The sequence below is a fragment of the Myxine glutinosa genome, chromosome 1 (genome assembly GCF_964187855.1).
Source record: "Myxine glutinosa chromosome 1, kmMyxGlut1.1, whole genome shotgun sequence".
Taxonomy (NCBI): domain Eukaryota; kingdom Metazoa; phylum Chordata; class Myxini; order Myxiniformes; family Myxinidae; genus Myxine; species Myxine glutinosa.
In genome coordinates, this window is record NC_136261.1 from 280,439,387 (window position 1) to 280,506,836 (window position 67,450).

Consider the following 67,450-nt stretch of genomic DNA (forward strand, 5'->3'; position numbering starts at 1 on the left):
GGTAATAACACCACGCCTGGTCAGGTAGAGGCCCCGGCCGTAGTGTTGGAAGCGGTCGGCGCGGCATGGCGGATGCCAGTTGCACCGGCAGTTCGGCCTCCAACAGCACAGGGCGCTCGGGCGCCATGGGCGTCGCCTCGGACGGTGGCGGGCTCCAGGTAGCCGCCCCGATGTGCTGGCCTGCCGAGGAGATCTTGTCGGCTTCCCTGGCGAGGGCGCGGGGATCCGCGATTTGCGTGCCTGCCAGGGCGAAGCGTACCTGGCTAAGCAGCTGGCGGAGGAACAGCTCCCGGAAAAGAAAATCCGGAAAGTGCTCACCGAGCAGCGAGAGCATGTAGTCCATTCGTTCGGACGGGCGCGTGTCGCCGAGCTCGGGCAGGTCGAGCAGGCGTCGTGCGCGTTCCGCCGGTGAGAGGGTGAATGCGTCGAGGAGGAGCGTCTTGATCGCGCCATACTTTTCAGCGGCTGGCGGTTGCTGGAGGAGGCTCAGGGCGCGGGCCGCGGTGGCGGAGCCGAGTGCCGCTACCACATGGTGGAAGCGGGTGTCGTCGGCGGTGATGCCTCGCAGGGCAAACTGGGAGTCCGCCTGGGCGAACCAAACGGCCGCGTGAGCCTCCCAGAAGGTAGGCAGTTTAAGGGCAACTGCCGTGTCCATGTCAGGGTCACCAATGAAGGAGCTGTGCTCCAACGCGAGTCGAACGGATTGACGCGACAAAAGACGGGAATTCGTCTGAGTTGCTTTATTGCACAAATCAAACTCGGGTACTCTGAAAAGCCCGTTTATCGGGCAGCAATATATATACACACTCAAACACGTCATGCCGGAGCGTTTGCCCGGGAAAGGCGAGACCGGACGTGCCCGGGCGTCCTGGGCGAGCCCTGGAAAGGCGAGTCTGGTGTCCGCCTCTTCATGGTTTGCGTTCATGGAGTTGGTGCTCTTGCCGGTAGAAATCCATACCCTCATCAAATCCTCAAACCCGCCGGCAACAACTAATTCATATGTTGGCTGTAGCTCCTTCTCCGCCATCTCTATGAGAGATCCGGAAAGAAATGCTGCCAAGTCAGCCTTGTTGGCAGAGAGGCTGAGGAATGAGTTGAAGTTGGAGGGGAGCTTCACGTCCTTTGAAATGATGACCCGTCTGATTGGGCGGGTTTTGCCGGCGCTTTTTTCCCTTGTGCCAGACTTGATGGAGGCCTCCTGATACCGATCGAACACAACATCAACCCTGGAGTACATGGGACCAAAGCGGTTTCAGACACTGGTACAGAATACATTGCTCAGATCTCCAAAAGTCTCTGATTTCTCAGGCTTGCCAATTGCTTGTATCAGTGCAGGGCCGTCAATGATCAAGCAGGTTTTTGCTGTACTCTTGGGAAGGTTTTTTGACACTTCTATGTCCTTGGTCAGCATTTCTTGAAGCTGGGACTTGTCGGTAGAATGGAGTTTCCCATTGGTGTCTGCTAGTGCACGTGGGACTGATGAAAGCTCATGCCTCAGGATGTTATTCAGGTCTACATCTATCCCTCCCTGTGCTGCCACAAACAGTCTTTGGATTAGATTCCTGTCAGCTTTGATCTCTTTCTGTTTGCCAGCTCCACTTGGTTGAATGCTTACTTTGTACATCCTGCTTATTGATGGTGTTTTGTTCCGAGATAATGTAGCATGAAAGTCTGTTGACTTCTCAATAAGGCGAGTGGAGACAAATGTTTCAACTAGGGATGCCCCTGTTTCACCAGCCTTGAGGACTTCTTCTTTGATGGAGTCTCAAACAATACTAGGAATCTTGACCATGGTGGTTTGGAGACATTTTCCAATGCATACTGTATGCTATAACATCACACTTAACAATTCCATGTACTGATAAATACAAAACAGAGGTTTTTTTTCACAATTTCTATGTATTTTTGAAGAAAATGTTAATTTTCTCCCTTCACTAATTGCCCACAGAGGGGTATTACATCAATCTTCCCTCACTAAAAACTGCTCTTCTATGTGAGGATTGATAAATAAAAGCAATTAGAACCAGTAAATTTAGTTTTATATGGCATTTTGCCTATCTATTAGAAAGTGTGAGAAAATTATATATTTTTTTGCCATAGGTTGACCTTTGACCCCCACTGTAACCACGGTAACCCCTTAATTATATATATATTTTAAAATACTGAGATGCGTTTTGTAGGCAATATCATCGGCAACAAAATGATGTATAAAAACCCCATGTAGAGTAAAATGGCTGGGCAAATAAATGGGATATTGTTACAAACATCTCTTCTCTTTTTCAACACTTCGGAAATACTTATTTAGCAAAAAAGGGGTTAAAATGACCCTTTTCGGGAATATCTCAGCTGGCATCCACCCTTTCCCAATGCACCACCCCATGACCTAACACTACCCACTGGATGCCTGACTCTAACATGAAATAATTTCAAATCAATTTCTAAGCCACTTTTTCACTTTCGTTTCCTCTACTAGTAACGTATCTGGTGTGGTGTACCCAAGTCCCAAAGTCTTTTACGACCTGACATTTCTCGTGCAATGACTGACGATCTCTGCAGTGATGAGAATGTGAGTCGATGCATGTCGCATACTGATATCAATGAGAAGAGGTGATATTGTAGTGTGGTGCTGGGCACACACGTTAAATAAAGGTAGGCCACAACGCTTTGGGTTAGGTAGAGCTCTTTATTGCATGCTCACTCGTCAGCACTGCCGTGCTCTGGACTGCGAGCCCGCGTGTATATCCGGAGGCCACACCTCACCTGAGGCGTGGCCGACACCCACTGGTGCTCGGAATTATGTCACTGCGCCAGCGAGTCATCGTGTCCGCCACACGCGCCCCCCCAGAATTCCCACGCACCTGAAGGGTCAGTTTGCGGGGCAAACGGATGACATGGCCGAAGCGCCCTCTGGCGGCTGGCGGCATCTGGGATGCCGGGATGCCATCTGGGATGCCTCCGGCGGCATCTGGGATGGGTGCAGGGCAGGGGGGTGGCGTGACGGCGGGGTTGGGCGGTGCCGGGGGTCCGCCCGCCGGGGCGCCCCGACGCGGGGGCAGAGCCACTGGCGGGGGGTGGTCCAAGTCGAGGTGGGCCGGCTTGAGGCGGTCCACGGAGACGCGGTCAGGAGTACCGCCGATGTCCAGGGTGAAATGCTTCGCCCCGGTCTCCAGCACGCGGAAGGGCCCGTCGTACGGGGGCCGCAGCGGTGTCCGGTGGGCGTCGTGGCGGACGAACACGTACTCCGCCGTGCGAAGCTCCGGGGCGACGTGCGTTGGCGGGCAACCGTGGTGCACCGTCGGCACCGGGGCGAACCTCTGGGCGGTCTCCTGCAGGGCGGAGCGCTGCTGCGCCGCGGACCATGGTGCCGTGGAGTCGGGGAGGAACTCGCCCGGCACTCGCAGCGGTTGTCCGAAGACCAACTCCGCCGCGGATGCGCGCAGGTCGTCCTTGGGGGCCGTCCTGAGGCCCAGCAGGACCCAGGGGAGCCTGTCGACCCAGCCGCCGTCGCGGAGGCTGGCCCGGAGCGCGGCCTTCATGGGGCGATGGAAGCGCTCGCACAGGCCGTTGGCCTGGGGGTGGTAGGCAGTGGTGCGGTGCAGCTGGACGCCAAGCCCCCGCGCTACCGCCCCCCAGAGCTCCGAGGTGAACTGGGGGCTGCGGTCGGACGAGATGTCCGAGGGGGCGCCGAACCGGGCAACCCAAGTGGCGATGAACGCCTGTGCGACGTCTGCCGCCGTCGTTGCTGCCAAAGGCACGGCCTCCGGCCACCGGGTGGTGCGGTCCACCATGGTGAGGACTTGGGTGAAACCCCGCGAGGGGGGCAGAGGTCCCACCAGGTCCACGTGAACGTGGTCGAACCGACGTTCGGGCACCGTAAACGGGGCCAGTGGAGCCTGGGTGTGGCGGTGAACCTTCGCGCGTTGGCACGCGAGGCACGTCCTGGCCCAATCGCGGATGGCCTTCCGGAGGCCATGCCAGACGAACTTGTTGGCGACCAGCTTTTGGGAGGCCTTCGTGCCCGGGTGGGACAGGCCGTGGATGGCGTCAAAAACCCGCGCTAGCCCGCGGGCACGATGGGGCGAGGCCAGCCGAGGGAGACGTCGCACAAGAGGGCCACGCCCGCACCATCGAACGGTACCTCGGTGACGCGGAGGCCCGTGACGGCGGTCCGAAAAGCCTGGACGGCGGGGTCGGCGGAGTGGTCTGCCGCCATCCGGGCATAGTCGATCCCGAGGTGGACCGCGTGGGCGACGGACCGGGAAAGGCAATCCGCCACTGGGTTGTCCTTCCCCGCGACGTGCCGGATGTCCATCGTGTACTCGGACACGGCCGAGAGGTGACGCTGCTGCCGGGCCGACCACGGCTCGGCGACCTTGGCCATCGCGAAAACCAGGGGCTTGTGGTCGACGAAGGCCGCGAACGGGCGGCCCTCGAGCAGATGGCGGAAGTGCCGGACCGCCAGGTTGAGCCCGAGCAGCTCGCGGTCGAAGGTACTGTACCGCCGTTCGTGCGGGCGGAGCTGTCGGCTAAAAAACGCCAGCTGCTGCCAAGCTCCCTTCACCCATTGCTCATGCACCATGCCCACTGCGTAGTCCGACGCGTCGGTGGTGAGGGCGATCGGTGCATCGGGCGCCGGGTGCGCGAGCATGGTGGCGTTAGCCAAGGCGAGCTTCGCGCCCGCGAACGCCGCGTCCATCGGCTCGGTCCAGGCAACGTCGCCTTTGCCCGGCTTCCCCTGGAGGGCCTCGTGCATGGGGCGCAGGAGCTGGGCGATGCGGGGCAGGAAACGGTGATAAAAGTTCACCATGCCCAGGAACTCCTGGAGCCCCTTGATCGTGCGGGGGTGCGGAAAACCCCTGACCGCCTCCGACTTGGCCGGTAAGGGGATGGCCCCGTGCCTGGTGACGCGGTGCCCCAAAAAGTCGATTTCGGTGACGCCGAACCGGCACTTGGCGGGGTTGATGATCAGGCCATGTCGGCCCAGGCGTTCGAAGAGCGTGCGGAGATGGCGGAGGTGCACCTCACGGGACGCGCTTGCGATGAGGATGTCGTCCAGGTAGACGTACACGAAGTCCAAGTCGCGCAAGACGCTGTCCATAAGCCGCTGGAACGCCTGGGCCGCATTCTTCAACCCGAAGGGCATCCGCGGAAACTCGAAGAGGCCGAATGGTGTGATGACGGCCGTCTTCGCTATGTCCTCCGGCCTGACAGGGACCTGGTGGTATCCGCGGATGAGGTCCACCTTGGAGAAGAGGGACATTTTCGCCAACCGGGCGGAAAAGTCCTGGATGTGAGGGACCGGGTAGCGGTCGGGGGTGGTAGCATCGTTGAGGCGGCGGTAGTCTCCGCACGGCCGCCACCCACCGCCGGGCTTGGGCATAATGTGCAGCGGCGATGCCCATGCGCTGTTGGAGCGCCGGACGATGCCCAGTCGCTCCAGCGTGGCGAACTCCCCCTGCGCCACGGCGAGCTTCGCCAGGTCGAGGCGGCGCGCCTCGGCGTAGACCGGTGGCCCGACGGTGGGGATGTGATGCTCCACCCCGTGCTTGACGGCCACCGCCGAGAAAGTGGGCCGCGTGAGGGCCGGGAAACTGGCGAGGAGGCGGGTGAACTCGTCCGCTGCCGGAAGCGTGCAGACCAACCTCGCCGGGACCGAACCGCTCAGCAAGCCGCTTGGTGAGCCGCTCGGTGAGCCGCCCAGGGAGCTGCTCAACGAACTGCTCAGCGCGCAAGCAAGCGAGCTGAAGGTTTCGGCTTGGACAAGGCGTCTGTGCCTCACGTCCACCAGCGGCCCATGCGCACAGAGGAAATCCGCTCCGAGTAGGCCCATGGGGACACTAGCGGTAACGAACGACCACTGAAAGCGCTGCCCCCCGAACCGCAGCGAGAGATAACGCTTTCCGAACGTGTGGATGGGCGTGCCGTTGGCGGCAAGCAAAGCGGGGCCCCGGCCCTCAGCTTGCTTGTCTGATGCGGAGGCAGGGAGGACGCTCACCTGCACTCCCGTGTCACACAGGAAGCGACGACCCGAGGAGGTGTCCGTTATGAACAGCAGGCTGCCAGTATGGCCGACGCTCATGGCAGGAAGCGAGCGCCGGCCTGGCCGTTTCCCGACCTGCCAAAAGTACAAGGCGGGCGGCAGGACCTGGCCTTGTGGCCGAACCTGGTATGGAAGTGGCACCAGGTCTGGCCCGGTGGTGGTTGTCGCACCGGTCGTGACGACGGTGGTGGGCGGGGCGTGGCGGCGGCCACGCACGGATCCGCCCAACCTGCGCCGTGTTCGGGAGGATCCGAACGCAAACGCGGATCCGCCAAACCTGCGCCGTGTTCGGGAGGATCCGAACGCAAACGCGGATCCGCCCAACCTGCGCCGTGCGTGGCGCCGGGATCCACGACGGCCATGCTATATGCCGGCCATGCGTCGTGGGCTGCGAAAAACCTGTCCGCCTCCCTGGCCAGGGCGCGCGGTTCCGTAATGGTCGTACCGGCCAGCGCGAGCCGTACCGGTACAGGCAGCTGGCAGAGGAAGAGAGCACGGAAGAGGAAATCCGCGTGGCCGTCGCCGAGCAGGGACAGTATGTAATCCATGCGGGCGGACGGTCGTGTGTCGCCGAGTACGGGAAGGTCCAAAAGACGTTCTGCGCGATCGGCCTCTGTGAGGCCAAACGTGTCGAGGAGAAGCCGCTTGAGCGCCGCGTACTTGCTCTCGTCCGGCGGGTGCCGGAGGAAGGACACGACTCGGGCGGCTGTGCCGGATCCAAGGGCAGCGACCACGTAAAAGTACCTCGTGTCGTCCGCCGTGACGCCCCGGAGCTGGAATTGGGCCTCGGCCTGTAGAAACCAGGTGTCGGCCTGCGCTTCCCAGAACTCCGGTAGCTTGATCGCGGCAGCGTTGATGGCCATAGCGCGTTCGGGGAACAGCAACGGCTGAACCAGTCGGAGGTCACCAGTGTAGTGTGGTGCTGGGCACACACGTTAAATAAAGGTAGGCCACAACGCTTTGGGTTATGTCGAGCTCTTTATTGCATGCTCACTCGTCAGCACTGCCGTGCTCTGGACTGCGAGCCCGCGTGTATATCCGGAGGCCACGCCTCACCTGGGGCGTGGCCGACACCCACTGGTGCTCGGAATTATGTCACTGCGCCAGCGAGTCATCGTGTCCGCCACAATATCTCAATCCGATTCGGACAAATGGACCCACGATGGTAACGTATCTGTTGCTAATCTCGCGTACTCACGGCATTTTCCATTCTTCCTTTTCACACACACAACCTCTCCACCAAGTTTCGTCCGAATCCGTCCACAACTTTTGGAGATATCCTGCTATGTATCGTTTTTGGCCCTATCTCCCAATGATGAAGAATCACCTAAAAAAAAAAAATTATCATATCCGAATCCATATTCATATCTTCACCGAAATTTCATCGATTCTTCCTTGTCAGACACCCAACCGGTCCACCAAGTTTCGTTCAAATCTGTCCACAACTTTTTGAGATATCCTGCTATGTATCGTTTTTTGCCCTATCTCCCAATGATGAAGAAACACTTAAGAAATTCTCGTAGCCGGATCCGAATCTGTATCTTCACCAAAAGCTCATCATTTAGTCTGACGTTCCGCAACCTATGGGTCGCGAAGGATTTTCAATGGGTCGCACGATCGTTTTTTAGAAATCGCGGGAAATGTTTTTATCGACGATTTACTTCTCCCGACTGAACAGAACAGAGATCAAACGAACGCCGACACAAACTTTATAGTGTGGACTCTTCTACCGCGCTGTACCGATGTACCGCGATGTACCGCGCGTGCATCCGGTCAGTCAGATCATATGTTTAGTTTCCGACACGCGATTGTCCATTGCTTTTCATTCGAAAGATTGAGCTGTGAGCGTAAGGTACTCGCCATGGCTAGAAAGTATCAGCCTGTGTTCCTGAACTATGGGTTCACCTTGAATATCGATAAGCACAATGTTCATCGACCACAGTGTGTGATATGCCTTGACGTGTTGGCCAACGAGTCCCTATAGGCCCCAAAAGTTGAAATGGCACCTCGAGAAGAAAGATGGAGATCGTGTCAACAAGTCAGATCAGTAAAAGTTATTCTTGTTTTGTTTATCAGTTCATGTTACATTTTAAGTTCATCATCTATTCACGATGAAGATTAAAATAAAGTTCAAACACCTTATCTTGGCGTGTCACTTTAATAATTAAAGTTTTATTCTATTTCACAAAAGATACACCGCCAATGAATGTTGTGAGATTCATGTTCATCTTCATCAGATTCCTCTTCATCTTCATCTTCTTCTGCATCTTCATATTCTTCTGCATCTTCATCCGGATTCATCGTCGGGGCGGATTCATCTCTTCCGAAGCTGCTAACAAGGCAGGGAGTTTACGCCTGATTGGCTGACAATAATATCAAGTGGGCGGTGTCTGTGATCGAAGTCGCTGCTCATTCTCAAGGGGGGCGTGGTCTCTCTCTCTCTCTCTCTCTCTCATGGTTGTGGAGATCCGCACAAAATAACAACAACATAAGGACAGTGTTTGGTATGATTGTCGTCACTTTGCTTTATTGTTCAATAACGAATTGTACGCCTGTACAAAGACGATGAACCGAACCCTTACCAAGATATTAACGTCATAAGCAATCGATATTTCCGTGACGGTTTGTGGGGGGATGGGTCGATGGGTCTCATTGGATGGGACTGGATGCCTGGGTTTTTTTATTGGGCCCTGGGCTAAAAAGGTTGCGGAACGCAGATTTAGTCGGTGTCACATACGCTATATCTCTGCCAAATTTCGTCCGAATCCGTCCACAACTTCTTTTTTCACGCTCTCCACGCTATCAAAGTTTAGTATTAATTTGTTCCCGTTTGTATTTTTGCCAAAACGGTATTTTTGTTTTACGGTGTGTCTGCCTACTGTGTGTTTCTAGGAAGATCTCAGTGTAAATCGTGCATACCTGTATATAATCGTCGGTTGTTTCCTGCCGCGTTTTTCAGGCCTGGTCCCTTGAGGCTTTGTTGTCTCATCCCGGCGGTCGTTTGTGGATCTATTTACTTTCGTTCTCTCACTGCTTTTCCCAGTCTTTCTTTTCACCCCATACTTCCCCGAACATCTTACCCTTTGTTTAGTCTTAATTTTAAAAAAAAACTAAAATTTTTTTTCCCTTTGTTCGTGTTCGTTCGTTCTTTGACCACGTGTTTCACTCCACCCGTTTTTTCCTCTCCTTCTTTCATAACTCAATCCTTTCCAGTCAAAACACACCTGTCCAATTCTATTTTTCACCATACTCCAACGTTCTCCTTCTTCCTCTGATCCACTTTCACCTAACCTTCAAAAAAACATATCAACGATGAATTTAATAAGTGGGGCTCTCCTGCCGTACTAACACATTTGCTTGTACACTTCCTTGTTTCTTCGTTCTCTGCTCTCTGAGCTGTCAAATCCTATGGGATATGGGATCTCAAATCCAAATCCGGAGATGAGATCACTTCCGCTTAGTAACGGCGTCACGTGCCCGAGAGCGATGAAAACAATCATGCCGTGCGCTTGCAGTGTGTGTGCTTTGTGTTTTCAGACTTGCGCAGGAAAGTGCTAGATTTTGTGTTGCTGCAACGGTTTAACTTACGAATTTCGTCACATACTACTGGCCACTTATATCAACATGTGTTACGGGGTCCTCCCCTATCCTCTGGTCTCGGTAAACCTCCGAACCCCGAGGAAGTCCCCGGCAGAAAGATGTGTTGTCCTTGGTTGAAAACAAGCCAATCAATAACAAGTCCACACCAAGGGTTATGAACAAACCACAATATATTATAAATCCCACACAGGAATCACGACCCCAATTAATACAGCACTTCACCATATAATTCCTATCTACAGGTGGCACCACCTTATCGAGTCCCTTAACCCCCAAACTCACGGCCCTTTCCCCAATGTCTCTGGACTCCTCCCAGGCGACGTCGATTCGCTCCAGCGATCGTGGAATCAATTTCCGATTCCAATCAGTGGAGGCGTAGACGATCGAACCAACCCGAAAGTCACGTGGTCCAATCCCCAGCACGATAGCGGTAGAATGGGAAACCTCCCAAAGCCGATTTCTGGTACGTACACGGTTGCAGTTCAATCCGCGAGTCTCCTCAATAACCCTCCAAAAGCCACTGTCTTGTACAGCCGTCCCCGGCAAGCCACCGGAGAATAACGCCTGGCCGACGCGACACAAAAACCTGGTCACTGCCGGTTGTGCACGTGGCGAAGATGGCGGACGGCTTTCTCTCGCACCCGGGTTTGGAGGTAATGATACTCGGCAACCTCAGTGAGGATACCCAACTACGCAGGCTCCGCAGCAATCCGGCGATCTCCTATCGCGCGGACTTCTTTTCAAGGAGGCAAAGTTCCCTTGTACTGTACGTTTGACTGCTCGGTCCGGAGCTGCAATCAGAAACGTCCACTCACGATCTTCCGCCGCTTCTCCTCTCCCCCCTCCTTATCTCTTCCGGGTCACGATCCGATTTCCAGCCACATTTTACCAGGAGCACTTTTAACCCTTTTAACCACAATAAGAATCATCTAGAATCAACCATGATAACAAGAACCACCATAAATAGGGCCGGTATCCGTAACACATGTCTTACAACTATTTTGACAATCTTTCAAGCGAAGCTAAAGAGAGATACGAGACCAAATTATCGGCAATTTGACTTGCAATTTGTCCGTACCGGTTACCGGCAAGTGCGTGGATCAACGACCCGACGGCCTGGCCGGATGTTCAGTTCGCGGATGTGTACATGTACTTCATGAGCACACCAGGTATGAAAGTACATCCGGGTACTTTCACCCTCTGACACCTGACAACCGAAGGGCCGATGAAAGCAAACACGCGTAGCAATGCGTGCGTACATGTGTATACATGCGCGATACACACAACAGTCACTTATGTTGCGTTGCAGCTTTCACTGAATTTATGAACGGTTTGCTATTTTTTCGCATGTTCTTTTTCCGGAGAATATTTCAGTTTGTTGTACATATCCTATGCGTCTTCATCAGTTGTTATAGAGTTAAAATGCCTCGAAACTGTATAGCGTTTGGCTGCCATAATCACAGTCTGTCGAGAGATAAGAAACGATCTTTCTTTGAAATCCCAAAACGACTACGCAGTCCAGAGAGAAGAGACCGGTGGTTGGCCGCGATCAGCCGTGAGAATGAAGATAGATCCCACTGGAGTCCAGTCAATTCAAGGACGATCTGCTCTGATCATTTTGTCTCAGGTAAGGTTTATGATTATTACCATTGCATGTTTGTGCTACGGAGAAGTTAAAGAAATTATTGCAAATTTAAGGATAATGCTTGGCTGAATGAGTGATATTTTACTGTTATTGTTAAAGACTAGGGCATGCCCGTACTATATATAAGCTAGGACGTGCCCGTACGTGGGTGCCCGTTCCTTGCCAAAAAAAAAAAAAAAAAAAATTTGTGTAGGGGTGTGTGTGTGTAAACATCCTAGGGCGTGCCCGTACGTGGGTGCAAAAAAACATGCGTGCAAACAACAACAACAAAAAAAAACTTTGAAACCACGTGGCAGTAACGACCACAGAACCCCCCCCCCCCCCTCTATTTACATGAATGGTTTGGTCCATTCGCAACGACCACAGAACCCCCCCCCCCTCTATTTACATGCAATGGTTTGGTCCATTCGCAACGCCAAAGCGAACGGCGAACGGCTAAATCGCCATAGCTCGGTAAGTACTTGTCCGATTAATTTCAAACCTTGAAAAGGCACATCCTCGGGTCCCCAGCAATATACCTGGCAAGTTTAAAGTATATCGGACCCGTGGTTGTCGAGAAACAGCGGTCACAGACAAACATACACACATACACACATACACACATACACACATACACACATACACACATACACACATACACACATACACACATACACACATACACACAGAGATTAATGGAATTATAGATAGATGTCAAGATATCACTATTTCTCATTTTGTGTTTGTTTGTTTAATTTTTGCAGGTCGACCTTCGAAGGATGCACTTCATCCTGATTATGTGCCGTCGATCTTCCCTCATCGTCCTCACAGCCTACAGAAAGCAGAGCACAGCCTGAAGCGATACCAACGCCATGAAGACACATCTTCCAAGCGAAAATGTAAACAGCGATTGGACTTTGAGGAGACTTTAAGTGAGAGAAACACTGCTACTGATTTAGGTGTTGCCCTTCTTGATGAGCATACAGCACAGGCAACTGACAATGACATATCAACCCAGACACATGAAACTCGAGAGCAAACACTAATCACAAATCTTCATGAAGAAATTCAAAATTTGACACAGGAGAAGGAGGAGGCCATTCAACATCGAGATGAACTTAAAGTTAGATACAAAGGAGTTCAGCTATCGAGTTGTGTCATTAAGGACAATGATGCGAAGTCCCGTTTTTACACAGGCTTGACATGGGCTGTGTTTCTTCAGATTTTCAATTTTTTGGCTAGCCATGTGAGTGGGAGGACAAAGGACAGTCTAGCCTCCATCGATCAGTTCTTCATAACTCTTGTTCGACTTCGCCTGGACTTGCCATTTGAACTTATTTCAGATATTGCTGCTTGTGGGGAGACCACAGTTAGAGACTATTTTTGGAAGTGGATCGATGTGATGTATGCTAAATTGTCATTTTTACTCAAGTGGCCATAAAAGGATGCAGCTGCACAGAAACTTCCACCAGAATTTAAAGTGTTATATCCACGTTTGACTGGCATAGTAGACTGTTTTGAGATTTTCATTGAAAATGCAAGAAATCTACTAGCGCGTCAGCAAACTTACTCCAACTACAAAAAACATACGACGGAAAAAGTTTTCATTGCATGCAACCCTTTAGGGGCAATTACATATTTGTCAACAGCATGGGGAGGTCGAGTGTCTGATGTTGAACTTGTGCGCCGTTCTGGGTTTATGTCTCCTGAACTTCATTGGCTGCATGACCAGATTTTGGCAGATAGGGGGTTCACTCTGCAGGAAGACTTTGCTGTAAGATGTGGGGTGGAACTAGTGATACCTGCCTTCACCAAAGGAAAGAAGCAACTGTCGGCATCTGAGGTTGAAGTATCACGGCAGATGTCCTCCATCCGCATCCATGTTGAGAGGGTAATAGGACTTTTAAAGAAACGCTACACAATTCTCCAAGGGACTTTGCCTATCCAAATGATAACAAGTACAAAAAGTTTTAATTAAAACAAAAGCCGCGTCGATGTTACACAATGCCTAGATGCAGCTGTGCCTATAACGTCGATGTTATAGGCACAGGACATTCCTATTGATTCGATTACTTGATGTTATTTTTGTGCAAAGTGAAAATATATCTCGGCAATTTCCCGTGTATGGCGACGAATTTTTAATATATCTCGGCATTTTCCCGTCTTATTTCAGGCGGTGTATGGCTGACCATGCCGCGATTTAAAAAATATATATCTCGGCAATTTCCCGTGTGTGGCGACACGTGAACGAAGCTATGCTCCTCTCTCCACATTATTGTGACGACGTATAAATTAAATATTTCATCGTGACGATTGTCATCAAATGGACGGATTTTTAATATATCTCGGCATTTTCCTGTCTGTTATTTCAGGCGGTGTATGACTGACCATGCCGCGATTTTAAAAAAATATATCTCGGCAATTTCCCGTATGTGGCGACACGTGAACGAAGCTATGCTCCTCTCTCCACATTATTGTGACGACGTATAAATTAAATATTTCATCGTGACGATTGTCATCAAATGGACGAATTTTTTATATATCTCGGCATTTTCCCGTCTGTTATTTCGGGCGGTGTATGACTGACCATGCCGCGATTTAAAAAAAAAAAATCTCAATGGACTTGAAGTTACAGGCCTTTGAGAATTCATTTCGTTCTATAAAGGGCAACTTTCATCGGATTTTCTTCCCGTTTTTTTTCAACAGAGTCTAAAACTATGTTAGCGACTGTGAAAAATGAAATGATATATCGAATTTGATTTGAAATAAAACTGTGTGAGAGAGGAAGACACCACGGGCCTACAAAACAGGCCTCAAAGTTATGCGAGTTAATAAAATGGTGGATATTTGTTTATATGAAGCCTCTCCCACAATGGGTGGAGCTATGGTTCCCAGAATGGGTGGAGCTTTGAGGTTTTGTCTTCTCTGCAAGAACAAGAACAAGAAGAACAACAACAACAACAGCAGAGGGCACTCTATTAGCAGCGTCTGCGACGCGGCTAAAAACTCTGAAAGATGAAACGGACCAAGTGGGGGAGGGCAGCATCGATAGACTGCTAAGAGTATGTGCAGTATTAGTCAATCTTGGTGGAAGCATTGTATATAAAGGATGATGGCTTCATTTGCTAATATCAAATTGTGTACAGATTGATGTCATACTGTCACATGTATATGTTATTTGTTCTTTCTTTATTTGGTTCAGGTTCTTTCCAGCTCACTCCATTTAAGCTTCGTATTTTGTTTAATGTACACATTTGGGACAGCCCCTTAATAAACAACATTTGCATCTGTAATTTGTATTGTTTGCTGCAATTATTCTTTAAATTTCTTGGAGTTGTCGCCTGACTAGAATGTGATGAGAGTTGCCTTTTAAGTGTTTCATTTTTAGTCATTGATTTTGTTGAGATGTGATTTATGCTTATTTTTACCTGTAAGTAATGTAATGCGTGCATATTCTGTTTGTAATTTGAAATTGTGTATGAGCAATATCTGTGGGAGTATGCGAGTTTGGCAAGACGTGTTTTTTTCTTTTTTTCTTTTTTTAAGTGCAATCAACAAACCTATCCACTTACTATTGGAAATTATAAGTTACCCTTAATGTACCTTTATGTTGGTAAATACAAACAAATTTAAAAATAAGCACTTATAACAAAAGTGTCTTCTAAAAGTGTTGGAAAACATTTCAATAACCCGTTTATAGTGTTGCGGTTTTGAGTTTTGTACAATAAAGGTTAAATTTCCCCCTCATAGTTAGTCGCACAACAACATGTAGCCTCATTTGTAGTGCAGTTATTTCTTAGTATGTGTGAGAATAGTCCTTTTCCTGTGTTAGTTTTGCATTGAGTAGAATAATGAGAGTTAGGTTTACCTTGGTAAATGATGCCTTGATTGCGTTGGTTTTTGGCGCGAATTAACACGAGGCAGGCCTGGAAAATCGAGGCAGGGACCGAATGAGGGCGGCAGAGAAGCTGACGGTAAGCGCGAGCCGCCAATCAGGTCTCAGAGGGTGTGGCTGCAGCAATGCGACACAGGGCGTGGTTGGAACGTTCGAGAAGGCTCAGGGCGTGGCAAATATAACCCCGTCGCGCAAAGTCCCCAAGAGCAGAAGAGTACGAGGAGTCGAGAGCAGGAGTTGAGTGCGGAAAGGTTCGAGTATTGATGAGAGTTACGAGATTGGAGAAAGACGCGCATGAACCCCGTATAAGCGCTCATATTACAGTGGACGCTCGGTTGAGCTTAAGGCCGAGCCTATATTGCATTGTGTTACGCGAGTGATAGCGCGCTGGTAACTCGACGTGCTGTGGAACCGCCCAGCCGCGCTGAGAGACGCGTACATTTCTTTCCTGCCTCATCTGCTGCCTTTTGTTCGGGAGACGCGCTGCGAGGACCCTTTTCCACCGCCTGCTTGCCATCTTTGTGGGACGTCCTGGGACCGTGGAGAGCACGCCGGGCCGCTGTTCCTGGACGACCAAGGCAGCGCGTGGACACCATTCTGCCTGCAATTTCCCTGTGTGAGTGCGATCCGGCCCGTGTCTGGGTTATTATAAGACTGACTAAGCTCTGCTCTGTGTCTGCTTTCTACGGCTTGTACATAAGTGTAAATAATAATTAAACCTTGTTATTCCTTTTATTTGACCGCCTTGTGTTTTCCATCATTGACTAAGCGTGGTACGAATAGAACCGCTCTAATCGGGGTCCAATATTAACGGTGACTGCGCGGACTACATGGTGCGCAATCCACTCGGTGTACTCAAATTACACATGGCTCGTGTGAGGCTTGGTTCCCCGCTTCCGTGGCGGCGCAGGTATTTAGGTACGAGCGAGACTTGGTCCCGAAACACAACCTTGCGTTTGCCCGGAAGAGGCGTTTCAAGTCTCGGTTATGCCAGGCCCAGAAAGAACAAGGGGCTTAATCCCCCCTTGGTAAGGGTACGAAGGGCGGCGGAAAACCCTAACAATATGAATCGATGATTTTGGGGGAGGATCATATAAAATAATGAAAATAAGCTGGAATTAACCTTACTTAAAATTAACGCATTGAATTTCTGTTGCTCCAATCACATGCAATAAAATACACCCACACACAAAATACAACCAACTTCTATCTGAATCAGTGATATAAATGAAATACTTCAAATGGTAGTGATATAAAAAAAACACAATAGTGTTATTTTGGTTCGAGCAGTGAATATACATTTTCTTCTATAAATTTATTTCAACTACATGCAATGTTTCTCTTTCGATTAAATTTTTTTTTCATTCACATCCCACCCCTTCATTCCCATTTTCTTCTCAAAAAAAATACTGCACTGTCTCATAACATTTACACATGTGAAAACAATTACAAATATAATGACTTCTACACAATGAATTTCATGGTGTCAACTTTATTTCATTTATTATTTCTTGTACTTTGTCTTCACAGAACCTTGATTATACTTGTACTTCATTTCTAACTTATGAAATGAACGAGGTAATGCAAGCATTATAGGTATTACATGTAAATTATATTGAAAGTACAATACATGATATCAAGTATTTCATGTTTGAATTTCCTTTTCGTGGCAGCATTTCTTGCAGTACCATGTGCCTTTCGGTGCTGTCTTCCTAGCTGGACGTATGCAATTCAAGTGTACCCACTCAAACGGGCAAGACCGCCCATCGCATCCAACTAGAACAGAAACTCCATCCCACTTCTTCCTGCAATAGCAATATATCCGTTCATCACGCTTAATTTGTGCATTTGCATGTTCTACATATCTAGTGAGGAGTTAATGTGTGATGTGACGTTTCCAGAATCCTTCAAGCGTTGGCAGAATTTTGCTGAGGAACATATCATTGCGAACAATTGTCTGATGCAGAAGAGAGTCTTTCACATACCCAACAAACTCACAGGCCTGCATATTGTGAACATATATTTCTAGCTGAACTTGTGTGTAGTACTGGTGTTCCTCTTTCAAGTGTCCACCATACATGTAGGATGCCTTGTCATAAACAAATTCCTCTGCTTCTTTGTCCGTTGCTGAATACGGGCACTTGATTTCTAAAATCCTTGTCCCATGACAGGAGCACTTAACAATGCCATCAACCGATGCTGACAACCATGGCTTGTCCTCGCATATCACCATCCCGCAGTGCGAGAGTTCACAGTTTTAATGGTATTGTCCGAGGAGTTGACCCGCTAACTGGAATACCTCGGGTTCCTTTTTGCGGCCATAAATGATGGGGGCTGAATGTATCTCTGAAGGATTCGGTTTTGTCAATCTGAGGATGGTGGATGGAGCTGGGCTGTCCTGGTTAGTGTGTAGGATGGTATGAGCAGAAGAGGCAGTGATACGACCAGCTCGGTGTTCATGCCAAATGGTGATCTTTGCCTGGAGTCGAGTTTTCTGTTCCAAAAATTCAGATTCGCTTCTGTTCACTGCCAAAGATGTTACTAGTTCCTCACATTTTCTTTTCAGTTCTGCAGAATGTAGTTGTTTGTTAGTCTCTTTGTAATGTGACCGCAATGTCAACGGCATATGCGGTGTTGGTGGTAGAATCCGTTGAGACTCGAACGCAGCTGAAGTTGGCGAGAATAGTGAAAGGGCAACAGGAGGGCATTAATTGGTGCTGAGTAGTTTAAGGAAACTCTGCTGTTCATCTACAGAAGGCTGAGTCATATGTGATGTGGGCCATCTCTTTCTTTTTTTCAAATCCACTTTTTTGATAGCATCCTGGTTGTAGAAACCAATGTTATGGATTGGAGCTGGCTGAACCTTATCCGTGTGGTAATTATTCCACTCACACGGCTTGCTTGTACAGGCCACTGATGTCAGCCCTAAACGAACTGCTGCCTCCACCTTGAAGAGCAAGGCAGCAACGTGTGAACAGGACTCGCCAAGCCTGGAGGGGAGAGACAAAATAAAATTATATTAAGGACTTACACGGCCCAATTTATTGTAAATTATATGAATATGAAATACTATAGTCTTGATAGAAAGTGATATTTTCAGTAGCTGTGATGTAATGAAAATACTAACTGAAGTTAAAAGTAATAGCTTTATATTTAAACTTACCCAGCCATGCAAGTGCAGTGGGCAGCTTGCACTACTCCGTCACTTTTTGTGGCTAGCCATGGGCGATGTGAAGGGTCATTAGCCCGCTGTGATGGACGTACATCAGCTTTCAAGATAATCAACCCTGTTGCAGACTTGACATGATGTACTGGCTGCACGAAGCCAGCAGTGAAGTACCGATGGGCCTCCAGTGACTTATAAGCCTTCATCGCTTGATGTGTGTACACGCCTGGATTGGAGAGAACATTAAAGTAACATTTGGGCAAGTCTTTCAGGAAAAGAGTACGAAGTCTAGCCTTTGGTAGGACAGCTATATCGCCTCAACCGCCCCCTCCCCCAAGTACCGGTTTGACAATCTTCTCAACATTACTAGACCTAATCATACTCGCACACAGATCTGCACAGACTCGGTCTGGAATACATTACATGTCACAGGAACAAACTGAACACATAACATGACCGAAAGTTACACAAAATTAACAAATTAATTTCATTTTTAGATCATGATTTTCTTTTGCCAAGTATGAGCTGAACTACTTAAACTCTTTACAAAGAATGTAAAGGTCTTTGTTGCAATAAATTGAAATATTATTAGCATATAACACATTCCATACCTGGTGTGCTCGTGAGGTGATGCGATGGTTTTCTCTGTTTTGTCACCATGGATTTGCATCAGGACCGCTCCAAGACCATAATCAGAGGTATCAGTTGTCACTATGGTGTATCCAGAGCTGGACTACTGACAATCAGTTCTTTAACTGAGTCAAAACTTTGCTGTGCCTTGACTGACCAGGAGAAGGTGGATGGTCCTCGTCGTAATTCTCTCAGAGGTTAGACGACTGATGCATAGTTAGGGATGAATTTTGCATAGCATGACGTGAGTCCGAGAAAAGAGCGCAAACTCTGCACGTCTTTCGGTGGGGGTGCTTGTGACACCGCAACAACATGAGCAGGGTCAGGTTTCAGTCCTGCGTGTGACACCACATGTCCTAAAAATGACAACTCCGTCTGTCTGAAGTGGCATTTTGAAAGGTGCAGTTTCAGCCCAGCTGCATCGATACGTTGTAGTACCTCTCTGAGGCTTTTATCATGTGCTTCGGGAGTCCCTCCAAAAACGATTACATCGTCTAGGTAACACCGTGCTCCAGGCTGTTTTTTTAAATGGCAGACATCATCCTCTGGAAACAACTGAGTGCTGAAGCGAGCCCGTAAGGGATTCGTTTGTAGCGAAATAGTCCCTCATGCGTAATGAAGGCAGTGAGGTCCCTGCTGTGCTCATGCAATACAACCTGGTGGTACGCACTTTGCAGATCTAGTGTGGAAAAAAGTGTGCTGCCTCACAGCTCGGCAAACATCTCCTCCATATATGCGGAAGAGGATATCCGTCAATCACCACCGATTTATTTGGTTCTCTTAAATCCACACACAGGCGAATCCCTCCGTTTTTCTTCATTGTCACTACAATTGGTGAAACCCACTCTGAAGATTCAATTGGCTCAATTACATCCAATTTAACGAGCTTTTTCAACTCCTGAGAAACAGCATCTCTCACAGAAAAAGGCAAGCGGCGCAGCTTTTGCTGGACTGGAGTCACATTGGGTCGTATTTTAACGAGATGAATAAACCCCTTTGCTCAGCCCAGGGTGTCCTCCTTGCTGTCACCTGTTACATTTGCGATTGGAGTTTGATTTGCCCTGTTTTGGGTGGTAGAAGTAATGCTACCATTCAGCAATTGCATGTCGAGCACAGCAACCAGGTCTCTGCCCGGAATGGCAGTGCCGCTCTGCACTATGTAGAATTCAGCAGGTGCACAGTGATTCTCGAAAGTCACATCGGCATGCAGGCAACCACGCACAGGAATCAGGTTTCTCAGGTAGCTAACCAGGTGTAGTTTTGGCTCAGTCAGTGACACATTATTGAAACATTGCCTGTAGACAGATTCAGGAAGTATCGATACTGCCGAGCCTGTATCTCACATTAGTTCAATGTCCATGTGCTGCAGCAGTAACATGTACATTGCACATTATCTTATCAGCATCTCGAGTCCTATTGTCTACACTCAACACATTCACGTCCGGTACAGTCACTTCGTGAACGTGTTTTGAACTCCGGCATTAATGTCCTCTCTTTTTGCAGCTGTTGCACTGTGCGTCCTTTGCTGGGCATCCATAGTAATTAGCTGTGTGGTTTACAGAACCGCATCCATAACACGTCTTCCCTTGAGCAGGTTGAGATCGCTGATCTGAAATACCTCTCCCAGCGAGTCTAAAGGGTCTTTTGCTGCTCTGCGAATCCTGTGTCTGCACAGGGTGTATGGCCTGTATGGTGCTAGCAGCCCCTTGGCCTATGATCTTGGCCACCGCCATTGCCGACTCAGTCTGTCTAGCGATGGTTATAGCTTTCTGTAATGTCAGTCCCGTTTCTAGCAGTAACCACTCTCTAATGCGAGGTGAGTTTGTTTTCTCGACCAGCTGGTCCCGGATCATTTCGTCTGCCAGCTCTCCAAACTCACATGTGACAACCATCTCCCTTAATGAAGCAATGTATTGTGACGTAGATTCGCCATTTTCCTGACCACGTTGCCGAAATTTATATCGTTCTGCCATGACATTAACTCTTCGGACAAAAAAAATCCTCAAGGCCGCAAGTATAGTCTCATAGCTATTATCAGCCACTGTTAATGTATAGAAGAGTCTCTGACCTTCGGTGCCCAAGCAATGTATCAAAAGTGCGCGCTTTCTCGCATCAGCAAGTGTAGTCTCCTGTATCACCAGCACGAAGTTTTCAAAGACACGAGTCCAGGCCGTAAAAGGCATTGAAGGCTCACCCGGGTTTTGCAGAAAGGGTGTCGGTGGATTCAAGTTCAGTCCCATTCTCGTCGCCAGTTTGTTGTGTTGTAAAGTTCAGTAAGAAGAATTCAGTAAGGTCCAACTGTTTTATTCAATCCAACATCGAACGCACGTCCCGTTCTAACCCTCTCCACGCTCCGTCCTTTACCCGGAACTCTTCCTCATCTTAGCCACGCCCCCTCTAGCATACCTTATATGCACAACACCACACTTTGTTTGATTTGAATGGTGACAATGTAATTATTGTTGGTGTTGTCTTGAAATGTAGAGCACACATACATTGCATGGCCAAAAGTATGCGGACACCCCTTCTAATTAGTGGATTTGGCTAGTTCAGCCACACCCATTGCTGACAGGTATATATAATCAAGCACACAGCCATGCAATCTCCATAGACAAACATTGGCAGTAGGATGGGCCGTACTGAAGAGCTCAGTGACTTTCACCGTGGCACCGTCATAGGATGCCACCTTTCCAACAAGTCAGTTTGTTAAATTTCTGCCCTGCTAGAGCTGCCCCGGTCAACTGTAAGTGCTGTTATTGTGAAGTGGAAATGTCGAGGAGAGACAACAGCTCAGCCGCGAAGTGGTAGGCCACACAAGCTCACAGAACGGGACCACCGAGTGCTGAAGTGCATAGCACGTAAAAATCGTCTGTCCTCGGTTGCAACACTCACTACCGAGTTCCAAACTGCCTCTGGAAGCAACGTCGGCACAACAACTGTTCGTCGGGAGCTTCATGAAATGGGTTTCCATGGCCGAACAGCCGTACACAAGCCTAAGATCACCATGCGCAATGCCAAGCGTTGAACTCTGGAGCAGTGGAAATGCGTTCTCTGGAATGATGAATCACGCTTCACCATCTGGCAGTCCGACGGACAAATCTGGGTTTGGCGGATGCCAGGAGAACGCTATCTACCCGAATGCATAGTGCCAACTGTAAAGTTTGGTGAAGAAGGAATAATGGTCTGGGGCTGTTTTTCATGGTTTGGGCTAGGCCCCTTAGTTCCAGTGAAGGGAAATCTTAACGCTACAGCATACAATGACATTCTAGAGTCTAGACGATTGTGTGCTTCCAACTTTTTGCCAACAATTTGGGGAAGGCCTTTTCCTGATTCAGCATGACAATACCCCCGTGCACACAGCAAAGTCCATACAGAAATGGTTTGTCGAGATCGGTGTGGAGGAACTTGACTGGCCTGCACATAACCCTGACCTCCACCCCCATCGAACACCTTTGGGATGAATGAGAACGCTGACTGCGAGCCAGGCCTAATCGCCCAACGTCAGTGCCCGACCTCACTAATGCTCATAGCTGAATGGAAACAAATCCCTGCAGCAATGTTCCAACATCTAGTGGAAAGCCTTCCCAGAAGAGTGGAGGCTGTTATAGCAGCAAAGGGGGGGATCAACTCTATATTAACGCCCAGGATTTTGGAATGAGCTGTTCGACGAGCGCATATGGGTGTGATGTTTTGTGTCCAATACTTTTAGCCAAGCCATGCAGTCTATTTATTATGGTTGAAAAGTAGGCTTTGGAATCCTATGGTAAAGGCTAGCTAGTACGGAGGATAATAGAGAACAGTGGATCCAGGAAAGGGGCCGTGATCAAACGGTTCGGACAAGACGAGACATTAAACTCCCTTTTGGCACAACTTTTAATGAAACAAGGCAAAGATCGCGGCAATCAACTCGCTCACACAAGCCATCAGCCAGAAGCAGGAAGTCTCATCCGTTTCCGGTGTAAATTATAACAAAAAAGGTAAGAATTACAGGCTCGCACTACACCAACATGGCATCAACAGATTGCAAGAAAACATTCACGAGCAAAGCAGGAAACGTTCACGTATATCGTACAACAGGCATTTTAAGGCCATTTTCCCTGCAAGAGTGGGGGTTAGCCTTGCGGTCCCCATGACAATGTTCTCCATTTGCCCTATTTTCTGCATCTCCCCTTGTTAACCCCCTTGCCCGCATATCTTCTTCGACCATCTTTAGCTAAGTCTTTCTCAGTCTTCCCCGTCCTCTACTTCCTTCTACATTCATTTCTATCACTCTTTTCAACCAGTCACTTTCATCCTTCCTCAACACATGACCAAACCATCTCAACCTTTTTCTCTTCACAGCATCCATCACAGGCTCTATTCCCATCATCTTTCACAATTCATCATTTATCTTCCTCTCTCTCAACGATACTCCACACATCCACCGAACCATTCGCATTTCCACCCTTACCAGCCTTCGTTGCTGCTCGACGTTCATTACCCATGTCTCACTCCCATAAATCATAACACTTCTCACACATGCAGCATACACCTTTCCCTTCAGCTTCAATGACACTCCCCTCCTCGTCAGCACACCACTCAGTTCCCGAAACTTCTTCCATGCACATCTCACTCGAGCAACCGTTGCCGAGTCTGATCCACCTTCTCCATTCAGCATGTCTCCAAGGTAACAAAATGTTTTCACACCTTCCAGCTTCAAGCCATCTCCAAGATCCAACTCAACATTTCCTCCATCTGCAGCTCCCTCTATGAACACCTTACATTTGAATGTAGCTGCCACACTGGTTAATAACCCTCTCAAACCACTACATTTTGATGAACCCACTCAGCGCACATTGTACATTTAATGGAATTCACTCCGACACCCTTCCTGCACACAGCACACGGCCACTTACCAGTTTTTTCCCACCTCACCACATGCTTTACCACTTGCCATCACCTTCGTTTTTCCGATATTCACCTTCAGACCTTTTGTCTCCATACACTCCTTCCACTTGTTCATCTTCTCCTTCAGTCCATCCATACTTTCTGCAATCAACACCAGATCATCTGCATACAACAACTCCCACAGTAAACCCTCCTTTACGTTCTGAGCCAGCACCTCCATCACAGCTACAAATAGTAGTGGACTTAGTACCGACCCCTGATGCACTCCCACCTTTACCTCAAACTCACCACTGTTCCCGTCCTTCGTCCTTACAGCTGTGCGCGCTCTTTTGTACATTGCCATCACTACTCTGATCAACCATTCCTCCACTCCTAACTTCCTCAATGCCCATGTCAATACTTTGCGTGGAACCCAATCGAATGCTTTCTCCAGATCAACAAACCCAAGAAACAACTTCTTCCTCTTCTCCATATACTTCTCCTACAACTGCCTCACAATAAAAAGCACGTCTGTCGTTCCTCTTCCTGGCATAAATCCAAACTGCATTTCGTCAATCTTCACTTTCTTCCTTATCCTCCTCTCCAACACCCTTTCCAATACCTTCATTCCATGCTCCAATAACTTTATCGCTCGATACGAGCCACAGTCCAGAGGGTCACCTTTCCCCTTGTATAGAGGGACGAGGGTACTCAATTCCCAATCCACTGGAATGCGGCCTTCTTTCACCACCAGATTGCAGATCTCTGTCATTCTCTTCACACCCCAATTTCCCGCTGCCTTCAACATATCTCCCACAACTCCTGTCGGCCCTCCCGCTTTTCTACTCTTCATTGCTTTTATCTCTTCCTCAACTTCCTTCTCGGTTATCTTCTCTGCCGGTCCAAAAACTGGGTTACTCTCTATGTTGCCATCCCATTCATTCTCTGCATTCAACAGTATTTCCATATATCTCTTCCATCTTCCTTTAATTCCATCTGAGTCCACAACGATTTGTCCCACTTCATCCTTCAAGCAACTCACCCCAATCACATCACACCTCTCTTTCGCTATCTGCTTTGCAATCCTGAATACCGCTCTCTGACCCTCTTCCGAATCCAAGCGTTCTCCGAACATTTTCCTACATGCCTCCTGCGCCTTTGCTACCTCTTTCTTTGCAGCCTTCTTGGCTGCCTTATAACTTTCATGCTCTGCCTTTTCTGCCCCCATACCCTTCGCCTTCTGCCACTCCTTGAACTTCTTCCTCTTCTCGTCAATCTTCTTTCCAACTTCATCATCCTACTACCATGTTTCCGAGTGCCTCGGTGGTCCTTTTGTCCATCCACATACCTCACCAACGGCTCCCAACAGACTATCTTTCATTGACATCCAACCATTTTCAAGCTCAACCACATCATTCTCTACCCTACTCAGCCTCTCTTTTAATGCCTCCCTTACTGTCACCTCTTTCAACCTCCACACCTTCATTCTCGGTTGGTACTTCACCCGCCGAGCTCTCCTCGCACCTTTCACCCTTATGTCGCAGACAACCAAGTGGTGCTGTGAAACAGCCTCCTCCCCCGGGATCACCTTTGTGTCCCGGAGGTGCCCCCTATCTCGACAGCAGCTAATCAACGGTTGTCGTCGACCCACCTGACGTGTATGTAACAAGTTCACGTATATCGTACGCATAGCATTAAAGACTTTCTAACAATGGTCTTGTGATTTTGCATTTATAATGCTGGATAACAGTGGAGAAGCATGAACGAGATTGATAATCACAGTAAAAGCTAAGAAAATGATAAAGGTGCAGCCAGCACGTGACATAGAAACTGGCCATGAGATCGTCTGAAACAATTATCCATATTGGAGAATGGTACAGCTGACTGGTCAAGCAAAGACATGGCTAAGCATTTGATAGCACATCCTGACAAAGCATGAGCATGCCTGGAATGTTGCCACGAAAAGTGTGCAATTGTACAAAAGAGAAATGTGAGAAAGAGGAAACAGAGGTTCACATGTGAGAGTGTCAGGCTCCTGTGGGTGACAAGTACCTACTCTCGAGCAAAAGAGGCTCCAATATAGTGAGATGAAGGAAGAACAACACAACCTTCGAAATGTGGTGAGGTCACATTGCTGGGATTACTTCTTGAACTGTCTTCACTCAAAAGCATTGAAATGTTAAGGTGATCTCAAAAGATGAGAGTTTTTCAAGGACCGCATGAGATCCTGGGTGATTTGGGTTTTACAGAGATAGAACAGGGCAGGAGGAGCAAGGTCAGATATGCGCTTGTAAAAAACTGAGAATCCACCGACCTTCCACCAGAGGGAGAGTTGAGTCTTTTTTGGGAATCCACGTCCTGCATGAACATGTTTCTTTCACATACAGTGCATTCAGAAAGAATTCAGACCCCTTCACTTTTCTCACATTTTGTTATGTTGCAGCCTTATGCTGAAATCGTTTAAATTCATTTTTCCCCTCATCAATCTACACTCAATACCCCAATACCCCATAATGACAAAGAGAAAACAGGATTTTATAAAGTTTTGCAAATTTATTAAAAAGAAAAAAACTGAAATATCACAATCACATAAGTATTCAGACCCTTTGCTATGACACTTCAAATTTAGCTCAGGTGCCTCCCATTTCTCTTGATCATCTTTGAGATGTTTCTACACCTTGCATGGAGTCCACCTGTGGTAAATTCAATTGATTGGACATGACTCGGAAAGGCACACACCTGTCTATATAAGGTCTCACAGCTGACGATGCATATCAGAGCAAAAACCAAGCCATGAGGTCGAAGGAACTGCCTGCGGAGCTCAGAGACGATTGTGTCGAGGCACAGATCCGGGGAAGCCTACAAAAAAATTCTGCCGCATTGATGGTTCCCAAGAGCACAGTGGCCTCCATAATTCTTAAATGGAAGAAGTTTGGAACGACCAGGACTCTTCCTAGAGCTGGCCGCCCGGCCAAACTGAGCAATCGGGGGAGAAAGGCCTTGGTAAGAGAGGTGACCAAGAACCCGATGGTCACTCTGGCTGAGCTCCAGAGATCCTGTGTGGAGATGGGAGAAACTTCCAGAAGGACAACCATCACTGCAACACTCCACCGATCTGGGCTTTATGGTAGAATGGCCAGACGGAAGCCTCTCCTCAGTGAAAGACACATGAAAGCCCACAGAATCTTGTTTCTCACAGTCTGAGAGTCCTTTAGGTGCTTTTTTGCAAACTCCAAGCGGGCTTGAAACAAACAGGTTTGTTTAACAGATAAGTATTAGCCTGTGGTTGAAACGGCAAAAGGACCTTGTCGACATAAGATCATTGATAATTCCATAAAGGGTTCCGGGTGCTTTAACCTGTGATGCTGCTTTGAGAGTTTTTCCCTCCAGCTCTTTAAAGAACAGTTTCCCAGACCAAATCTGTTGCATTTTACCGTTTTGTTTTCATTCAAACGTTGCTGGTCATGTTTTAGTCCAATTTCCTGTCAAATCATACTTAGTTGCATTGAATTGTCGAATTGTGTCCTTTAAAGTCTGGCCTACTCATCTGGGGCTTGGATAGTGGACATGTTGCTTCTGTTTCTGCTTTGACTCCCCCACAAGCTTCGTTTTCTTTTCTGCCAAGTATTGTCATTTCTGATCCATCAGCTTGACCCTTTTCTCCATCCTCACTCCAAAAAATACAAACAACAAAAGCTCTTCTTCACTCCAAAAGAACAAATAAACACGAACTCAATCAGCCGTTCCTCCTTCATTCTCTATCCCTTCTCTTTCCAACATCGCAAAACTTGATCTTCATTTTATAAAACTAGTACACCCGCTGATTACGGGAGTGGCAGGGAGGGAGGGTCATTCCTCTTTGGAGTATAAAGATTACAGTCGATCTATGGCCGGATTGATATACAACACGCAACGCCATTGAGGGCAATGGCGGGGAAAACCCACTCGGGGGAGAAAACCCCCTTGGGGGATGGGGGCAAATTAATGCACTACAACCTTCATTATGTAACCCTTCGTCTTCCTGTCAAGTTTGGTTGAGATTGGATAAATAACGACGGAATGTATTGGCGTCAAAAATTCATCAGACAGACGGACAGACAGACACAAAATGGCGTATTTTAGTATGACGAGTACACCTGCAGACTCTGGGAGTGGAAAAAGGGTCATTCCTCTTTGGGGTATATAGATCACAGTCGATCGATGGGTGGGTCTCAAGAACATTGGGTGTGTGTTCATTTACCAAGTTTCTTGTGAAGAAATTGCCAAGTGGTTTAAGCATTTGAGCAAGCACTCCATTCAAAACCGTTAAGGAACGGCTGGCTTGGCAAGTGCTAGCTCGCTGCTTGGTAAAGGAGCACAACCCGAGATTCCTCCCTTTGTTTCGTATTAAACAGCAAGCAGGAGCGAGTTTCAAAAGTTCGCAACGAAAAATGCCACGGTAGCGGCAGAAAGGGCCACGTTATTAACCCAACATTTGTGGGTTATATAGAGTACAGTAGATCTTCGCTCAGTTCTGCAAGTAAACCTTCTTCACAGATGTCGAGATTCCTCCAAATTTCTTCATTTAGTGTTATAAACAGCATCCGCGACTGTTTAAAAAGCAAATCATACGTGTTTGTGGTTTCTAATATTTTTTCTCCCTGTAGAAGCCGTTGCTCACACGGCAACACCATTATAACGATAAGCTATTGTTACGGATTCGTCACTTGTCTTTGTGGTTTTCATCTACTTGAAGCATTTTTAATTTCAGGTACTATTATTGATACGGTTTCGGTGTGAAATGGAGATAACTGTCTTCAAAGGTAAAAATAGTGTTTCAGAAGAAAAACGAAATGGGTGAAGAAGAAACTGGAAGAAGAAGAAGAGGAAGAGGCGGGCGATAGGATTGAGAGAAATAGGAGGAGGAAAAGGGCTTATCTGCTTCGTGGTGACGAGCGGACCTTGTGGACCTTGGTCGCAAGCGAATGTTGGTTTCCCCGGGAAAGGGATTCCCGTGACAGAGTCGTTATTGCTGTTGCAAATAAACCTGCGTGATGGGTTTTGGTTCCGAGAGTGACTCATCGTGGGAGAGCAAGCTGACGCCTCCATTATCATCCGGTCCGCCATTTCACCTCGCACCAGCCCTCCGCCCGGTTCCACGTGTTTGTCATGGGTTTTCCCGGAGCGACCTCAGCCTGGGAACGATGTCAGCTTCATTGTCGGGTGAACGGAAGGTGTGAGTTTCCATTCACCTTTTGGGTGAACCATTACCGGACCGACTTCGGCCCAACCTCTCACCAAGCGGCTCTTCTGCAGCTTTGACTGTCGACCGACCTGGGTTCAGGTCTCAGTATGACCTTTTCGCGTGATCGCCAGAGCGGGGATCGACTTTGGCCTTGTGTCGTGACACCGTGACTTTGGGGAATGTTACAGTTCGCTCACGTTGGAGTACTGTGAATTATTGATTTAGGAAATATTGGTGGTACCATCATAGGAATTGTATGGTTTATGATGTCCAAGTGAGAGTTTCCTTGTACTTGCGTTAAGTGTTATTATTGTGTGAGTTTGAATACAATAATTGGTTTTGTATCAATTGCTTGGTGTGGTTCTACCATTGGCCATTGGGACACACACATAATAGCACATCTTTCTGCCGTGACTCCTTTCGAGGCTCTGAGGTATCGAGGGTTGGCCGGGGGTTGGGGAGGAGCACGTAACAGAAATTGGGGGCTCGACCGGGATAGAATTCCCTAACATTCCCAAAATTCCCCAAATTTGGAATTTTCTAACATTCCCAAATTTGCATTTCTGAAAATTTGGAATTTTTTGTGTGAAGGTTAACAGGTGCTAATTAATAGTCACAATGGTGTTTGAAGTAGAAAAGTTTGTGACGTCCCCTAACGAGGCACAGTTCCAGGCGTTAAAAAGATCGGAACTTATGATATTGGCCAAATACTATAACTTGGAGGTCCGAGTTATTATGAAGAAAGCAGAGATTCAGACATTGGTGGTAGAATCTCGAGTGGGACAAGGAACATGGGAAGAGGTAGCCTTGGATTGGTTACCAGAGGAAAAAGGAAATATGGAGCTCCGGAAAATGGAGATGCTACTGCAGAGCCAGGAAAGGTTAAAAGAGTTGGAATGGAAAGCAGAAAAGGAAAGAGCAGAGGAAAGGAAAGCAGAAAAGGAACTCGAGGAGAGAAGAGCAGAGGAGAGAGCAGAGGAAAGGGAGTTAAAGGAACGGGACATGGAGTATCAGAGGGAACTTAAACTCAAGGAGCTTGAATTACTGGGGGAACGGAGAGAAGTACAGGGTGATTGAAAATATGTTTTTTTTTTGTTTGTTTTTTTTCTGTTTTTTTTTTTCAACTCCCTATTTTAAAATATTTAGAAATTATTTATTTGTTGTAATATTTTTCTCAAATTTTTAGTGTTTGTTCCTTAATGTATGAGAATGTAATCTGTTGGTTTTTTTTCAGATTATGTTTTGTTTGAAATTCGGAAGCCCTACAAACATGGCTGGACGTCTTACCTTGCAGGAGCGTGCCCAGCTAGTGGTATGAAGATTGGTCTGATCTCTTTAAAAATATCCTCTGGTCTGATGAAGCGGTATTTCACATCGGTGGGTTTGTGAACCGTCACAACTGCTATTACTGGGCAGGAGAAGATCCTCGTGTTATTTCTGAAAAAACGCAATATCGGCCCAAGTTAACGGTGTGGTGTGGAATGACTTCGGAAAGGATTGTAGGTCCCTCCATTCTTCGCGATACCATGAATGCCAAAAGGTACCTCACCATGCTGCAAGACGAAATCTGGCCAATTATCAGTGCTTCGGAGAATGTTGAAGATTTGATTTTCATGCAAGATGGCGCTCCTCCACATTTTGCTATTGTTGTTCGTGAATGGCTGAATGCCCACTTCCCTGGGAGCTGGATGGGTCGTCGTGGTCCGTATGAGTGGCCAGCCAGGAGCCCTGACTTAACACCATGTGACTTTTTTCTTTGGGGTTGGGTAAAAGAGCAAGTCTACTGTACCAAACCAACGACTTTGGAAGAACTTGAAGGGCGAATACGAGAAGTTATGTCTTCCATCCCACAAGAGTTCCTGGTGAAATCAGTTGACGCGGTTCCCGGGCGGCTTGAGAAGCTGGTGGCGAATTCTGGTGCCCATATCGAATTTTAAATAAAACTACATGCTATACGCTTTCTTCTTATATCCATTTCTTGTAAAAATTATAGTTAAGAAATAAATTATAAGTATTTTAAAATAGGGAGTTACTTTTCAATCATCCTGTAGTATCCATGCCGGCTAGTTCGACAACCAGTCAGAACTCTTGGGATCTTGGTAAGCATGTAAGGCTGGTTCCACCCTTTAATGATAAGGAGGTAGCCAAGTACTTTTTACACTTTGAGAAGGTGGCTCAAATGTTAAAATGGCCTGTGGGGTCATGGACTATGTTAGTACAAAGGGTTCTGGTGGGAAAAGCTCAAGATATCTATTCGGCTTAACGATTGACCAATGTGCAGATTATGAGATAGTGAAGAAAACCATTCTCAAAGCCTATGAATTGGTCTCTGAAGCTTACCGACAAAAATTTAGGAATGCCAGGAAGAGGGAGAGTGAGACCCATGTGGAGTTTGCCAGAGTGAAGGAAACTATGTTTGATAGGTAGTGTGACTCGAAGGAGATTGGGGAAGACTTCCACCATTTACGACAACTGATATTGGTGGAGGAATTTAAACAGTGTGTCCACGTGGACATTAAAGTGCATCTGGATGAAAAAAAGCTACCGGAGTTGTATGAGGCAGCAACCGTGGCAGATGACTATGCCTTGACACACAGGATGGGGTTCCCCAAACCTAACTTCCCACCTAGAGTTAGCCAGGGGAGTTACATTAAATCAGGTTCGGAGAACAAATTTTCATGGAGGCGTCCTAGAGAGGACTACGGGGAAAAATCTGATACCGCAACCTTTAGGGATCAGAAGACTGCAGTTCCAAGGAAGACCTATCTTCCGGTGAGCCCGAGGCAGACCACGGGTTTTTCCTCTGGGCCTACTGTCATGTATGAAGTGCAAATAATCACCGTTGTATCCCTACACCCTACACCGTGACCCAGAACGTTGTCCGCGGCAGAGAAGACCTATTCCCAACTTGACAAGGAAGGATTGGGAATTGTTTTCGGCATCAGCAAATTTCGCCAGTACCTTCTTGGACATCATTTCACGATTCGCACTGATCACAAGCCGTTGATCAGTCTGTTTGGTCCAACTAAGGCGATATCTGACACACTACCGCCAGGATCATCCGCTGGTCCCTGTTTCTCGCTGCTTATGACTACACCATATGCTATAAGCCTGGTTCGTCTATCACAAATGCAGATGTCATGAGTCGGTTACCCCTTCCAGAATCCGTTGATGATTCGCCTACACCAGGATCCATTATCGCACTGTTGGATCATCTGGAAGATTGTGCTGTCGATTCCGGCCAGATCCGCACTCATACTCGACGAGACGCCGTTCTGTCCAGAACTGTCCAGGCTGTACAGCTTGGATGGCATTTGCTACCTGAGAGTGACCCAGATTTTGCGGCTTTTAAAGCACGTAAAAACGAACTCAGCGTGGAAAATGGTTGCCTACTCTGGGGATGTCGTGTCGTGATCCCGAAAAATCTGCGTTTCAGGGTCATGGATGAAATCCATGACTGTCACCCTGGGATTGTGAAGATGAAGTCACTCGCCAGAAACTATGTGTGGTGGCCGAATCTTGATGCTGATATCGAACATCATGTTCGACATTGTTACCCCTGCCAGAGCACCCGGAATACACCTGCGAAAGCGCCACTGCATCCCTGGGAATGGCCCAGCGAACCGTGGCATCGCCTGCATCTCGATTATGCCGGGCCTATTAACGGCAGCATGATTCTAATAATTATGGACGCGCACACAAAATGGATTGATGCCTATGTGACGCGTGGTACTACGTCAGCCATTGTCATCGAAAGACTCAGACGCTGTTTCGCCACTCATGGTCTGCCCAGGGTGATCGTGAGTGATAACGGTTCGTGTTTTTCCACTACCGAGTTTGCCGAGTTCACACGTCGGAACGGCATCAAACATAAGTTTGTCAGCCCACATCACCAGGCTTCAAATGGCTTGGCCGAACGATCCGTGGGAATCATCAAATCCGGATTGCGGAAACTTCAGGAGGGAACCCTGGAAACAAAGCTTTCTCGTCTCCTGTTCAAATACCGCATCACGCCACAATCAACAACCGGTGCAGCTCCGTCTGAGTTATTGATGAAACGACACGTGAGATCGACACTTGACAATCTCAAACCAGACATATCATCAAACGTTTATCAGAGCCAGCTTAATCAAAAGTTGGTGCACGATAAGACGTCCAACAGTCGATGTATCAACATTGGAGATCCAGTGTTTGCCCGAAATTTTGGTGCAGGTGCGACGTGGCTAACGGGGGACATCATCGAGAAGCCAGGTCCACTGTCCTGTGTGATTCGCCTGCAGGACGGCCGCGAAATTCGTCGACATCAGGACCACATAACCTACCGTCACTGTGAGTCGATAGAGCCTGCAGCATCGTCACAGTCAGGACAACAGTTCGACCCACCACTGCCGGAGATCGTCGTGGCCGCTCCAGCCAGCTCGGATGCCCCGAAAACCTCTGCGAACGCTATACCCTTCGTGGAGACCAAGGGAATCACCTCGGACTCGGTATCCACTGGTACACCGCAACCCAAAGGAATCACCTCGGACTCTGTATCCACTGGTACACCGCGACCCAAAGGAATCACCTCGGACTCTGTATCCACTGGTACACCGCGACGCTCAATGCGTGAGAGAAAAGCACCTGACCGGTTGAATCTTTGAAGATGTTTTTTTTCACGGTGACACATGTTCTATTTTCACGGTGACACATGTTCTATTTTCACGTATTTTCATTATTCTCATAATCGTTTGCACACATATTTTCACATGTTTTGGAAATGTTGCTTTTGAAATGTCAATTCTTGAAATCTAGCACGTATTGCTCTTGGTAATTTTGGACTTAAAGGGGAGGATGTCATGTATGAAGTGCAAATAATCACCGTTGTATCCCTACACCGTGACCGCATGGTATCCCTGACGGCATTGTCTCACTACGCGCGAGCTCGGATGGCGCTGAGGTGAATCGGGCCTGTATCGGCAGAGTGAATAAACGTGTACAACAATTAATCGTAGTTTATCGAGATACTTTACACCTACTTGCGCTTTTTGCAAGAAACCTGGGCATTTGATGTCCCAATGTTACGCCCTGAAAAGGAAAAATCAGGATCGGAGTCAGGCTAGTTCAACTCCGAGTGCTTTGGCCAGTGCGTGAAATCGTCCTGTTACAGTTCGCTCACGTTGGAGTACTGTGAGTTATTGATTAAGGAAATATTGGTGGTACCATCATAGGAATTGTATGGTTTATGATGTGCAAGTGAGAGTTTCCTTGTACTTGCGTTAAGTGTTATTATTGTGTGAGTTTGAATACAATAATTGGTTTTGTATCAATTGCTTGGTGTGGTTCTACCATTGGTCATTGGGACACACACATAATAGCACATCTTTCTGCCGTGACTCCTTTCGAGGTTTGGAGGTACACCGTGGCCCGGGGTTGGGGAGGAGCACGTAACACTACACTATTTAAACACGTTATCACTGCAGTAAAAACGCCTTGGGGAAGTGGGACATTATTAGTATTAATATTATTTTGCGATTATGTCGCAATATGCGATTATCATTAATTTTGTTATTAAAAGCGTCTTTGGAAAAACGCCACGATAAATCTTCTTATTTGAAAAAAACGCCACGATAAAGCTAACTTAATACGGCTATACACCTCAACACTTAACCCCATTGACCGCAATGGCGGGGAAAACCCGCTCGGGGGAGAAAACCCCCTTGGGGATAGGGGCAAATTAATGCCCTACAACCTTCATTATGTAACCCTTGGTCATCCTGTCACGTTTGGTTGAGATTGGATAAGTAAGGACGGAATGTATTGGCGTCAAAAATTCATCAGACAGACAGACGGACACAAATGGCATATTTTAGTATGATGATGATTATGTTTTTCCTTTAAAAGCTCTAAACTTTAAAAAAAATGCTTAAAATGCATTTAATATGCCTCACTCTCCTTACTGCTCAATGAGAAATAACCCAAGCATCTGCTCACATAATCCCTATTTCTGTAATTGTTGATTAAACCTACTAAAGCTCTATTTAGTTTTCAATTCCCCCATTCATTTACCATTTCCTTTCCCATTGTCATCAATTGTAGGCCTACTACCTATAAAGCTTTCATAGATTTATATTCTCCTTCTACTTCAAGGTAATTGTGTCAATGCACAATGGATTACCTGTCTTAATATTTGCTTATTGGGAAACAAAAGAGCAAATTGTTCTAGTGGTGCAGGGTACGGAAACCCAAGTTACGAGAGCATACAGCTGCAAATGAGCTTCCTCACATCACGACACTCCCACAATAAATTCTTGCCAATACAATAAATATAATCGAAAAGCAAATAACTCACACAGGGCGAAGCTTTCACATCTGCAACAAATGCCTGGCGATATCAGCACTTGGGGTCTCCAACTCTCCTTTACTGCAATCATTCAAGCAAATGCAAAGTTTTCTTTTTCTTTCTTTGGCCTTATTTATCAGACTAGAGCCAGTCCAACAGGATGCCGTGGAAGTTGCACACTTACTTTGATCTGTCTAGTCCGTCTTTGATTCCTGGCCTGAGTACAAACTGCCGGATTGGTGCACCCTACAAGAACTGACCTTGCAAGAAGGGCCATTACAGTTTATCTCAATTGCGAAATAAATTTTAATGAAACTGGTCAGCAAGACATCAACAGCTACCAAAACCCACGCAACCAGACCTGCATTGTTTTTTTTGCACGACTGCAAGTCATTGTACACCGCTCCTTTCCTATGCCATCTCCAGGCATTGCAAATCGTCATTGCCGGGCACCGAAGGGGGCTCGGCAGTGACGCACGCTGAAAGAGAGTACTCAGTTTTCTCTCTGGTTGTTTGTTTGTTTTCCTGGTTTCTTGTTTTCTTGCTTTCTTGTTTGTTTGGTTGTCCGGGCGATATCTCAGCCATCCTTTGAGCTAGGAAGCTGCAATTTCGGCACAATAGTGAGCAAGTCCTTTGTCAAAAACAGTATTTTTTTTTTTGATTAATCAATAAATTGAGGAGTTATTTAATTATTAGTGATTAATTAAGTACTTATTTCATTAATCAAATTTCCTTTCTCTTCTGACCATTAACTCAGGCACCTTTTGAGTTAGGAAGCTGATATTTGGACATGCCAATGACCAGGTGATTTGGCTGCAAAGGATATTTTTGATTTATTAATTAATCAATTAATCGATTAATTATTTAATTATTCGATTAATGACCAAAAATTTTTTTTTTTTTAAGTTACAGATTCTGATGAAATAGTGGTAGTTTATGTGTTCTCTGACCAAATTGATTAATAATTTAATTTTTTTATGATTATTATTTATTTATTTTCATTATTAATCATTTATTTATTTTCTTTCTCATTTGGCCAATATCTCAGGCACCTTTTGAGCTGGGAAGCTAATATTTGGACATGAGTGACCAAGTGATGTGGCTATCAAGGATATTTTTGATTTATTGATTAATCATTTCATCTATTAATTATTTATTGATTAATCGATTAATTATTGGCGCTGAGGAAGCGCCTTTAGCGATTGACTTCCAGCCAGTGTAACGCTAATTCCTGTCACAGGAATTCGGAGATCATATAAGTGGGCGTGGCAGTTCCTGATTGGTTCGTGTTGGGGAACGCCTTCTCGCTGCCGACGTGACGTAAATTCGCGCACGCGCACTGGTGATTGGCGCTGAGGAAGCGCCTTTAGCGATTGACTTCCAGCCAGTGTAACGCTAATTCCTGTCACAGGAATTCGGAGATCATATAAGTGGGCGTGGCAGTTCCTGATTGGTTCGTGTTGGGGAACGCCTTCTCGCTGCCGACGTGACGTAAATTCGCGCACGCGCACTGGTGAAGCTTACTCGATCTTACTCGATCCCATATTACATGTACTTTCATTGCATACAAACTAGGGCGTGCCCGCACGTACGTGCTTGCCCGTACGTGCTTGCCCGTACGTGCGTGCAAAAAAACATGCGTGCAAACAACAACAACAAAAAAAAACTTTGAAACCACGTGGCAGTAACGACCACAGAACCCCCCCCTCTATTTACATGAAATGGTTTGGTCCATTGGCAACTTTGAAACCACGTGGCAGTAACGACCACAGAACCCCCCCCCCCCCCTCTCTATTTACATGAAATGGTTTGGTCCATTCGCAAAGCCAAAGCGAACGGCTTGCGAGTACGGTGACCATACCTTGGGAAGCACTTGTCCGATTAATTTCAAACCTTGAAAAGGCACATCCTCGGGTCCCCAGCAATATACCTGGCAAGTTTCAAGTATATCGGACCGGTAGTTGTCGAGAAACAGCGGTCACAGACAAACACACACACACACACACACACAGACACACATACACACAGAGATTACTGGAATTATAGATAGACTAGGGCGTGCCCGTACTATATATATATCTAAAATTATATCCCCCCCCCTCTATTTACATGAAATGGTTTGGTCCATTCGCAAAGCCAAAGCGAACGGCTTGCGAGTACGGTGACAACCCCCCCCCCCCTCTATTTACATGAAATGGTTTGGTTCATTCGCAAAGCCAAAGCGAACGGCTTGCGAGTACGGTGACAATCCTCCCCCTCTATTTACATGAAATGGTTTGGTCCATTCGCAAAGCCAAAGCGAACGGCTTGCGGAGTTTGGTAAATAAATCGCCATAGCTCGGTAACTACTTCTCCGATTAATATGAAACCTTGAAAAGGCACATCCTCAGGTCCCCAGCAATATACCTGGCAAGTTTCAAGTATATCGGACCCGTGGTTGTCGAGAAACAGCGGTCACAGACAAACACACAGACACACACACAGATTACTGGAATTATAGATAGACTAGGACGTGCCCGTACGTGGGTGCCCGTTCCTTGGTGCGGCCCAGCATCTAGTCGAGACCCAGTCACCCAGGCCGATCACCCATTCCGACCCCAAATTCCTCATCGACGATAACTAAACAATATATTATATGAATCGCACCGTACATACCTCCTTCTAGATCTTGTTCTTGTCTTGATATACTCACTCAGGCTCACTCTATCACGACTGAGTCCTCCCAGCTCCTCCAAATGGCGCCCGCTACGCCTCAAATTCACATCGGCCACGCCTACGCAACAACGTGTTCTGTGATTGGCTGGCCTACCCCGCAACCTGTTCTGTGATTAGTTTGGTAAATAAATCGCCATAGCTCGGTAACTACTTCTCCGATTAATATGAAACCTTGAAAAGGCACATCCTCGGGTCCCCAGCAATATACCTGGCAAGTTTCAAGTATATCGGACCCGTGGTTGTCGAGAAACAGCGGTCACAGACAAACACACAGACAAACACACAGACACACATACAGAGATTACTGGAATTATAGATAGATTATACTTCCTCCTAGAAATTCCATGCCCGAACCTCAGCGCAATCCAAGAGGATTCACTTGTTTATTGAGTAATCAATTAATTATTTAATTTTTTATAAATGACTTATTTAATTAAATTTCTAAAAGATACATCTTCGGATGAAGCACTAGTGGTTTAGTTATGCGATTAGCCAATTGATTATGAAAATATTTTGTGATAATCTTTTATTGATTTTAATTATACAATTAATCAATCAATTAGTGTACACCTCTCCCTCCCAATGCAGCCTCAATGAGCTGCACTGCGGTATTGCCGGGCGCCGGAGGCGCCCCGGCAATGCCGCGCTGCAGCATATTTAATTATTTGGCATGGGGCGGTGTACTTTGAATGTATGTGTACTTGTTTATGGTTCTTTTCACTCAGAATTCAAATGGTGAACACGTTTTTGCAAAACACTGAATACAAGTCTCAACATTTGACACTAAATTCAATTGAATGAGTCGTGTTAATCAAAATTTGCAGTTGCCTTCATCTATACCTCACATGTACAAATGCAAATTGCTCAATTGTTCGATCACCCAACAGACCTTGATCACGAATAAAAGAGACCAAAGGTGAATTCACAGTTGTTGGCAAGAAATGGAGCAGGTCAGAGAGGGAGGTCGTGAAAGACAAGGACGACAACCTAGAGCCCAAAGAGGAAGGGGTGTCCGTATGCGTGTCGGTCGGATGAGACACCAAAGGGGAAGGTGCATATGTAATCTCTCAAATGATATACAGGCAACAATCGTTGACCATTTGATGAATACAGAAAGGTGTGTTTGCTTCTAAATCATGTCCAATCAATTGAATTGGCCACAGCTGGACTCCAATCAAGTTGTGGACACATCTCAAGGATAATCAAGGAAACTGGATGCACCTGAGCTCAATTTGTAACATCATAGCAAAGGGGTTGAATACTTATTGACTCAAGACATTTCACCTTTTCATTTTTTATTATTTTGTAAAAAATTTATCTTTTCAATTCACTTTGACATTATAGGGTATTATGTGTAGACCAGTGACAAAATAATCTCAATTTAATCCATTTAAAATTCAGGTTGTAACACAAGAACTTGTGAAAAAAGTGAAGGGGCGTTAATACTTTCTGAGGCACAGTAATTTATTACACGTTCCATGGAAGATCCATTGAAATGTCTATGAAACCTTGCAGAGAAGAGGTTTTCCATGGAATTCTTCAGATGTTCTATAGGATCTGTCTGTATAAATTTTCTATCGTACTTTAGGACCAAATTATATCGAACTATTCCATAGAAATCCTTTTGACTTGTACTCCAGACCGTTTTTATCATCCTTTAGACCATTTTTTGTGCCATCGCTCAATAGTGAAGAATCACTTTTAAAATCTCAGATCCAGATCCGGATCTTCACCAAAATCTAAGCATTTAGTCTTTGTCATATACTCAACTTGTCCACCACGTTTTGTCCTAAGGCGTCCATGATGTTTTGAGACATCCTGCTCACAGACAAACAGAAATGAAGCGTAAACTCTGTCCACCTTCGGCCGTGAAGGTAAAAATCATTACTTACCTTATCAAGTCACTGCTGCTGTATCGCTAACACAACACTCAATTGCAACGTCATGCATAACTCTGTAGGTAATGGGCCTAACGGCAGATGAAAGATCAGGTGTTTTATGTGGGCATCATTACCTCCATAATTCTTGTCCTATTCGCCATTACTCCTTCATTTGTCTATGCGTTAAAAATCGGGTCCACCTGTCGATCCCCGCATGGCATATTCAGGGCACACCTCAATAGATTGCGCCAGGTGGCTGGGAATTACTTTTTATTGGGAATACAATTTCGCGGAAAAGTTTTCGCCTCAACACAACATCCGTTGAACAGCTCGCGCGGTAATGGCGGTAATGGCGGACATGTTTGCGCTGAGGCAACCCTGCTTATGAGCACACGTCCGTTGACGTACGTCTGTCTGCACGTCACTCTCATGGCCGTGTACGCGCATGGACACGCGTTCTTAGCAGTTCCCGGTGGATTCCAGCACCGCATGCCTCTCCGCTGAAAATCTGCTCGTTAACCAATTCATATGGGCTGCAGGACAGCGCTGGAGCTCGAGGAGCTGAAAATCTTCACCTGTCCATTAGAAAGCCATTTCCTCACACTCCCTGAAGAATTCCACCCCCGCATACACACCAAGGAACACATTTCCATTCCTGCACTCTTTATAAAGCGTGCGGCACAACAGTGAAGATCCAGGCAGTGAAAGAGAACACATCAGAACTGACATCAGAAGGTCCTCGAGCATCGTCATACAGGTAAGCTACTTCGCCTGCTATATAATTGAACTCTTTTGGTAATCAGCAGTTATAGTTAGGGTTATTACAGTACAGTATCATGGTATTGTGAAAGCGTGTCGAAGAAATCCCTCTTATCAATGCTGGTGGTGCACAATAATTGTAAAATTTCTGGATAGTTCTACTCCAGCATACTTACCTGTTCGGTCCTCCTCTTGATAATGTAAAAATATGGTGATTTCAGGATATCTTTTGAAAGGTCTTGCAACAGGTGAACAGGGTATGCCATAAGTCCTGTCACATATCTTGCTTTATCTTCCAAAACCCTTACCCCCAATTCATCTGGGCCAAAACAACCTGTTAACATGGGGGTAAAGAGACTTATGGGACACCTTGTATACCTGTGTTTGTGCGACTTTTAGTTTTTGCAGCGATCAATGGTGTGTCTTTCTTCTCCATTACATACACTAAATGCTGTATGTTGTGGTCCCCTGATCTGCAGCCATCTGTGTAACTCAACCATAATTATTCGTTCACAAGTATGTATATATATACACCTATCTATCAATTTCACCTCCATGTGCCTGTGTATCTATTTATCCATTTCACCAATGTGTGTCTGTGTATCTACAGTCATGTGAAAAAGTAAGTACACCCCATGTAAAGTATTGACCTTTCCAACATATTTCAACATACAGCTATTTGATCTTCATTTCAACAATATTGATAGATAAAGGTGATATAATATAACAAATATCATGAAACATTTACATTTTGTAGTCCATTGTATAATTTAAATAAACATAAATGCAAATTTCGCATGTGGAAAAAGTAAGTACACCCCTACATTTATCACTACTTCAAAAACCTAAAATTAGAATCAGGTGCACCAGCTCAGGTGCAAATGATTAGAACATCGTTAGAGAGGATCTTGGAGGAACCTGTCTTATTTAAACCTCAGACATTTAGTTTGGTTTGCTCTTTGTTGTTAAAGTGTGCGGCGTCACCATGCCTAGATCAAAAGAGGTCTCTGAGGCCTTCAGAAAGAAGGTTATAGATGCCTACGAGTCTGGGAAGGGATGTAAAAAGATCTCCAAACAATTTGAAATCAATCATTCGACTGTCCGGAAGATCATCTACATGTGGAGAAGATTCCAAACAACTGCCAACTTGTTCAGGCCAGGCCGCCCCAGCAAGTTCAGCCTGAGAGCAGACCGCAAGATGCTGAAAGAAGTCTCTAAGAACCCCAGAATGTCATCACGGGACCTACAGGTAGCTCTTGCCACTGTTGATGTCAAAGTGCACGAGTCTACCATTAGAAAGAGGCTGCACAAATTTGATCTACATGGGAAGTGTGCCAGGAGGAAACCTTTGCTGTCCAGAAAGAACATCAGGGCAAGACTAAAGTTTGCCAATGAACACCTAGGCAAATACCAGCACTTCTGGAACAATGTGCTCTGTACAGATGAGTCCAAGGTAGAGCTATTTGGCCACAGTACCAGAAGACATTTTTGGCGAAAACCAAAGATGACATTTGACCACAAGAACCTGATACCAACTCGAAAGCATGGTGGTGGAAATATTATGGTTTGGGGCAGCTTTGCTGCATCAGGGCCTGGGCAGCTCACCATCACAGAATCCACTATGAATTCTTCATTGTACCAGAGGGTGCTTGAGGATAATGTGAGGCAATTTGTCGGAAAGTTGAAGCTCAACCGAAGGTGGACCTTGCAACTTGACAATGACCCTAAACATCCCAATAAATCCACCAAGAAATGGCTGAAAAGAAAGAAATGGAGGGTTCTGGAATGGCCAAGTCAAAGCCCGGATCTAAATCCCATCGAGATGTTGTGGGGGGATTTGAAACGAGCTGTGCATGCAAGAAACCCCTCAAACATCACACAGATGAAAGAATTCTGCATGGAGGAGTGGGCAAAAATTTCTCCCAGTGGATGTCAGGGACTGGTAGACAGTTATAAGAAATGCCTACTTGAGGTTGTTTCTGCCAAAGGGGGCAATACCACCTATTAGAGCCAAGGGTGTACTTACTTTTTCTACATGAGAAATTTGCATTTATGTTTATTTAAATTATACAATGGACTACAAAATGTAAATGTTTCATGATATTTGTTATTTTATATCACCTTTATCTATCAATATTGTTGAAATGAAGATCAAATAGCTGTATGTTGAAATATGTTGAAAAAGTCAAAACTTTACATGGGGTGTACTTACTTTTTCACGTGACTGTATATATCTATCAATTTCCCTATATGTGTCTGTGTATCTATCTATCAATCTATCCATTTCGCCAATATATGTCTGTGTATCAATCTATATGTCTATCCATTTCGCCGCTATGTGTCTGTGTATCTGTCAACGACACCTATGTGTGTCGGTGTATCTATCTGTCTATGTATCTATTTATCGATTTCCTGATATGTGTCTATATATCTATCTAGCTATCCATTTCAGGTGTATGTGTCTGTGTATCTATCGATCTATCTATTTCACCTGTATGTGTCTGTGTATCTATATATCTATCAATTTCCCTATATGTGTCCGTGTATCTGTCTATCCGTCTATCCATTTCGCCAATATAGGTCTGTGTATCTATCTATATGTCTATCCATTTCGCCTCTATGTGTCTGTGTATCTATCTGTCTGTATATCTGTCAACTACACCTATGTGTGTCTGTGTATATATCTGTCTTTCCATTTCACCTGCATGTGTCTGTGTATCTATCTATCTATCCATTTCACCTGTATATGTCTGTGTATCTATCTATCTATCCATTTCACCTATATGTATCTGTGTATCTATCTATCTATCCATTTCACCTATATGTATCTGTGTAGCTATCTATCTATCCATTTCACCTGTATGTGACTGTGTCTCTATCTATCTATCCATTTCACCTGTATGTGTCTGTGTATCTATCTATCTAGCCATCATTTCACTTTTATGGGTCTGTGTGTCTATCTATCTATCTATCCATTTCACCTATGTGTGTCTGTGTATCTATCTGTCTGTCTGTCCATTTCACCCTTGTGTGTCTGTGTATCTATCTGTCTGTCTATCCATTTCACCCTTGTGTGACGACACCTATGTGTGTCGGTGTATCTATCTGTCTATGTATCTATCTATCTATCTATCTATCTATCTATCTATCTATCTATCCATCTCTCTGTTGTAAGGAATGGCCTTGTGTAATATCTGGGTAATGCAATTTTGTATTGTCTTTCTGTCTCTCTGTCTGATGTAAGAATGTGTGATCGATGTAAGAATGTGTGATCGATGTAAGAATGCACTTCCACTTTTTTGATGGGAATGGTGGGAGGACAGGAAGTTGGTGTTCAGAAGGGGTTGGGAGAGCAAAGATGGGACAGAGTTTGGAGGCAGAGGGTGGAGGGTTTGAGGACTTTTGGTGGGGGATGGGTTGAGGTGGGGATGGTTGGGCCTGGGTTTGAAGGCTTGGAGTGTGGAGGGCAGGAGGGGCATTGAAGCATTTACGATGGGAGGTTGGGGTTGAGGGCTTGATGAAGAAAGGGGTTGATGAGTTGAAGTCACATTTTACATTTCGCAGAAACAGAATCTCCACACGAGTCCCTGCCATTATGCTGTCAAATGACAATCCTGTCATACTCCCTAAATATTCCATACTCGAATGGGAACTAAATCCTTTGCAACAGCCTGGTGGAACCGGGTTAACTGCAAGTATATTATATACAGTATATAGAATATTTAGCATATATACATATATCATATCTTCTTTGCGAAGAGCAGGCACGTTCCCCTCCTTCCACTCATCCATCCATCCTATTCCCTTTTTTAAAGGCCATTTTCCCTGCTGGAGTAGGAGTTCGCCTTGCCGGCCCCATGACAATCATGGTTCCCTGTTTGAGGCAATGTTTTATGGCCGGATGCCCTTCCTGACGTCAACCTTTGGTCACGCTCTTACGATGCGCAGGGATACGGTGTACCTATTCTAAATCAGGGTACACACTGTGATCATTCATCCCAGCAAGCTGGTACTCAATTTGCCGACCTCGGAAGGATGACAGGCTGAGTCAACCCCCCTGGCGTTAATTCAGCGATCGACCGGGATTCGAACCCAGGATCCTAGGATCCCAAGCCGGCACCCTAACCGATAAGCCAACACCAGGCTATATCCATTCCTCCTATGACTCATCATCCCTACTTCCACTCATGCATCCTTCCTCCTACTCATCCATCCTTCCTTCTACTCATCCATCCCTCCTCCTACTCATCCATCCCTCCTCCTACTCATCCATCCCTCCTCCTACTCATCCATCCCTCCTCCTACCCATCCATCCCTCCTTCCACTCATCCATCCCTCCTCCTACTCATCCATCCCTCCTCCTACTCACCCATCCCTCGTTCCACTCATCCATCCCTCCTCCCACTCATCCATCCCTCCTCCTACTCACCCATCCCTCCTTCCACTCATCCATCCCTCCTCCCACTCATCCATCCCTCCAACCATTGATCATGGAAAGACAATCTGTGAATGTGTACAATCTCTGTATCCGAGCTATGGTTCCCACAAGTATATGAGACTAAAACTGCAGTTCTAACGATACTAGTGTTGCCTTCAAAGCGTTAAACACACTCTTAAACATGCTCTCGCCGATGTGTAAAGGTTTTTGTTGTTTAAACACTTGCGATTAGGTTTGGATCGCACATTAGATAAACACTCTTCGGCGATAGGCGATTCACTTAAACGGGTGATCATCGCACGATTAGCGATTCAACACGAGCGTATAATTCTTAAACGAGTTTCGTAAATTCGCCCTTGGGATTCAATGGTGAAAACGTCTTAAACGCCACCTATTTACTGCATACGTACAGTTGGGGGATACTAAAGAAGAAAAGGAGGGATGAAAGGAGAGAAAAATATGGGGGAAAGGAATATGGAAGGAGTGTGGAGAGAAGTGAATGAAATTTGGGAGATTATTGGAGTATTATGGGGGTAAGGGAATGGAGTTTAGGAGGTAGGAGTAAATGGAGGGAAGGCAATTACGTTTGGGAGGAAATAGAAGCAAAGGGAAAATATAGAAAGATATATAATATATAGAAAATATAGAAATATAGAAAATATAGAAAAATAGAAAACTAGAAAGAAAATATAAAATATAGAAATATATATAAATAGAAATAGAAATATAGAAAAAGAAAATAGAAAATAGAGAAAATATAGAAAATATAGAAAAATAGAAAGAAAATATAAAATATGGAAATATATATAAATATAAATAGAAAATATAGAAATATAGAAAAATAGAAAGAAAATATAAAATATATAATATAAAGAAAATATAGAAAATATAGAAAATATAGAAAAATAGAAAGAAAATATAAAATATGGAAATATATATAAATATAAATAGAAAATATAAATAGAAAATATAGAAATATAGAAAAATAGAAAGAAAATATAAAATATATATAATATATAGAAAATATAGAAAATATAGAAAAATAGAAAGAAAATATAAAATATAGAAATATATATAAATATAAATAGAAAATATAAATAGAAAATATAGAAATATAGAAAAATTGAAAGAAAATATAAAATATATAATATAAAGAAAATATAGAAAAATAGAAAGAAAATATAAAATATGGAAATATATATAAATATAAATAGAAAATATAAATAGAAAATATAGAAATATAGAAAAATAGAAAGAAAATATAAAATATATATAATATATAGAAAATATAGAAAATATAGAAAAATAGAAAGAAAATATAAAATATAGAAATATATATAAATATAAATAGAAAATATAAATAGAAAATATAGAAATATAGAAAAATTGCAAGAAAATATAAAATATATAATATAAAGAAAATATAGAAAATATAGAAAAATAGAAAGAAAATATAAAATATGGAAATATATATAAATATAAATAGAAAATATAGAAATATAGAAAAATAGAAAGAAAATATAAAATATATAATATATAGAAAATATAGAAAAATAGAAAGAAAATATAAAATATAGAAATATATATAAATATAAATAGAAAATATAAATAGAAAATATAGAAATATAGAAAAATAGAAAGAAAATATAAAATATAGAAAATATAGAAAAATAGAAAGAAAATATAAAATATGGAAATATATATAAATATAAATAGAAAATATAAATAGAAAATATAGAAATATAGAAAAATAGAAAGAAAATATAAAATATATAATGTATAGAAAATATAGAAATATGGAAAAATAGAAAAAAAATATAAAATATATCATATATAGAAAATATAGAAAATTTCGAAAATATAGAAATATGGAAAAATAGAAAGAAAATATAAAATATATAAAATATAGAAAATGTAGAAAAATAGAAAGAAAATATAAAATATGGAAATATATATAAATATAAATAGAAAATACAAATAGAAAATATAGAAATATAGAAAAATAGAAAGAAAATATAAAATATATAATATATAGAAAATATAGAAATATGGAAAAATAGAAAGAAAATATAAAATATATCATATATAGAAAATATAGAAAATATAGAAATATGGAAAAATAGAAAGAAAATATAAAATATATAATATATAGAAAATATAGAAAATATAGAAATATGGAAAAATAGAAAGAAAATATAAAATATATAATATATAGAAAATATAGAAATATATATAAATATAAATAGAAAATATAAATAGAAAATATAATAGAAAATATACATAGAAATATATAGAAAAATACATAGAAATATATAGAAATATATATAGAAATATATATAAAAAATAATAGAAAAAATATATAGAAAATATAGAAAGATATAAAATATAGAAAAATAGAGAAACGAAGTGGCATGTATGGAACGTCAGAGGGTAAGGAAGGTGTCAAACAATGCACCACATTTGCGTACGTAATAAATAGACGGTGTTAAGTGGCCTTCGTATTGTATTGCGGGAATTGGTATTTAACGATGCTTAGTAAGTATCTAGCAGTTTAGCACAATGCTTTAAATTGTATAGTATATCATCTTGGAAACTGTGTGTATAGGCTGCTATGAGTGTCATGGGATGGACGTTGCTAGCAGCAGCATTGCTCGCCATTAGCGCCCAGAGCAACGGCTGTTACATCCAGAACTGCCCCCGGGGTGGGAAACGAGCAGTGGAGACGGAGCCTCGTTCTGTGAGTTTTGCATGCTTTCACTACCTGAGCTTAGGACGTTCAAATCAACTCACTATATGCAGTCATTCGCACGAATGCACCTGATAATTCATTCTTTGTTCATGTAAAATCCAGCTCTCCGACTTCGGTTCTGTACCCTCGTTAAACATTTTCTCTACCAGTGTGCAGCATGCGGACTGGGTGGCCAATGTGTGGGTCCATCGATCTGCTGCGGGGGGTTGCTGGGAGGCGGCCGTGGAGGTGGTTGTATCGTTGGAGGACCGTTGTCAGCACCCTGCAAACGTGAAAACCTCCATCCCGAGCCGTGTATACCTGTAGGTGGTTCATCTTGTGGCCTCGGTGGTATATGCGCAGCACCAGGGGTCTGCTGCACTGACGGTAAATATGGTAGGAAATACTCAAAGGGTTGGGGGAGTTAGAAGTTCCAGCTTTGGGGGGATAACTAAGTACATGGCTGTTATTCCCAGCCATTTAGTGCTGGTTGTCCCAAGTAAATTGGAAAAAGGAGGTTAGATGATTACTTTTGGTGTTAAAATGATGACATTCATAACGAAGATCATTTTGCCTCTTAATGAGTGTTCGTTGCAAGACCTTTTGTGCTGTGGTTTCTGAGGACCTGAAGTGCATGTCTGGTCTAATATTTTCATTCTGTTTCGAAGGACTTTTCATTACGTTTCTGCTCCGAACAAACAACGCAATTTAATTTCTCTGAACGCAACTTAATACAAGAGCATCAGAGAAAAAGCATTGGTTATTCAGGGCTACAGAGAAGCGGTGGTGATGGAAAAATCAGAGGGGTTTCACCAATATCAGGAAGACGAGGAAGACCCTTAGAAAAAGTTTTTTTAAAAAAATCAGGGACTCTCCGGCTAAATCAGGAAACCCAGAGTTTTTCATGATAAGAGGTGACATATTGTATTAATAATAATAATAATAATTATGATTATTATTGCAACAATATGGCTTATAGTGGGGCAGATATGCGGCAAAAATGGAATAAGATGTTCACTTCTGGCAAAAAGCATGAAAATTTGCATCCATATCATTTAAAGCAGGTAGATTTCAAAAAGGGTCGGAAACAAGTCCTGAACAAGAAAGAGCAATCAGAGATTGCAGACCCTCGCCAGGACGTGTTTTCAGTGGTTTTTAAGGCTTTTGTGTTGAAACAATTATGGCCGCAGAACCACGTGACCAATGACATCATTTTTTTTTTCTCCACAAATTTATTCCGAGATGATGCTCAATAAATTTCATCTTGATCGGATGAAGTTTTGTACTTGTGGAATTATGACGTCATAATGGAGGCACCTATGACATCATCATTAACATATTTTATTCCCCATGGAGAGTTCTTTACAATGAGCCATGTCTCAATTTTTTTATGCAGCGCTTTCGGAGATATAGAGGTGCAAAGTTTTTCGGTTTTTCCAAGATGGCGCCCGTACCACGTGACCTATGATGTCATAATTATAATTTTAAAATTCTACAGGTGGAGTTGCACCTATGGTGAAAATTTCCTGTCAATCGGACCAACGGTTGCAGAGAAAATCATATTTAATCTGTGTGGACAAACAAACAGACAACAGACAAACAAACAGACAAACAAAGAAATGGACCTGATGCAATGCAATACCCTCTCCTCTGGTGAGGGTAAATATACCGCTGAACATACATATTTGAGCCCATTTTGTCATTTTCTTTGAATACATGTTTTTAGAAATTTTGATGAGTACCATTCCACCATGTCTGTTTTGCAACAATACTGACCCAAATTTATTCTAGATGTTGCACACACAAATAATTTGATGTAAAAACTGTACTTGATGTGTAATTTGTTGGAATAAGTATTAGTTACTGTATATGCCTCTATTTAAACCCAATCTGCACGTCATGCACCTTCTTAAAATATTGTTACGTTTATGGGGGGTAGATAAAAGAATACAGTAGGAAAGGTAGACTTGTATAGGAAATGGTATGGACCATGTGACGTGTAGGTAGGAGCATCTCGATGTACATAAGTAGGGCAAATGTAGCTTAAGGTTGTTTAAATGTGCATCATACGGGGGATGATGCCGTGTTAATTAGTAATAGAGGTTAAGGTTAGTTTTCCCCTGTGTGTCAAACCCTTTGTAGTCCTCCCTAACGTTTTTGCCGACACGGCCGGCCAAATTACGCTCCATAAACTGCCGGCCAAGCTAAGCCCGCCCCTATGGACATATATGGAAAAAGAGACCCACCCAGGGGAGGCGGAACGACAGTGCAGGGGGCGTGGGGAACAGGACCGGCAGGCCATGCCTTCCGAATGATGTGGGAGAGGCGAATGGGGAGGGAAGCTTTGCTATTGGCTCTCACAGCTGAAGAAGAGGAGAGTGCTGGGTTCTGCTTGTTGGACAAGGAGGGTTGGCCTTTCATTGGGTGCGCAGTGAGGGGGAAAACCTAGGGTGCGGCCAGTGAGAAAAGGCTTGCGCAATCCGTCCTTGGTAGGCTGGGGGCTGCGTGTGCTTCCCCAGATGGTGGAGGTCATGAAAAGGAGGATGTATGTCTTCGTGACACGCCTCACTCCTGTGGTTCCTTCTGCGTGCGGCGCTTTGGGGCTGTCGCGGTTTTGAGCGATTTCCGCGTGGGTGGCTCAACAGCTTCGTCACTGCCACCAACCTTCCAAAAAGGACCCATATATACAGTCACGTGAAAAAGTAAGTACACCCCATGTAAAGTTTTGACTTTTTCAACATATTTCAACATACAGCTATTTGGTCTTCATTTCAACAATATTGACAGATAAAGGTGATATAATATAACAAATATCATGAAACATTTACATTTTGTAGTCCATTGTATAATTTAAATAAACATAAATGCAAATTTCGCATGTGGAAAAAGTAAGTACACCCCTACATTTATCACCACTTCAAATACCTAAAATTGGAATCAGGTGCACCAGCTCAGGCGCAAATGATTAGAACATTGTTAGAGAGGATCTTGGAGGAACCTGTCTTATTTAAACCTCAGACATTTAGTTTGGTTTGCTCTTTGTTGTTGAAGTGTGCAGCGTCACCATGCCTAGATCAAAAGAGCTATCTGAGGCCTTCAGAAAGAAGGTTATAGATGCCTACGAGTTTGGGAAGGGATGTAAAAAGATCTCCAAACAATTTGAAATCAATCATTCGACTGTCCGGAAGATCATCTGCAAGTGGAGAAGATTCCAAGCAACTGCCAACTTGTTCAGGCCAGGCCGCCCCAGCAAGTTCAGCACGAGAGCAGACCGCAAGATGCTGAAAGAAGTATCTAAGAACCCCAGAATGTCATCACGGGACCTACAGGTAGCTCTTGCCACTGTTGATGTCAAAGTGCACGAGTCTACCATTAGAAAGAGGCTGCACAAATTTGATCTACATGGGAGGTGTGCCAGGAGGAAACCTTTGCTGTCCAGAAAGAACATCAGGGCAAGACTAAAGTTTGCCAATGAACACCTCGGCAAAGACCAGCACTTCTGGAACAATGTGCTCTGGACAGATGAGTCAAAGGTAGAGCTATTTGGCCACAGTACCAGAAGACATGTTTGGCGAAAACCAAAGACAGCATTTGACCACAAGACCCTGATACCAACTGTAAAGCATGGCGGTGGAAATATTATGGTTTGGAGCAGCTTTGCTGCATCAGGGCCTGGGCAGCTCACCATCACAGAATCCACTATGAATTCTTCATTGTACCAGAGGGTGCTTGAGGATAATGTGAGGCCATCTGTCGGAAAGTTGAAGCTCAACCGAGGGTGGACCTTGCAACATGACAATGACCCTAAACATACCAGTAAATCCACCAAGGAATGGCTGAAAAGAAAGAAATGGAGGGTTCTGGAATGGCCAAGTCAAAGCCCGGATCTAAATCCCATCGAGATGTTGTGGGGGGATTTGAAATGAGCTGTGCATGCAAGAAACCCCTCAAACATCGCACAGCTGAAAGAATTCTGCATGGAGGAGTGGGCAAAAATTTCTCCCAGTCGATGTCAGAGACTGGTAGACAGTTATAAGAAATGCCTACTTGAGGTTGTTTCTGCGAAATAGGGCAATACCACCTATTAGAGCCAAGGGTGTACTTACTTTTTCCACAGAAGGAAATGGCATTTTAGCGGTTGCCGAAGACGATAAGAAGAGGCCATTTCGTTGGGTACAAAAGGTTGTTTATTGTACAGAAATCTCCAGCAACTCCTCACGAACGGAAGTCGTAACAGCTTATATAAAACCAAGCACCCTCTTCGGAGGGCGTGGCTCCAACAGCCGCGCGTGCGTCACGACGACACAACCAAACGTCCGTGTGCGTGGGTTAGACCAAACACATCGTAATGGTAACCATCACATGCGGATAAGTTAACCACGACAAGTGAATAAGGTAACCGTGACATGTGCATAAGGTAACCACTACATGCGCCCCCCCAGAAGGCACGCCACGGGCGTGTACGTTGTTCGCGGGTGGAACAGAGCCGGGCCGCGGGTGGAACAGAGCCGGGCCGTGGGTGGAACAGAGCCGGGCCGCGGGTGGAACAGAGCCGGGCCGCGGGTGGAACCGAGCTGAGCCGCGGGTGCTGAGCAGCGGTAGCCATTGTAGTTGCAGCAGTAGGAATTGCAGGAGCGGCGAGCAGCAGTGCGCGCAAAGACAACGAGGTGCCAGTGCGCGCGAAAGTAACGAAGCAGCCGTGCGTGCGCAAGAGATGAGCAGCGGCAGTAGCTGTAGTTGCAGGAGCATCAGCCTCGGGATCCGCCATAGGAGCAGTAGTAGGAGTGGCGAGCAGCAGTACTCGACCTGTGTGCGCGAAGGCGACGAAGTAGCAGTACTCGGCCTGTGTGCGCGAAGGTGACGAGCAGCAGTACTCGGCCTGTGTGCGCGGAGGCGACGAGCAGCGGCACTCGGCCTGTGTGCGCGAAGGCGACGAAGTAGCCGTGCCCGGCCTGTGTGCGCGGAGGCGACGAGCAGCAGTACTCGGCCTGTGTGCGTGAAGGCGACGAAGTAGCCGTGCCGCCAATGCCCCGTAACGGCGTTCCTTCGGAGGGTCCCGGAGCTGGTTCGCCCCTCCAGTCGTAGAGGAGGAACCGAGCGCGATGCGCGAACCACATGGCCGCTCGCCATTGCTAAAACTCCGGCAGTTCGAGTTTAGGTCTTGTGGAAGAAATTGCGGTCGCAATCCTGCCGTGTTCATGTGGCCCCCGAATATGTTCGGGGGCAACGGGGTCACCAGTTTAGCGGTTGCCAAAGACGATAAGAAGAGGCCATTTCGTTGGGTACAAAAGGTTGTTTATTGTACAGAAATCTCCAGCAACTCCTCGCGAACGGAAGTCGTAACGGCTTATATAAAACCAAGCACCCTCTTCGGAGGGCGTGGCTCCAACAGCCGCGCGTGCGTCACGACGACACAAACAAACGTCCGTGTGCATGGGTTAGACCAAACCCATCGTAATGGTAACCGTCACATGTGGATAAGTTAACCGCGACAAGTGAATAAGGTAACCGCGACATGTGCATAAGGTAACCACTACAGCATCTCTTTTAATTTTTTGTTGAATAAATTATTGCAAAGTCAATTTTCCATTGTTTTTTGTTCAATTACATCACCTTTATCTGTAGATACTGTTCAAATGAAGATCAAATGTTGATATGTCCACATATGTTAAAAAGATTAAAAAAACATTTCATGGGGTGTACTTACTTTTTCCACATGTGAAATTTGCATTTATGTTTATTTAAATTATACAATGGACTACAAAATGTAAATGTTTCATGATATTTGTTATATTATATCACCTTTATCTATCAATATTGTTGAAATGAAGATCAAATAGCTGTATGTTGAAATATGATGAAAGAGTCAAAACTTTACATTGGGTGTACTTACTTTTTCACGTGGCTGTATGTGCCCTCAAACGTATACCAATTAGAGCTAAGGATCTGGTCATATGACAGGGTGATGTGATTATGTCTGATGTCATTACGGCGTACAATGGTTGACTCCACACTCCGCCATTTTGATTCCAATGTCGTTCAGGCTGAACATATCGTCGAACCTGTCATATATCACAATCGCCATGCACTACGTTTACGCTTTTCATTCAGTGTGAAACACAAACAAACCGATTGTTAAAATGACCATCAAATATCAAAAACATAGATGTTACGGATCTTCCATCGACACAGTATGCATAGGCCTTAGGCTTCATGCCTTCATGCCTCACGTTCAGGCCACTTCGGACAAATTTGCCCAGGTTTCTTAATACAGTCGTGTCGTTTTCGTAATATTAATAATAGCGTTAATACTAATAATATAGTAATTATAATCATAACACTGCAATCCCTTTGTCGTTATTGCAAAGTTTCTAGATTGAAGCAGTGTATGGTTCATGAATCAATGATAAGCGGTGTACGGTACTAATAACGCGGAAGTAAGGAATTAGCCTCGTTTTTTTAATAGTAATATCATTTTCATAATAATGATACAACAACAACAACAGGCATTTTAAGGCCATTTTCCCTGCAAGAGCGGGGGTTAGCCTTGCGGTCCCCATGACAATGTTCTCCATTTTGCCCTATTTTCTGCATCTCCCCTTGTTAACCCCCTTGCCCGCATTTCTTCTTCGACCATCTTTAGCCAAGTCTTTCTCGGTCTTCCCCGTCCTCTACTTCCTTCTACATTCATTCCCATCACTCTTTTCAACCAGTCACTTTCATCCTTCCTCAACACATGACCAAACCATCTCAACCTGTTTCTCTTCACAGCATCCATCACAGGCTCTATTCCCATCATCTTTCGCAATTCATCATTTGTCTTCCTCTCTCTCAACGATACTCCACACATCCACCGAACTATTCACATTTGCACCCTTTCCAGCCTTCGTTGCTGCTCTACGTTCATTACCCATGTCTCGCTCCCATAAATCATCACACTTCTCACACATGCAGCATACACCTTTCCCTTCAGCTTCAATGACACTCCCCTCCTCGTCAGCACGCCACTCAGTTCCCGAAACTTCTTCCATGCACATCTCACTCCAGCAACCGTTGCCGAGTCTGATCCACCTTCTCCATTCAGCATGTCTCCAAGGTAACAAAATTTTTTCACACCTTCCAGCTTCGCGCCATCTCCAAGATCCAACTCAACATTTCCTCCATCTGCAGCTCCCTCTGTGCACACCTTAAACTTGAATGTAGCTGCCACACTGGTTAATGACCCTCTCAAACCACTACATTTTTGATGAACCCACTCAGCGCACATTGTACATTGAATGGAATTCACTCCGACACCCTTCCTGCACACAGCACACGGCCACTTCCCAGTTCGCTCCACGTCACCACATGCTTTACCACTTGCCATCACCTTCGTTTTTCTGATATTCACCTTCAGACCTTTTGTCTCCATACATTCCTTCCACTTGTTCATCTTCTCCTTCAGTCCATCCATACTTTCTGCAATCAACACCAGATCATCTGCATACAACAACTCCCACGGTAGACCCTCCTTTACGTTCTGAGCCAGCACCTCCATCACAGCTACAAATAGTAGTGGACTTAGTACCGACCCTTGATGCACTCCCACCTTCACCTCAAACTCACCACTGTTCCCGTCCTTCGTCCTTACAGCTGTGCGCGCTCTTTTGTACATTGCCATCACGACTCTGATCAACCATTCCTCCACTCCTAACTTCCTCAATGCCCAAGTCACTACTTCACGTGGAACCTTATCGAATGCTTTCTCCAGATCTACAAACCCAAGAAACAACTTCTTCCTCTTCTCCATATACTTCTCCTGCAACTGCCTCACAATAAAAAGCACGTCTGTCGTTCCTCTTCCTGGCATAAATCCAAACTGCATTTCGTCAATCTTCACTTTCTTCCTTATCCTCCTCTCCAACACCCTTTCCAATACCTTCATTCCATGCTCCAATAACTTTATCGCTCGATACGAGCCACAGCCCAGAGGGTCACCTTTCCCCTTGTATAGAGGGACGAGGGTACTCAGTTCCCAATCCACTGGAATGCGGCCTTCTTTCACCACCAGATTGCAGATCTCTGTCATTCTCTTCACACCCCAATTTCTCGCTGCCTTCAACATATCTCCCACAACTCCCGTCGGCCCTCCCGCTTTTCTACTCTTCATTGCTTTTATCGCTTCCTCAACTTCTTTCTCGGTTATCTTCTCTGCCGGTCCAAAAACTGGGTTACTCTCTATGTTGCCATCCCATTCATTCTCTGCATTCAACAGTATTTCCAGATATCTCTTCCATCTTCCTTTAATTCCATCTGGGTCCACAACGATTTGTCCCACTTCATCCTTCAAGCAACTCACCCCCATCACATCACACCTCTCCTTCGCTATCTGCTTTGCAATCCTGAATACTGCTTTCTGACCCTCTTCCGAATCCAAGCGCTCTCCGAACATTTTCCTGCATGCCTCCGGTGCCTTTGCTATCTCTTTCTTTGCAGCCTTCTTGGCTGCCTTATAACTTTCATGCTCTGCCTTTTCTGCCCCCATACCCTTCGCCTTCTGCCACTCCTTGAACTTCTTCCTCTTCTCGTCAATCTTCTTTCCAACTTCATCATCCCACCACCATGTTTCCGAGTGCCTCGGTGGTCCTTTTGTCCATCCACATACCTCACCAACGGCTCCCAACAGACTATCTTTCATTGACATCCAACCACTTTCAAGCTCAACCACATCATCCTCCACCATACTCAGCCTCTCTTTTCATGCCTCCCTCACTGTCACCTCTTTCAACCTCCACACCTTCATTCTCGGTTAGTACTTCACCCGCCGAGCTCTCCTCGCACCTTTCACCCTTATGTCGCAGACAACCAAGTGGTGCTGTGAAACAGCCTCCTCCCCCAGGATCACCTTTGTGTCCCGGAGATGCCCCCTATCTCACCTACGCACCAGCAGGTAGTCAACGGTTGTCGTCGACCCACCTGACGTGTATGTAACAAGCTTATTATCTTCTTTCTGGAACTGAGTATTACAAATCAACAAAGCAGCTCCATCAGCAAACTCCAAAATCCTTTCACCTTCTTCATTTCTCACACCATATCCGTAACCCCCATGAACTCCCTCAAAACCGTCCATACTCCTTCCCACATGTCCATTTAGGTCTCCTCCTACCACAACAACTTCCTCATCTTTCACGTTTTCCATCAGCTTCTCTATTGCACACCAGAACTTGTCTTCTGGTTGCACACCAGAACGTTTTCCATCAGCATCAGCTTGTTCTCATAATAATGATAACATAACGTTAATATTATAGTAAGTCTAATCGTAACTCTAATCCCTTTGTAGTGACTGCAAAGTTACTGGAGGTTAAAATATATCATCTTCTATATATTAAAGTAGCGGCAGTTTTGTGTTCGGCCGTCACGTTACGTCGTTACGTCTATGATGTCATTACGACGGCTGACTCCACCGACCGACATTTTAATTTACTAGTAAACCTGCTCACTACGGGAGCGGCAGGAAGGGTCATTCCTCTTTGGGGCATATAGATTACAGTTGATCTATGGTCGGGTCTCAAGAACATTGGGTGTGTTCATTTACCAAGGTTCTTGTGGAATGATCGCCAAGTGGTTTAATTTAAACATTTCAGCAAGCACTCTATTCAAAACCATTAAGGAATGGTTGCTTGGCAAGCGCTAGCTAGCTGCTTGGTAAATGAGCACACCCCGGTCTTCCTCCCTTTCAGTTTTGTGTTAAACAGCAGGAAATGTGGGTTTCATTGGTGGTTTTCAAAACAAAACCTTAATTGGTGGGTTTCAAAAGGCCGCTACGAAAAACGCCACTTTGGCGGCAGAAAGGGACATGTTATTTACCCAACCCTTAAGGGGTATATAGATTACAGTAGATCTTCGCTCAGTTCTGTAAGTAAAACTTACCTCATGGATGTCGGGATTCCTCCAAATTTCTTTGTTTAATGTTATAAACAGCATTAACGACTGTTTAAAAAGCTAATCATATGTGTTTGTGATCTTGTTATTTTATTACTTTACCCTGTGTGCGTTTTCACGTCAGTTTGTGGGGTACCCCAGTTTAGAGCTTTTACCTCAGTCTTTATTTCGACAATTTCATTCCACGCAGTATTCGCCTTAAAATCGTTATTGTTGCATTATTTGGTCGAGTATTATTTTGTTGTGGGTTTCGGGAATAAACCCGTGTGTTTTGTTCGTTAAACACCTTGCATATCTTCCATCCTGCGCGCGCAAAAATTAACCGCCATGATCGGGAGGTTGCCTCGGGAGTAAGCTGGTACAACCATCCATCCCGGCTGATATTAATCGACAGGGACACGACAATATTTTAGCTCATAAATGGAAATTCAAGGTAAAAATCACAAAGTCTACATTACATAATATCTCTGGAATATCTAAGAATATTTTTGGTCATTTTAAAATGCAATGACACCATTTCTCAGCCAAGAAGGATCCCATGAAGGGCCCACGGTTCCTGACAGGTTGGCAGATCTCACGAGGGACACAAACACTCACGAGTGGTCTATACCTGGCAAGAACTATTGGCCTTTCCAGCATAATATAAGCACTCTATAAACGGTGCAAACAGCCCAAAGCCAGCCTAATAGAAACCCATTTAGCTTGCTCTATTTGGATCAGGTCATAGGTTCAAATATTTTAGCCATACGACCAAAGTGTCCAAAACTTCTGCAGAACTGGTTGTGCTCTGTTCAAAAGTGTGCAGCAATGTTTTGGAAGTGCACCATGGAATTGGAGGCTCACAGAAGAACTTTGTGTGTGTTTTTTGCTGTGATGGGTGTCGCACAATGTAATGATTTGAATTTTGAATGTGCAATGAATGATTTGATCAGTGAAGTACTGATTATAACAACAAGAAACGAACTTATGCTGAGTTAACATACCAACAGTCTCTTTCCTTTTCCGTAACAAAATAATGGTCAAAGTCATATCTGTATTTCTTTCTGGCAAAAGCGGATCTAACTATAAAGCTGCTGTTTTGGAGTTATGCCACCACCACATAAAGGCACAACAACCTCAAATATTGTTTTTGTATTTGCCAATTGACTTAGATTTAAAATCTTTGCTTATCTTTGCTTCCTTCAACAGTCACGTGCTCCATTGATTCCACCTGCGATGATGTTATGGAGAAAACTGGCGGTACCTTCTCTGGTGCCACTGGTGGATTGGCTTCCCCAACTGGTGACTTGCTTCGGAAATTTTTATTCCTGGCCAATGCTGACTTGGAATAATAATCATGATTACGTTTAGCTGTGTCAGTTTACCTGTGTTCTGCCACCTGTTTGTATCATACCACTTATTGTGTGCCTTTCAGACCCTCTTGGTTATATTTTCCCCTAGGTATATTAAGCTACAGTTTAAAACTATTTCAACCAGTGTAAGCCTTAATTCTTAGCACTGACTCCAACTACAAACTCTCTTCAAAGCAACCAGGACAGTTTGTTGTTGCACTGGTTGGACTATTTTTAAATTTGCAGGAATTTTTCAGACATTTCTTTCAATGAAGGCCAAGAATAGTGAACGTCTCTCATTGGCAGACTATTTACAGTGACGTCACCTCCACTACCCACAACATGATTTCCTGCCTTTTTATAGAAATAGTTAAACTTGTTTTTGATGGACTGTACAACCTTGTCTTGCTCTTGTGAAAAATCATTGCGAACAATGACCGTTAGAAAATAAATGAAGGATCATATAAATGTGCCCTCTTGTACTGATTTCGAACGAAGTACTACTTTGCAATAACTGTTGCAGTAATTTTCCTAAGAGGCACTGCTTCTGGGAACCTAGTGGAAGCGCACATGATGGTCAGCATATACTGATGTCCATCCTTAGTTTTAGGTAAAGGACCTACACAGTAAATAATGACCCGGCTGAATGGTTCTTCAAAAGCTGGAATCGATTTTAAAGGCGCTGAAGGGGTTTTCTGATTAGGTTTGCCCACCAGCTGACAAGAATGACAAGATATACAGAATTCCGCCACATCACGTCGCAATCCTGGCCAGAAAAAATGTGCCAGAATTATTTCACACATCTTGTTCACTCCAAGGTGCCTGGCCAAAGGTGTCTCATGTGCCAAACTCAATATCTCCTTCCGGTACGGTTGTGGCACCACAATTTGGTCATGAACTTTCCACTCGTCATTCGCTGGTACCTCTGGAGGTCCCCATTTTCTCATAAGTATTTCCCCTTTCATGAAGTAACCAACAAGTACACTGCATTCCCTAACCCTAACCTGTTCAACACTGCATTCAACATTTAACCCACAGCATTTAACCCCTGACTATCTCTTCTCCTTCTCCTTCCTTTTGCTTTGATTATTTACCTATTGATTTTTGTCTTTTTGCACTTGTTTTTTGTACTCTGTCAAAGCGCCTTTGGGCTTCTTGAAAAGCGCTATATAAAATAAATGTATTATTATTATTATTATAAGTACCTTCACAGCCTCTTCCTCGGTAATGGCTTTACCAATCAGACTCCGGAGTTCAGAATCTCTGTGTTGCTCTTCAACAAGTCTCTTTAGGACAAGCACCATTTGTTCAACCTCCTTCCCAGCTGTCTCCGACGGACAGTCCATTTTATCCTTTGGTCCAGATGAAACCTTTTCATTAGGTTCCTTGGTGTCACTCCCCTTTCCTCCTGTGTCTCCCCGACCTTTCCTCCAATATCTCTATCGAACCCAAATCCACATCACCTTCCTTCTCATTATCTTCAGAGCACTTCCTATCCATAGCACGAGTCACTGCACCTGATGGAAAGATACCCGGAATCTCCTGCTCTAACTGTGCTGTGTTATTTTCCATACTGGGCTTTTCAACCAACATCGGATTACCTGAAACTCGACCCCCGGCCAAATCATTCCCGATAATAAAATAAATCCCCTCCACAGGAAGAGTGGCTTGTAAACCTACGGTGACCGGTCCTGACACCAACTCAGACTTTAAATGGATCACATGAAGAGGAGCTTTAACGAAGCCACCAACTCCCTAGCAAGAAGACACCAGCCCCAGTTGCAGTTTTTTCAGACACTGGCAAAATGCCCTCAAGCATCAAAGATTGATGTGCTCCCGTGTCCTTCAATACCCTAACAGGTAGGTCTCTGGTTAGTTAAGTCCCCATCCAGTGACCCAAACCCTTTGGAAATGAAAGGTTTGTAACCCTCTTGGACAAGGTCGTTCTCTGATGCAGTAAGTTTGGCACGGGGACCTTCACAAGTCACTGTCCTCCAAGTACGATTTCTCGCACTGGCCAACGCACTCGGAGTTGAACTAGCCTGACTCCGATCCTGATTTCTCCTTTTCAGGGCGTAACATTGGGACAACAAATGCCCAGGTTTCTTGCAAAAAGCGCAAGTAGGCCCGGAGGAAAATCCCGCGGTCTGCATCGGGCCTCCTGGAAGATAGTAATGGACATTTGATCACTACCAGATTTGAGGTACCAGATTTTACTCGATACTCCTCTCTGGGCTGCCTCCATGAGAATTTGCTCTCCAAACCTGATTTAATGTAACACCCCTGGCTACCTCTAGGCGGGAAATTAGGTTTGTGAAACCCCATCCTGTGGGTCAAGGCATGGTCATCTGCCACTGTTGCTGCCTCATACAACTCAGGTACTTTTTTTCATGCAAATGAACTTTAATGTCCGCATGGACACACTGTTTAAATTCTTCCACCAAAATCAATTGTCGTAAACGGTTAAACTTTTGCACAATCTCTTTAGAGTCACACCACCTATCAAACATAGATTCCTTCTCTCTGGCAAACTCCACATGGGTCTCACTCTCCCTCTTCCTGGCATTCGTAAATTTTTGTTGGTAAGCTTCGGGGACCAATTCATAGTCTTTGAGAATGGCTTTCTTAACTGTCTCATAATCTGCACATTGGTCAATCGGTAAAGCCGAATAAATATCTTGAGCTTTACCCACCAGAACACTTTGTACTAACATAGTCCATGACTCCAGAGGCCATTTTAACATCTGAGCCACCTTTTCAAAGTGTAAAAAGAACTTGCCTACCTCCTTTTCATTAAAGGGTGGAACCAGTCTAACATGGCTACCAATATCCCAAGAATTCTGACTTGTTGTCAAACTATCCGGCAAGGATAAGATTTCTCTGCGTCCTCCCAGTCATTCAAGCTCCTCGAGTTTAATTTCTCTCTGATAATCCATGTCCCGTTCCTTTAAGTCCCTTTTGGCTCTCCTTTCCTCTGCTCTTCTCTCCTCAAATTCTTGTTCCTTTTCTGCTCGTTTCTCCTCAAGTTCTCGTTCCTTTTCTCCTTTCCTTTCCTTTCCTCTCAATCCTTTTCTGCTTTCAATTCCAACTCTTTTAATCTTTCCTGGCTCTGCAGTTGCATCTCCATTTTCCAGAGCTCCATTTTTCCTTTTTCCTCTGGTAACCAATCCAACGCTACCTCTTCCCATTTTTTCTCTAACACTAAATATTCTACCACCAACGTCTGAATCTCTGCCTTCTTTATATTAACTCGCACCTCCAAGTTACAGTATTTGGCCAACGTCCTAAGTTCCGATATTTTTAACGCCTGGAACTGTGCCTCATTAGGGGACGTCTCAAAATTTTCGACATCAAACACCATTGTGACTATTAGTTAGCAAGCCTGTTAACTTTCACACAAAAATTGTCAAATTTGGGAATATTTGCGAATGTGAAATTTGGGAATGTGAAATTTGGGAATGTCAAATTTGTGAATGTCAAATTTGGGACCCTCAGAGTCTGGAGCGGGAACACGGCAGAAAGATTTGTTATTTTGCGTGTTCTAATAAACCATGGTAAAACCACACCAATGCAATTGTAGAACAAAACAAGTAATTATATTAAGAACTCTCACATACACAATAATAACACTATTACAGAAAGTACAATGAAAATGTCACTTGCATCAAATGAACCATACATATGATGGTATCATCATTCCCCAATGAAGCAATAAACTCACGACACACCAACGTGAGTGGAATGCAACATTCCCCAAAGTCCGTGCATGGATCCTCACGCTGGTTGGAGATCGAGGTCGTGCAGAACGGCAAAATAACAGGCAGGTATTGGCGCGGCTGTGGATGAGGAGTTCCGAGGTGAGAGGTCGGGCAGCTGGCAGCTCCCGGGATAACGATCTCCCAAAATGTGAGTGTAATCCTTTGTGAGACAAGAAAAACAACATCTGAACCGCTTGAATCAACAATTACTTTCATCAACAATTCAGTGCGGTTGAACAATTGTTGCGGTTGAACAAGCAATCGTCAACAATTGTTGCGGATCTGCCGCTGGCCTTCTCCCCTTACCAAGGGGGGATTAGTCCCCTTGTCTTTGACTGACCAGCACGACCCAGGACCTATGACGTCCCTTCCGGACAGCGCGAAATAGGGTATTAGGACCAAATTCGCTATTACCTAAATACTCGCGCTGAACTGAAGCGAGGAGATAAGCCCCGCACGAACCACGTGTGTTGATACGCCGAGCGGTTGCGTACACGCGATCCGCGCCGTTATCACTTACTAGACCCCGATTCAAGCGGTTCTTATTCGTACCATGCTTAGTCAATGGAGAAATCACAAAGGATTGTCTTGTCTCACAAGAAACAACATCTTGTCTCAAAAAGATCTCTTGTGTAAAACAACATTTCCTTGTAGGAAACAACATCTCTCCGTTCTCAAGACCGAACTCTCTTATCTGTCTCCCTCTTCCAAATCCTGGTGGTGTCTGGTCAAATCTGTTTCTGGTGTTTGTTCCCCCTCCATCCCCTCCCTCACCTCAAATGGCTACACGGCTGACTCCGCACGTGAAAAAGCTGAATGCCTCAACTCTGTGTTTGCCTCTAAATCTTTTGTCCCAAACCCATCCCTCTCTGTACCCACCATACCCAGTCGTACCCAGCTGCTCCTGGACTCTGTGTCCTTTCCTCCTGACAAGGTGGAAAAGTTTCTGTCAACCCTCGACTCTGATTCTGCAACTGGACCAGACGGCATCAGCCCACGGGTCCTAAAATCCTGTTCTTCCGCTCTTTCACTCCCTCTCTCTGTTCTCTTCACCCTCTCTTTTGCTCAAGGTCATCTGCCATCTGCTTGGAAATCAGCCAACATCACCGCTTTGCACAAAAAAGGTGCAAAAACAGATCCTAGCAACTACAGACCAATCAGCCTTCTCCCAATTATCAGCAAAGTCATGGAATCCATCATTGCTTCGGATATGAAATCTTTCCTCTTCTCCAATGGCTTGATCTCTGATCATCAATTTGGTTTCAGACCTGGTCACTCTACTCTGGACATGCTGCTTCTGCTTTCTCAACAATGGATGGAGGTCCTCAATGCCAAACAGGAAATTAGAGCTGTCTCCCTTGACATATCACGTGCCTTCGATACGGTCTGGCACCCCGCTCTGCTCACCAAACTCTCCTCCTTTGGTATCTATGGAAATCTCCACGCATGGCTGGCGGACTTCCTCTCTAGTCGTAGTCAACGTGTGGCCCTGAATGGGTTTCTCTCATCTCCTCTTCCTGTTCAGGCTGGAGTTCCCCAAGGCAGTGTTCTGGGCCCTGTGCTTTTTCTGGTCTTCATCAATGATCTCCCTGACTCTCTTGAAAATCCTCTCTATCTCTTTGCTGATGACTCTACTCTCTGTCGCTCCATTCATCATCCCTCAGATCGGCAGTCTGCAGCCTCCTCACTCTCTGCAGACCTGGACAAAATCACAGACTGGGCAAACAAGTGGAACATGTCTTTCAATCCTGACAAATTGCACACTCTTACGATGTCTCTCCGAAAAGACCGACTGGACAACCCTCCCATCCACTTTCTGAATAATCCTCTCCAAGAAGTTCTGTCACTCAAGCTTTTGGGTCTCACTATCTGCCATGATCTTTCCTGGGAAAACCACATTTCAAATCTGGCCTCCAAAGCCAGTCGCCGACTGGGCATCCTACGTCGTGTGAAGTCCTTCCTTGGCACACCTGAGCTCCTCGCCACATACAAGGCTTTCATCCGCAGCTCAATGGAATACTGCTCTCCCCTCTGGGCTGGTGCTCCTGCCTCACACCTAGCTCGTCTTCACGCTGTTGAAACCAAAGCGTTCAGAATCATTGGAATCTCCCACGGTGAAGTTAACTCCAAGGGCCTTTCACTAACTCACCGCAGGCAGGTTGGTGGTCTTTCCGTCTTCTACCGACTCCTCTCCGGCCTTGCCCCCCCCCCAGCTCTCTCTGGGCTCTGTCCCCCAAATATTCCTACAGGTCGCACAAGATCTGCCTGCAACCCTCTTATGGTTAAACTGCCAAAATCAAGACTCTCTGCTCACCTTCACTCCTTCATTCCTCTTTTCTCCCACCTCTGGAACAAACTCCCTCACTCTCTTCAATCCCACTCCTCCCTCCAGGTCTTTAAAACAGCTGTTCACCACCATCTCTTATCTTCCCCCATCCAAAACCTTGATCTTTTCTACCCCCGCAAATTTCACCCCAAATCCACTTTTTTGAAATGCCAACTTCTATCCTGGAAGTCCTTGGTGTCCTTGTGTTTTATACTTCTCCCACCCCCCCCCCGACCCCCCTTCCCACGCCTCCTCCCCCCAAGCCCTCTCCCTCCCACACATCTCCCGATGGCCCTGCTCTCAAATGTAGTGTTTGTGTGCTTCCCCTTCTCCCCCCATCTTGTCTACCGCTCCCTCTTTTTATATATTTTGTTTGTCTGTTTGACTTGTTTGTGAAATAAATGTTAGCTCTTTCACGAGCCTCGATTCTGTATACAAAAAAAAAAAAAAAAAAGATCCACGCCTCACGTCCACCAATGATTAAGCCGACATGGAACACCAACCGCGATCAACACAATGATGTCGATATGGGAATTGCAATGACAAAACACGAAGCACCAAGCGGACAGCCTCTTCGAGGACAAAATGGCGTATAGGCCTGTAATGAAGGCTCTGGCTCCCTCCAACGATGACTCACACTTGGTGATAAAACCTGAAACGCAGGTTTAATTGTACTCACAATATGTGACGATATCGCGAGCAATCCCTTTCCCCGGAAGCCTTAACTCATTCGCGACCAATATCAAAAAAGTCCGCTCGCAGCCTCGATGCGATTCACAGCTGTATCTCTATCATGGCCATCTCCACATCTCTCTGCCCATCTCGATCCTCCTCTCTCCTCTTCTGGTTTCTTTGCCGCGTTTTCCTTTTTCCTTCACAAACACTTGTTTTCACCTTTTACTAAAGTCATCTCTATTTCACACAAAAATCTTAACAGCAATATTACCTGAAACTAAAAATCCTACAAGTATATAATAACCATGAAGGCAGAAATGACGGATCCGTAATATGGGAAACACACATTTAAAGCACTCTTAAAAGATGAACATTGTTATTGGGAAACACATATTTAAAGCACTCTTAAAATATGAACTTTTTAATGGGGAAACACATTTAAAGCACTCTTAAAAGATGAACATTGTTATTGGGAAACACACATTTAAAGCACTCTTTAAATATGAGCTTTTTTATGGGGAAACATTTAAGGCACTCTTAAAAGATGAACATTGTTATTGGGAAACACATTTAATGCACTCTTAAAAGATGAACATTTTTGTTGGGAAACGCGCATTTGAAGCACTGTTAAAAGATGAACATTGTTATTGGAAAACACACATTTAAAGCACTCTTAAAAGATGAACATTTTTATTGGGAAACACACATTTAAAGCACTCTTAAAAGATAAACAGCGGATTGGGAAACACACATTTAAAGCACTTTTAAAACATGAACAGCGGATCGGGAAACACACATTTAATGCACTCTTAAAAAAGGAACAGCGGATTGGGAAACACATTTAAAGCACTCTTATAAGATGGACATTGTTATTGGGAAACACACATTTAAAGCACTCTTAAAAGATGAACATTGTTATTGGGAAACATATTTAAAGCACTCTTAAAAGATGAACAGTGAATAGGGAAACACACATTTTAAGCACTCTTAAAAGATGAACAGTGGATTGGGAAACACACATTTAATGCACTATGAAAAGATCAACTCAACACCTCTCCCCATGCTAGCCTCCGCCACGGTTATGTCAGAACGAGCTGATTGGTAACACGGTCACAGATTATTTACCCAATATGAGGCCATTCAAAAATTACTTAATGCTATTTTTTTTGTAATGTAAGCACAACAGTTAGTTATTTGAATGCTCGGATCATCTTGGAGGGACTTCCGGTGGTTAGTTTTTCAGTTTTTGGCGCAAAGACGGGCTCGAGCAAATCTACAAGGAAGAATGGGAGAAACTCCCCAAATACAGATGTGCAAAGTTGATACAGACATACACAAGAAGCCTTGAAGCTGTAATCGCTGCCAAAGACACGTCTACAAAGTATTGACTCAGTGGGTTGAATACTTATGGGAATTAGATATTTCTGTATTTATTTTTTAATTATTTTGTAAAAATTTCTAAAAAAAAAACATTTCCACTTTGACATGATGGGGTATTTATTACGTGTAGATCTCAATTTAATCCATTTTAAATTTAGACTGCAACACAATC

The 67,450-nt window shown here is 45.0% G+C and overlaps 1 protein-coding gene across 1 annotated transcript; it reads left to right on the forward strand.

Moving 5' to 3' along the window:
* The first annotated feature begins 40,653 nt into the window (after window positions 1-40,653).
* On the forward strand, window positions 40,654-59,607 carry LOC137419426 (vasotocin-neurophysin VT). Its single transcript, XM_068105486.2, has 4 exons — window positions 40,654-40,719; window positions 47,765-47,896; window positions 48,058-48,274; window positions 58,997-59,607. The coding sequence occupies exons 2-4, from the start codon at window positions 47,771-47,773 to the stop codon at window positions 59,137-59,139; spliced, it is 486 nt and encodes a 161-aa protein (XP_067961587.1). The 5' UTR covers window positions 40,654-40,719; window positions 47,765-47,770; the 3' UTR covers window positions 59,140-59,607.
* The last annotated feature ends 7,843 nt before the right edge of the window (window positions 59,608-67,450 follow it).

Coding starts and splice junctions, on each gene's coding strand:
- LOC137419426 (XM_068105486.2), top strand. CDS start 47,771: ATGAGTGTCATGGGATGGACGTTGCTAGCAGCAGCATTGCTCGCCATT. Junction 47,897..48,057: donor TGGAGACGGAGCCTCGTTCT/GTGAGTTTTGCA, acceptor TTTCTCTACCAG/TGTGCAGCATGCGGACTGGG. Junction 48,275..58,996: donor AGGGGTCTGCTGCACTGACG/GTAAATATGGTA, acceptor TTCCTTCAACAG/TCACGTGCTCCATTGATTCC.